At 39.4% G+C, this 72,089-nt stretch overlaps 1 long non-coding RNA gene across 1 annotated transcript; it reads left to right on the forward strand.

The window, feature by feature from the left end:
* The first annotated feature begins 12,210 nt into the window (after positions 1-12,210).
* On the forward strand, positions 12,211-21,581 carry LOC131381612 (uncharacterized). Its single transcript, XR_009210465.1, has 3 exons — positions 12,211-12,301; positions 19,900-20,015; positions 21,239-21,581. It is a non-coding gene; the product is annotated as an uncharacterized LOC131381612 (long non-coding RNA).
* Positions 21,582-72,089: the final 50,508 nt, after the last annotated feature.

The following is a 72,089-nucleotide window of genomic DNA, read 5'->3' on the forward strand; positions in this document are numbered from 1 at the left end:
AGAATCCAATACAATAATAGTTGGAGGCTTCAACACCCTACTTTCAGCATTGGGCACATAATCTAGACAGAAAATTTAAAAAAATGGACTTAACCTGCACTATAGACCAAATGGATCTAATAGATATTTACAAAATATTTCATCCAATGGCTGCAAAAATTACACATTCTTTGTCTTAGAATATGGAACATTCTGAAGAAGAGACCATATGTTAGGACAAAAAACAAACTTAAAAAATTCTATAAAATGAAATTATATCAAGTGTATTTTCTGCCAAAAATGGAGTAAAATTAGACATCAACAAGAGGAAATTTGGACATTGTATAAATGCATGGAAATTAAATAACATATTGTTGAATGATGCTTGGGTCAATTAAAAATATTAAGAAGAAAATTTTAAAGAATATTGAAACAAATGAAAATGGAAACACAACATGCCAAAACCTATGGAATACAGAAAATGTCTTACTAAGAGGGACATTTATAACAATAAATATCCACATCAAAAAAGGGATGATGCAGATTAAACAACATAGAAAAGCAAGAGCAAACCAAACCCAAAATTAGCAGACAAAAAGAAATAATAAAGATCAGATAAGAAACAAATAAAATTGAGACTAAAAATTATAAAAGACGAATAAAATTAAAAGTTTTTTTGAAAAAATAAAGGAAATCAACAAAGCTTCAGCTAGACTAACAAAAGAGAAGACCCAAATTAATAAAATAAATTAAAGAGAAGACATTACTACTGATACACAGAAATTCAAAGGATCATTAAATATTTCAATGAGAAACAACGTACCAATAAATTGGAAAATGTAGAAGAAATGGATAAATTCCTAGATACATCCATTCTACCAAAACTCAACCATGAAGAAATAGAAAACTTGACTAGAACAATAACAAGTACTGAGATAGGAGAAATACAAAGACTCCCATCAAAGAAAAGTCCAAGACCTGATAACTTCACTGCTGAATTCTACCAAACATTTCAAGAAAGACTAATACCAATCCTATGCAAGCTATTCCAAAAATTTAAAGAGAAGGGACTACTTCCAAATTTATTTTATAATTCCAGCATTTCCTTGATACTAAACCAGACAGAGACATTTTAAAAAAAAGCTACAGGCCAATACTTCTGATGAAAATAGGTGCAAAAATTCTCAACCAAATACCAGCAAACTGAATGCAATAACACATTAAAAATATCATCATAATCAAGTAGGATTTATTCAAGGGATGCAATGATGGTTCAACATATGCAACTCAATAAACGTGATACATCACATCAACAGAATGAAAAATAAAAGCCATATGATCATTTTAATAGACATTGAAAAAGCATTCCATAAAACTTAACATTCTTTCATAATAAAAACTTTCAATGAACTGGATATAGAAGGAACATACCTCAGCATAATAAAGACCATTTATGGCAAACCCAGAGCTAACATCGTACGGAACAGGGAAAAACTGAAAGCCTTTCCTCTAAGAGCTAAAACACAAAAAGGATGCCCACTTTCACCGACTTTATTCAACATAGTACTGTAAGTCCTAGCCAGAGCAATGGGACAAGAGAAAGAAACAAAGGTCATCCAAATTAAAAAGGAAGAAGCCAAATTATCCTTGTTGGCAGACAATATTATCTTATATTTAGAGAAACCTAAAGACTGTAAAAAAAAAAAAACAAAAAAAAACAAAAAACAAAAAACCTGTTTGAACTGATAAACAAATTCAGTAAAGTTATAGGATACAAAATCAACATATAAAAATCAGTAACATTTTTATATGCCAATAGCAAACAATCTGAAAAAGAAACCAAGAAAGCAAACCTATTTTCAATAGCTCAAACATTAAAATTCTTAGGAATAAACTTAACAAAAAATATAAATTATCTCTATAATGAAACCTATAAAAATGTATGAAAGAAATTGAAGAGGACACAACGAAATGGAAATATATCTCTGTCCAGGAATGGGAAGAATCAATATTGTTAAAATGTCCATATGACCAAAAGCAATCTACAGATTCAATGAAATCCCTATCAAAATGCCAATGACAATCCACCCAGAAATAGAAAAAAATCCTAAAATCTATATGGAACCACAAAGGACCCAGAATAACCCAAGCCATTTGGAGCAAAAAGAACAAAGTTGGAGACATCACATTACCTAACTTCAAATTGTACTACAAAGCTATAATAACCAAAATAGCATGGTACTGGCATGAAAACAGACATGTGGACCAATGGAAGAGAATAGAGGACCTAGAAATAAATCCATGCATTTACAGTCAACTCATTTTTGAAAAAAGTGTCATGAGCATGCATGGGGAAAAGGGCAGCCTCTTCAACAAATGGTGCTGGGAAGAATAAATATCCATGTGCATATGAATGACTCTAGACCCCTACCTTTCACCATACAGAAAGATCAAATCAAAATGAATTAAAGGTTTAAGTGTAAGACCTCAAGCTCTGAAACTACTAAAAGGGAACATTGGGGAAAGGTTTCAGGATGCTGGTTTGGGTAAAGATTTCTTGAGTAAGATTTAAAAAGAATAGACAATAAAAACAAAAAAATGGATAAATGGGATAACATCAAGTGAAAAAGTTTCTGCATAGCAAAGAAAATAATCAACAAGATGAAGAGGTAACTTACAGAATAGGAGAAAATACTTGTAAACTATTCAACTCACAAAGGATTAATAACCAGAATATATAAGGAACTCAAACAATGAATGGTAAAAAAAATAATAATAATAATCCAACTAAAGAATGCACAATTTATCTGAAAATACATTTCTCAAACCAAGACATACAGATGGCCAACAGTTATATGAAAGACTGCTCAACATCACTAATCATCAGAGAGGTGCAAATCCAAACCACAATGAGATATCAGTTCACCCCAGTTAAAATGTCTTTTATCAAAAAGACAAAATAGAATGGATCCTAGCAAGAATCTGAAGGGGAATTCTCGTATACTTTTGGTTGGAATGTAAGTTAGTACAGCCACTACAAAAAATAAAATGAAGATTCCTCAAAAAGCTAAAAATAGAGTTACCATATGTTTTAGCAATTTCACTGCTCAACATATGCCCCAAAGAAAGTCAGTCTATTGAAGAGACATCTGCACCCCCATGTTTATTGCAGCAATATTCACAATAGCCAAGATGTGGAATCAACCTAAGTGTCCATAAATGAATGAACAGATAAGGAAAATGTGGTACATATACAGAATGAATATTATTGAGCCATAAAAAAGAATGAAATCTTGTCATTTGCAACAGAATGGATAGAACTGGAGGACATTATGTTAAGCAAAATAAGCCAGGCACAGAAGCACATATGTCACATATTCTTACTTATATGTGGGAGTTAAAAAACATTGATCTCATGAAGGGAGAGGCTGTAATGATGGGTTACCAGAGGCTTCAAAAGGTAGTGAGGAGGAGGTAGAAAGGGGTTAATTAAAGTGTATGAGGATACAGTTAGATTTTAAAAGTAAGACTTAGTGTTCAACAGCACAATAGGATGGCTATGGTTGAAAATAATTTATTGTATATATCAAAATGACTAAAGGAGAAGATGTGGAATGTTTCCAACATAAAGATGTGATAAATGTTCGAGGTCATGAATATCTCAATTACCCTGATTTGATGATTACACATTGTCTTCTTGCATCAAAATATTACATGTACCCCATAAATCTCTACAATTATTATGTACCCATAAACAATAAAACTAAATGAATAAAAATAAAAGTTTCTGGAAAGAAAAAAAGACACAACAGTTTGATGGAAGGGCTCACTCTGGCTAAATTGGAGAATCATTGGTGTCAACCAAAAATGATAAATGTAATTGATTGTACCATGTCAAACTAATAAAATGTTACTTTATTATATATGGAGTGGCAAAAACAAATAAATTCACTGCAGGTGACTATGACATCAACTCCATAATGTGAGGAATATATTTTAAATGGAAGGGGTTAATTCCTTCCTCAAAAAACTTAGATGGAAGTATAGATAACCCCCATTTACGAGTTAAGGTATTCTTACATCATAACGTCAATTTATAAATATAGAAGCAATAATAGAATTAAAAATGTTTGCAATCCCCCAGTAAAATTCTTTATGCAGGCAGTATCACCAGTGGATGCTAAATCCATCAGATGTAAGTTTGTTGCCACTGTAACCAAGTGATTAAATTTAGCATCATAATGACAGGGCCATATGACATGAGGTCCTACTGACACACTGAAATCTCACATGTGTAATATCACACAGGAAGTGCTCTTGCTAAAATGACCATGAACGTAGACCTAACCTTGAGTTCAAAGAAAATATAAGAGCTACAGAAACAAGTTAGATTGCATGAGAAAATAATTTGACACATCCAGAATGTTGGCACTAAAAAGTAATCATAAGCCTTGATCTCTTAAAAAAGTTTATTATCATTAAGAAAAATTAAGAATTTGAAAAGGAAGGGCTATTCTGTATTTAAGATAACAAAAAAAAGTCACAGCAATGCAATGCAAAGACATGAAGTTGATAAAATCAGTTCTACAAATCATTTGGAAAAAATAGAAAACTGAACAAATGTTGTGGGTTAAACTAATATTAAAGAATTGTTCATTTTTTCTAGTGTGATAATAGAATGTTGGATCTATGTGGGTATGTGAGGTTTAACAAGACATTTACCCATCTCTCTATATATATTTCTCTACCATCTACCCACAGACATAAACAGATAGATAAAGAGATAAAAAATTTTCAAAAAGGTAAATATACAAAAATAGACAAAATGCTAACTTCGTAATTGAGGTAATTGTATTATTCTTTCGCCTTTTCTGTAGTTTTGAAATTTTTATAATAAAAGTAAAAGTTACAGATTAAATTATTTTTATTTCAGAATTGAATTTTAGGTTTAAAGATAATTTTAAAAGATTGGGCACTATCTAAATCTTTTTTTTGAACTTTAAGATTATTCAAATATGAAATATAATTATATTAAAAGTCATCATTTGCATTTCCCAAGTTAAAATAACAGAAACCATAATTTTTAATGATGTGGTTACATTACAAAATTATTTCATATGCCAATTAATACATTTCTGTAAATAACATGATGTCATTTTAGAATTCAATAATAGAATAATTCTCACTGCATTAAACCCTCTAGAAAAGGATGGGTCCACCATCCTCCAACATTTGTCCTTCCTATCTCTGGGTTTGGGGCCCTCTTCGGCTCAGCTATTGGTTCACTTAAGTAAATTTTCTCCCTTTGTTCAACCCATACACAATTCCTTCTAAAGAGGTTAGCTCCAAGTGTTTATTAAAATACATTGGATTTCTGGAATAAAAATACCTCTGTGTGTATGTGCATGTATGTGTGTGTGTGTGCATGTATGTGTGTGTATGTGTGTGTGTGTATGTGTGTATATATGTGTGTGTGTGTGTATGTGTGTATGTGTGTGTGTGTTTATGTGTGTATATATGTGTGTGTGTGTGTGTATGTGTGTATGTGTGTGTGTGTGTAGTACTTCTGACATTTGAATGAATTCATTTTCAAACTCATGGCAATGAATGACACCAGGAGCTGGCAAGTCAGCCTACCCACAGTACAGAGGCCCCTGTTTCTGTTTTCCCTTTCCTTGGGGTCTCTAGTTATGGTCATGTAGTCAGAAACATTTACATTTTGTAGGTGAAGGCAGCTGAGATTCAGTGGAATAATGGAAGTGACATTAATAACACTAAATGTCATAACTCTTGACAACCTGATGCAAATGAGCCTCTTACAAAGCAAGCAAGGAAAAAAAATTCCTGAATATATCTTTCCTTTAAAGTGCATTCAGTATTCAAAAAATCTTCAACCAAGATGGAAGCCAGGAATCCAATTTTGGTGACCTCAGCTACATTCCTCCAGGCACAAATTAGTCATCTTTTTTCGCTGTAATCATCTCAGTGTATGAGAGATAGAGCAGTTGTGATATTTAGAGCTATGCAAATGTTTCTTTTATTTATGTCTTTCCCTTTAGATTTTGCTCCCACTTTTCCTTAATCTTTTATTTTTTCTTCAATGCTAATGTGATTGACAGGCAGAGGGGACAGGCTAAACACTGCCAGGCCTCCACCCTCTTTTCTTTTTCCTCTGAAATATAACAAAGGTGCTTTCAGACCTAAGTGAAGCAAGTCCTAGCATTCCTTCCCTGTTGTCACAACAGATTTAGCAGACCCTTCTGATGTGGTTTCCAGCCTTCTCATCTCCCTTGCCTTGTCAGGGGGTTGCCATCATTTAGAAAGGTACACAGTATTTTGAAAGGATTAGAGGATAAAACACAACTCAATCCTTTATAAAAGAGAGGCAGAGAGGGAGGGAGGGAGAGAAATGTCAGATGTTATGGAGCAATTGGACAGGAGTGACGCATACAAAGAAAACCAGCAAATTCATAGAACTGTTTCTGTGAAGCACAAGTAGGCAAGGGCAGCATGTGAATATTTACTGCCACAGAGGAGTTTTCAAAGGGAAAGACCTGTAAGTGAGTTATGACAATGTTTAGAGGAGATGAAATAAAGCAGGATTAGGAAATCAGTGGACACTTGCATTGTGCCTGTCGTGCTTTTTCCTTAACACAGGAGGAAAATAAGTGAAATCCATAATTTTCACCATCGTTGCAATGAAAGAAAGTAAAAGTCAAAGAGTCCCTGTGAAAGCAAAGCTGAATGAGCTCAGGCATGAGCCATGCATGGACACAACTGCACTCCCCCATAGATGTCACAGGTAACAGGGGGATCCGTGCAGCTCTGCTCCTTTATTTTAGAGGTGAGGAATCTGAAGCCCTGAGAGGTTTGGTGACTTGCCTGTGGTCACACAGCTATTACTGTAGAATACCAAATGTAGATTAGGCCTGCATGCCACTGCCTCTAGGTCACGTGCCTCCTTTTCTGAATGTCTCTGCTGCTGGAGACTCTGGGCCCTTCAGAAAAGAGCAAGCCCTCTGTCTTGCTCACTCTCTTTTTCTTGCTTTCATTCTTGCCTTCACTGTAACACTATTAAAAAGGAATGCTTTCTTTTTTTTCAGAATAATAATATATAAAGTAAGCCATGCATAAAATTTCTACAAGTAGTACGATACAAAACATGCATAAACATATACACAGATTTTGTAAGCAATGAGTCACTGGGACCGTACACAATTTTTTCCTCTCCAAGCAGTGTTTACTTGGTTAAGACTATTTGCATTTTTAGCATTTACTAAAGGGTCAGGAAGAAAAGACAAAAAGAGAAAATCCAAAATTAAGTTTGAGGAAATATTAACAGCAAAGGAGTTATTATAGGTGCTAATAAGGGTTGTGTTTACTCCAAACCAAATGAAAGCCAACATGGGTCAAGTTACTTAAGGAATCCAAAGAATTTCAAATTGATCTAAACTAATGCATTTAGCATGAAAACCACATTGGCCAAGGTTCTAGCACATTTTTAGATTAATAGAAATTCTATTCAATTTGCCTATTTTAGACATATAAGCTAGATGTGTGCATATCTTATTTTAGTGCAGATGCCACATGAGAAGAGAAAGGCCAGGGCAAAATGGGATTACTGCAGTTGACAAAGCTACTTCTAGGTGCTGGTTTGGAGTTGGTGATGTCAGTATAATCCCATGTTTAGGTTCACACACACACACACAAACACACACACACACAAACACACACACAGATGCAGAAACAATTACAGATGTGTGTATATCTGGGGTAGCATGCACCAAGATGCATAGATGCACTAATGTCCCAGTAGTAATAAACACACCCAGCACCTAGATCTTGTTTTCTAAGTACCATTCTCCAATAAAAGAAATCAAGATACTTTGAAAAAAAATGCTAATTCAAGAGCAGAGTCGAGAGAAACACAAAATGAGCTTGCAGTAAGAAAGTGCTCAAAAAAAAAAAAAAAGGGTGACTCAGACTTTAGGTTCAGGGAAATCTAATACGTTTTCCACAGGCCAAGTTAGAAGAGGCAAAATAAACAGGGATCATATCGTGTAATGACAGCAAGAATAAATTAAATACCCAGAAGTCTCTACTGACGTATAAATGAGTAAAATTATAAATAAATGGAGAAAAAGAGAGAAATATATCTTACAGAGAAATTCCTGTCAATAAATATAGAAGAAATGAAGAAACTAAAAATGCACCAGGAAGTAATTGCTGCAGAGAACATTCACTGATGAAATCAGTGGAAGAATTTTAAGGAGAAAAGGATAGTTGCATGTGCTTACATGATCTCTTCCAATATACTTGTTAATCAAAGTGGTGGTTTTGGCACATGTCCACAAATTCTTCGATACATTTTCTATGTTGTGGAGCATAATTCCTCTTCCCTGAGTGGGAACTAAACTAAGTGACTGGCTTCTAACGCATGAAGAAAGGGAAGTGATAAATGGTAACTTGTCAGCTTGTATTTTAGATATTCTGTTTAAATTCCCTCTATGCAAGATTCTTTTTCTCTAACAACATTTAAAATTCTCCTGTATTTTACTTTGCCAGTTTGAAAGTGAGCCATTTATCTCTTAATTCTCTTATCATTCCTTCATGTTTTCACCACACACTCCTCAATAATTTATTAAGAACTTCATACGCAAGTTGCATAGACAATGATTATAACATGCTATCTGATCAGTCTGGGGTACACAAGGGTGAAGGAGGAAGAAACTCTAAAAACACATCATCACTGCAGTGCAATTAGGGATCTAGAGAGACAAGAACAGAAGATGTCCAAGCAAAGGGGAGAAAATGTCTTATTCTGTTTGGAGAAAAGTGAATAAAAGTTTCCAACCAAAGAGACATAGAAATACAATGGTCGTAAGAGATAAAAAGAAATATTCAAAACAGTTCAGAGGGGAGGGAGAATTGTATATGTGAAAAAAACTACGAACTTTTAGTAGATTATTGTCCGAACCCATGAACACTTTTTTTTTAATTTGGGGGAAAAGGGATTCTGAGGGGAGTAGAGTAACTAGGAAGAGATGAGAATGAATTGTGAGGGAGGTGGAGGGAAGAGTGGGATCGAAGGCTGTTTCTAGCCATGAGAGGCACCAGGCTGTTTTTAAGTGGGGTTGCACCTTGGACTATATTCAGATAAGGAGTAAGATCTTGAGATTGTGTTTTGTAATGATTCATCTGACAAAAAGACCTGAAGCATGGATGAAAAGGGTTACCTAGAGGAGCAGCAGCCAGTTGGAAGTCCATTGCAGTATCTAGGATAGATATGATAAGAGGAATAGGGATGAAGAGAAGAATATTTTGGGAGAAATCTAACTGATTAAAAATGATCAACAATTATTTACCAATTGACAGTAAAGGCAAAGGGAGAAATAAGATGCTAGATATATTTTCAGATTTCTCCCTTGGTAGTGTGATTAGAATTTTACTACCATTGTTAGTGTTACTAATAACAGTAGCAGTAAAATCTAATAGTACTCCTAGAACTACCAGTACTACTTATACAACTACTGCTGCTGCTGTCACTATTATTACTAGGGTTACCACTACCACTACTACCACCACCACCACTCCCACCACCATGAAGACTACCACCACCACCACCACTACCACCACCACCAGCAGCACATCTAGCACCAGCAAAGTGCTTCCATCCGGGTGGGTGGAGTCTACTTCCTGGTCGTGCATCCCATGCAGCTGCACGGGGCCCCATACTCAGAAGTTTCCCGCACTTGGTTTAATGCTCCGTTGTCCCTATCTTAAAATTCTCCTTTTTTTTTAACAAATAGCCACAGTTTGTTCAACTTTTTCTTGTGAGAACTGGAGTGACAACTTCCAAGTTCTTCACATGTCAGAGCAAAAATCAAGGGAGACACTTTCAGTTAGACCATGTTGACCTTGAATGTCCTGTGGGGTGTCTGGAATACATTTGAAAATGCCCACCTCATTCAGGAAAGAGCTATCTCATCGAGCTGTGCCAGGCACCATCATACAAGGGATTGTCTTTTTGATTAGTGCTTAGGGATGACCAAATTTGTGCCCAGTTCTTCAACCCCAGACAGGAGGTCCTGAAGACACTGGTATGAGGTGCTCAGGAGAAGGACCTATGCCTGGGGTTGAGAGGAATTGCATCGCATCCGGAGGGTAAGAGAATTGTTAGAAAAGAAGGGAAAGATAAGTGTTAAAGCTGTGGAAAGGTTCAGTGAATGGGCTTAGAAAACTGTTCTTTGATTTTGAACAAACCTTTTAAAGTCAAGATAATGGTTTTGTTTTGTTTTTTCTTTTCTTTTTTTTACCAAAATACTCAATATGATAAATATATTTATTTTGACAAGTGTTAGGACAATAGCAACAACAAATTCTCTCAAGTTATAGCAAAGTGGTGTTTAAGCCTAATTCAACATGGTGAAAATTCATTTTAGAATGCAAATCTGACAAGGCAGCGCAGCACACTGGAGGAGTGGCCTGTCATGGAAAATGGTAGCCTCCTCTGCTGCAGGTATTTCAGGAGTATTTCTAAACACAATGGCACAACACACTGCACAGGCATAATGAAAATGGTAGGAAGTGTGTGACGTACACAGAAATAGCTTCACTTCCAATAAGAAGATGCACTGATGCATTTTCAGAGAAGATGCTCAAGCACAAAACTGAATGAAATATGAGAAATAAATGGTAATTTTTCCTGAAAGTCTGAGTTCAAAAAAACCTAACTCCCTCTTTCTTCACTGATATACACAGGAGCCTGTATGGTCATGAGTGCTATTTTCTTAACTTTTCCCTGACTTTTCTCCATTTTAAGAAAAATCTAAAGGAGGAAAAAGGACCTGTGGTTTGATGAACCACCGCACTTTGGGGTCCTGTGAATGCTCTTTACACTTATGGGGTCTTCCTGGGTTTTGGTTTTAAAAGTCAAGCTATTTAAATCATGAAACTGGAGGTAACTGCACGAAGAAGCTGCTTAGGTGCCTGTCGAACAAGGAAGGCCTCTGAATACCTTTGAAAACTCTGAGATGTTGGAGTGCCTGTCATCACACTAAGGCTCAATGTGGACTCAGGAGTCCCTCTGCTTCAAAATAAATTTAGTGACAGTTCTATCAGTTATGAAATTATTAAATTCTTGAATAGAGCACATGGCACACATGTTGGAAAGTACTGATGTGTGTAAATCTCTTATTACATTCTTTTTGTACTTTTAAACATGCATGCCCAGTGCCACATACAACAGTATGTTAGATTTATACATCCTTCAACTAATGAAATGAGCCAGAACATTTACTTAAACCTAGACACGACTGTTGCAAGTTTACTGCCAAATCATAGTTTATATTTTTCTATTGGGTTTAAATAATTCAAACATGACCTCTTTGTGCTGGGACAAATGAGTACCATGTGTGATCGTGCAATGGAATCTGTGAGTCAGTGTGAAATTATTTCATGTTTTCTGCTTATTCCCATAATATTAATTCACAGTTCCAATGAGACAGGTTGGGGCCACCACAATTCCTGTAACAGTGCTTCAAAAGATGAGAAATTGTAAATCTTTTACAGATCCTGTTACCTCAAATGAGGCTGAAATGTTACTAAGAATTTTCAGTAGCTTCCCCACGAACCCCCAAAACAAGTCTGTCTGTTGTCACAGGAAATAGTGGCTCATTCATAAAAAGTTCATTCAGAGGCACTCAGTTTGTCTGACCTACAGGGCAGAGTTCAAACTTTTGTCAATTGATTGAAGGGGCATCTTCTATGCACTCACTCAGCACTTAGGGAATGTATTTTCCATCAGACACCTAAACAGGGAAAATTTTCTTCTTCCCTACAGAGCGCCTTTTCCAAATGATGCAGAGAGGGCTAAATAATTCAATTTCAAACAAAATGGGATTGCCAAAAATTTGTAACTCAAAATTTGAGAAAGTAGATTTATCTGCCTATCATGGTCCAGATTAATTTTTTCTAAAATAAATTCTAAAATACATCAGATTTAGAATAAAACAGATTTAAATTATGTTCTATTTTCCCTTTTCCTGGAGCAGAGAACACTAACTTAATGTGGCTCCAAGTAAATTATGTGATTACCTCTTCAAGCCACTGGAACAAGGCTGAGCGAGTGCATCACAGAATCACAGAACATCACATCGGAGGGAGCAAAGTGTTACCTAAGCAACTGGGTTTTACAAGATGGAGGATTTAGTGCCAACATAGCTAGCCCGGGGACATGGCGAGGGAGTTATTAAAATCAGCTCAGGGGTTCGCAGGAGGATTCTGAAGAGGGCACATTGTCCAAAAGGAGAGCTGAAGGCAGGTGGGTTTACGTTGTGCCTCGTGGCAGCAATTACTGAATGGCAGCCTAGAGCGAGCCAGGGGCGTCCATCACGCCACCGCCACTCACTTCCTGAAACAAGTTGTAATGCCTGTTTATCATAGACCTTAATTCCCTAATGTCGGGAACAAAGGCGAGCATCAAAATCTAGCAAATTTTTTTGACACTAGGAAGTGAAGCAAAGGACTAACCTCTCCTCAATCCCATCTTTGTTAAAATAAACTCTCATTTTAGCAGCTCATTCCAGATGTCAGTCAAGCCCTAAACATTAGCACCAAATAGTGCCCGTGACTAAAGCCACAAAAGAAACAGAGTAGAACATAAAAAGAGAAGCGATTCCAGGTGACTTTCCCATGAGAATAGAAACCGTGCTGCTGTGGAGTCAGATGCAGTGGACACATTTGGGGAAGTAGAATCAGCTTGCGTTGTCTGTTGATTGGTGTTGTGCTGTTTTGTTTGTTTGTTGCTTTTGATTAGTAGACACTTTGGTAGCAGCATGTGTATGTCAGTGAATGCTGGGGTCTTCCCTACCGGCTGATAGTTCCCTATTGAACAGAGCATGCAGGATCAGCTTTGTTTTTATTATTATTATTATTATTATTTTCACAAGTCAAACCACAACTGCGCTTTGCTTAGTATCATCTTTTCCATACTTGGAAAATTTACATCTAGCACGATTCTTTTTAAAATATCCAACATGTCCTTGTACTGGTTACTGTGGTAGGGGATGGGGAGACACGGGGTAAACCTCATTGTAAGTTCAGTTTAGATGCTTTCCATCCCTCACTCTCTATGGTCTGGGTTTTATACAACACTGGTTTAAGCTGTTTATCCTTGGCAAGCAGAGGGAAGCATGGTAGAATGACCTAGAAATAGGTCACTTGCACTATTACTGAAACTAGCATCAAGGTAGGCACAATTTTAGAACCAATAGCCTCGACAGTTTCCCTTCGGTGCATGACTCTACTAGTAGGAAGCATATGGGAGGGAGTTCTCAGGAAAAAGGCTACCTGGGTTTGGTTTCATATTCCAAGAAAGTACATTTGGAGGTCACAACAAATGCTAGTGTCTGAGTGGATCACTTAGCTTTGACCATCAAAGACTAAAGCCAAATAAAGACTTTCAAACAGCTTTACAAACATAATAGTAATACAGTTCTCAGAAAGCTGAACTCATTTGGTTTCTGTGGTCTCAAAACCACAAACGCCTATAAAAATGTTTCTATTTCTTACTAGTTCTCCACAACTAGCATAATTCTGTCTTCATATTAACTCATCTTCTCCCAAGAATGGCCATACCTTATGCCCTGTCACTCAGTGATCTTCCTGAATTCCTCTGTTCATTCTAAATAGAACGAACCATGCTATCACAGAAACCTAATCCTGCAGGGATTGGATTATTTATTCTACATGCTACCTAATAAGTTGCATTTAATACAGAAAGCATGGAGTAGGTGGTTTGTTGGAGTCCACAGCATGAAACATTACACCAAAGGTTTCACAGGATGCTGTCCCAACACTTTTATCTCCAACCTCAGGGATCCACACACCATAGCTGAAGGATCAGTGCTTACCATGTAGAGATTGGGGCTTATGGGGCTCTGAAGAAGCCTAGACAAGGGCCCTTCGTTAGAAACACTTTCCTGGCTAAGGTGTTAACGTCTGTCACTAGTTAACCCCGTTATCTAGAGCTGTGAATATTCAAACATGCTAAAGGATGTGCTTGGGCCCTAGTTCTGTTTAGCAGAGAATAATACAGTAGGGCATGAGAGGAACAAAGTGGTTCAGCTCTCTCTCTCCCTATATATATATATAACTATATATATATATATATAACCATATATATAACTATATATAACCATATCTATAACTATATATAACCATATCTATAATATATAAAATACTATAATATATAACATACTATAATATATAACCATATCTATATAACATATCTATAATATATATATAACATACTATAATATATATATAATATAATATATATAACCATATTTAATATATCATACAACAATATATATAACACTGTAATATATATAAACATATCTATAATATATATAACATACTATAATATATATAACATACTTAATATATATATATCTATAATATATAAACCATATACTATAATATATATAACATATTTATAATGTATATAACAACTATAATGTATATAACATACTATATAACTATATATAACCATATCTATAACCATATATATATAGTTATGTCGATAAAGAATAAGTCCACAAGTACAGTCACTTTGTGACTCTTCTCCAACGTTCGCTCTACAGAGTGAGGCAGGAGTGTTTACAAAGTAGTACAAAGTACATTTGAAAACTGACTCTGCTACCTGGGCAGTGCAGACGCCAGCACCCGACCCTCTGCTCTGTGGGAGGGGAGGGCAGCCCAGGCCACCAAGCAATCACATATGACAGTGGAGGGAGCCCACGTGCAACTCTCCTCTCTATCAGCCTCCTTGGACGCTGTGTTTATTCTCATCCCTGTAAGAAGCAATGCCTTGCCATGGGAAGTTGTGTGGAGTGATAATCTCAGACCCTTCTAGAAGGAGGGGGACATTGCTTTATCTCTAACCAAGCTTTAAGACCACAGGTCTGACTGGTAGGAAAGAGTTCTGTGCATTTCGTATTCCTGTTGGTCAATGGCCATTTCCAGCCAGGAGAGGGAGACCAGAGCCTGTGTGGACTTGAAGGAGCCACAGCAATTTGAAGAGGGCATTTGTGCTACCACAGAATCTGACGCCTCCTCCAATCCACCCACTCCTTTAAATCATGTCACGATGGTGCCACCCTCTCCCTAAAATGATCCCGCTTTTTTAAGGCCCCGAAGGAAGATGACTCTTGGCCCCACTCCCCCATGTCTATCAACTTGGCCTTGTTACCATCCTCTTTCTACCTGAGCATTTCAGGCAGTTTATGAAACTAGTAAATAAACAATAAATGTGTCCCTGAAACACCGATTGATGATTAAAAAAAGAAAAAAATCATGATTCCTGAGAGGAGCATCGACCACTTTGCAACCCCAGGCCTGCTCTTTGGAGAGAAGCGCGTGACTGAGATCGCTTTTGCTCCAGATCTGCAGTTGCATCACCACCAAGTTTGGCCGATCTCTGAGCTCGCTGGAGTTGTGGAGTCAGGCTCTGGGCTTCTGCACTCAAGGAGGGACAAAGCCCCTGATCCACTGGAGGTGGTGGAGGGGAAGAGTCACTGACAGGCTAGACATCTGAGGGCTCAGCAAGGAGGAAAATCAGCATAGGAAGTAAAAGAAATACCCCAATCTCTCTAAGTAACAATCTAACGGGGGTTTAAGCCTCACTTGGCTGACAAACTCAGAAGAAGGCATGAACAAAGAAAGACACGACAGAATCACTTCCTTGCTTCCCATGACACATTTGTTTGAAGGGAAGGAACTGAAATTAAAGAGAGATGGCCAGTTAAGGGGGAAGAACTGGGTTCTGCACGGTGGAAAGTGTTCTCCCCCTGCAACGTAAGAGGAACCTCAGGAATAAATCAGGGGAACACTCAAAGTCTCATCATTTGAGGGGAGTGTCCTGAATAGGGGCATGTATCCATCCTGAACACGGTGCCCTGCTACCCTCATGGAACACGGGTGGGCAGTGGGCAGTGAGCACAGCAGGTGCCCAACTTAGGTTGGGCCCCATGGAAAATGCAGGCACACGCACAGCAACACTCTTGCACACGCACACACACGTGGACAGGCACATGCACAGCGACACTCTTGCACACACACACACACGTGGACAGGCACACTCACAGTGACACTCTTGCACACACACACACGTGGACAGGCACACGCACAGTGACACTCTTGCACACGGATGCACACGTGGACAGGCACACGCACAGCAACACTCTTGCACATGCACACACACGTGGACAGGCACATGTTTGCAGCACAGGGCTCACTCTCAAGTCCACGCCCACAAGCACAGAGGCAGCTTCGTGAACTCTGAGGGACACAGGTCCAGTGCCCTGACCTCTGTGAGCTCCTCAGTTCTCATCCTGCCTCTGTCTGCTAAACAAAGGTTACAAAAGGGCTCTGAACACTGAGGTGTGCCCGAGGCCATTTGTCATGGGAGGCTGAGTGGCTGTCAATTAACTGAGTGCTTTAATTGTGGAGCATCTTTATGGAACCCGTCTCCCCGCACTGCTCTTCAGATGCCAAACAGAGAAGAACACACACGTGAGCAACCTGCAAACTCTAGATCACGGTCATGTGCTGTCCTAATCTATCCCCCCATTCTCCTACAGGGCCCTAATTTGACCTTCAGTGAATAAAAATCAAAGTTGAATCAAGTTCAACAACAGGAAACCTGCTGGTGATTAAAAAGTGATCACTGTTTCTGGTGACCGGAGGTGTCATAAGGACAGTCTTTAAGGAGGAACTTGGAGCTCCTGCCCTTTGAGCGGCTCTGCACTCATAAATCATCACACCTTCCCAAGCTGACACAACTTCTCACTTCCCATTAATTCCAAAACTACTTTCTGGTTTGGTAGTTAGCTTTCAAACTGTCAAGATAGAATGTAATTGAAAGTGAATTTGATTAAAGGAAAAACAGCTCTGCACACCGACGATTGGGGTCTGATTTGTTCCAGGGATGAGAGGAGTGTAGCCGTGTCAAAACACAGGGGAGCTTCTCCTGCACTCAACGGGCCGAGCCCAGACGGAACATCAGTCAACTGAGGCATGAGAAGGTCTCCAATGTGAGATGGGTTCTCCTGCGGTTGAAGGGCCAGCAGCAAACGAACAACAGTGACCACTGCAGATGGCTTCCTTGTCTCTCAGCCTCCACAGAAAGCAGGTCCCAGGACAGCTTCAGTTTTCCATGAGGAAACTGAGGCACCAAGAGTAAGCAACTTGCTATCACTAACCCTGCTAGTAACTGGTACGTGCAGTATAAGAACCCAGGACTGAGGCCATCAAGCACATCTTCACTCGCCTTAGAACCAGAGTAACATGGCACGGAAAAAAAAAAAAAAAAAGGAATGCACAAGACTTCTTGACATAAATTTTCTGCAGCAGGTGGAAACAATTTATCCTAGAACCAAAGACTAAAATAATCAGGAACATTAGAGATTGTCTAACTCAAAGTCCGTTATATAAACATGGGATAGGGCAAAGAGGTGCTGGGTTTCTCATCCAGATTCACAGGAGAGTGCCATGTGCACCGCGGGTCTGAGGACTCTCAGTCTGAGTGTCCACATCCAATAGGGCTCATTTCAAAGATCCCAGGGCCAGCTCCCGTAGTTTTCAAACAGTGTGCTGACTCCATACAAACTCCCATCACCCATTCCTTTCTGCTAAGGATTAGAATCATTATTGAGAATTTCAACAACACATGCTCCCAAATGTACTAGATATAAGGAGAGAGTTCGTTAGAATATTCTGTGGATAAAACCGGGGGCACGGGACTCAGCAGCGATGCACATTTGTCACACAGGTGCCCTGACCCAAATTTTCCAGTTAGAAGGCACAGAATATGCGTGTTGACACTTTCTATTAAAATACAAATTTCTACAATGAAATACCTTCCACAAGAAACAGCTTCCAGCAATCTTCCTCCCTATCATCTGTTTGAAAGACATGCTTACGCGTAGAGAAGGGAGTGCATAGTGAACAAGCTCTTTGCTTATTTGTAAATTTTGGAGAGCATAAGCGAAATAGTCACCATTTTAAAAAGAGACTGTACTTTAAATGAGAAAAGGTCTTAATTAGGCCAGAGAAGGACTTTCTAGTTGCTTTTCTCCTCAAGACAAAAACCATTAATTCAAATGTGCTGTGGGAGGTTTCAGAATAGAGCTGGAGCTTTGAAATTGCCATTAGAATGGCCCATGTTTATTCCTGCCATGCACGATTAAAACACAAAGCCAACAACAGCACAAAACACTGAGCTCCTGTGAACACCAAGCAGGAGCTCATGAGATAAAGGGTGATCTCCTCAAGATGAGGGCAGACGCTTCTATGAACACGTCAGCGTTACACGTACACTTGCTAGTCTTCATTCAGGGAATATGTTTTGTTTTACTATATTCTAAATACGTATATATTTTCCTGGCTCTGAGCTGCATGGTAGAGAAACACAGGCAAAGAATGATCACCTTTGCCTTCCTGACCTCAAAGACCAATGGCCATACTGCATTTCCTGATTGGGTCCAGAAACGAATCTCCCATATAAAGGAGCAATTATCAAATATTTCTTCCCTTTGGTGAACTATTTTAAGGAATATCAAGACACAAATTCATATTTGATACAAATAAACTTTAAGTTGTCTTCCTGAAAAACATATGACACCTCTCTTTGTACATATTAAAAACCTTCCTTAATTTTCTAACAATTTACCGTTAGGCACAGTCCATAGTTATAGGTTTATAAGTAGATATAATTTATAAAATCATTATAATATGCCAGGCATAAAGGCCATGCGTTTTTATATTTCTCCTGGCATCCTCGGGAAACATCTGTGAGGTACGTAAATCAAAGAAAATGACCGAGGCAAGTCTCAATCATTTTAGGAGGTTTATTTGCCAAAGTTAAGCTCCCACGGCTGGGAGATGGGTCTATGCCTTTCTCCAAAGATGATTTTGAGAGCTTCAATATTTAAAGGGGAAAGGGCAGATATTGGAGGAAGAGAAAGAAATGTTTAAAATGTGTGGGTAGATAAGAGAAAAACAGTTATACCCTTTTGAGTCTTTGGTCAGCCTTTCACTGAATATACAATTTTCATGTGAGGGAGGGGTAGAGGAATAGTCACGTATGTCTTGGTCCGGCCCAGTGAATCTGCATTTTTACATGAGACAAGTAAACAATAGGGCAGAGGAAGCCATCAGACATGCATTTGGCTCAGGTAAGCAGAGGGATGCCTTTGAGTCCCGTCCTTTGCCTTGCACCTGTGAAGAGGATCGATCCATTTACATTGCCTGGAGAAATGTCACAGAATTGTTTTAGGGTAAAGATTTTGGGGCCCACAAGGAATTTCCTGGTGGGCAAGTTGGGAGGGAGATATGTAGCTTTTTAACTTTGTAACTATCTTATTTAGGAACCAAATGGGAGACAGGTTTGTGTGACCCAGTTTCCAGCTTGACTTTTTCCTTGGGCTTAGTGAGTTTGGGGTCCCGGGATTTATTTTTCTTTCACAAGTGGGTACCACGGGACAACCACAAAATCCTCCCGAGGCTTGGATCAGGTCAGCACCAAGCAGGGTCCTGTGAAGTGTGCAGAGCCTGCTAGCCCTTCGCCTGCATACTGCATCCTGTCAGGAGGGGGACTTGGAAGGTTAAGCCACATGCTCGGATGGGAGCTGAGGAAGGGGCGCAGCTGCAACTGATGCCAAGCTGTTTGCTCCAAGCCTAAGACCCCAAGTATGAAGGTGGAAGAACAGTTAGAATCTACCACTGTAAACATCTTACAAAATGTGTACAAGAAAAGGTAGACAAACCAATCCTAAAAATATAAATTTAAAAAGACCTGAAGTAAAAGTTAAGGTGACTAATTCGCAGATACTCCTTCTCTTCTCCAAAACTCTCAAGACTTGGCCACCCTGCTGCTCCATGAGGGCGTTTGCCATCACAACACAAGAATCCTCTCCAAATTCCAGGGGGAAGAAAACATGAATCACACCTTACATTTCCATTGATGACAGTAGGTGAGTCATATAGCGGGCGTCCAGCCACGTTGCCGTGCAGCTCAGAAGGAGCCTGACACAAGAAGGGGCCGGCCATCTGTGGAGGTGGACGGGGCAGCCAAGTCACACTCCAGAGTGACGGACAGGTGTTAGGTGCAGTGAGGGCAGCTCAGCTACAGAGCTCCAGAGGGAGAGGAGGCCCCGTTTCAGCATGGAGGTCATGGGGGTTAACTCTATGTGTCAACCTGACTAGGCCACAGTTCCCAGACATTTGGTCAATCATTGTTGTAGATGCGGCTGTGAAGGTATTTTTTAGACGAGATAAATCTTTAACTCGGTAGACTTTCAGGAAAGCAGATGACCCACCTTAATATGGATGGGCCTCGCCCCAGCAGTGGCGGCCTTAATGGAAAGACTGCTTGCCCCCAGAAGAAGAAGGAATTCAGCCATAACTTTTGGACTTTAAATTGAAATTCTTCCATGGGTCTCCAGCCTGTGGGCCTACTTTGCAGCAGAATTTAGTCTTATCAGCCCCACTACAGTGTGAGCCAGTTCTTTAAAATTTCTCTCTGTCTTGTCTTTCTGTCTTTCTCCATATGTGTGTGTCTGTGAGGGGAGTGTGGGTGGGTGGGTATGCATGTATGAACACACGCACATACACATATTATGTATATACACACATATATATGTGTATATATACATGCACATACACACCCCCCACCCCCCCACACACATGCACGCAAACATACACACACACGCACACACACATACATATATGCAGTCATGTGCCACACAGTGATGGTTCAATGAGGGACCGCATATAGGACAGCAGTCCAATAAGATTATAATACCATATTTTTACTATGCCTTTTCTATGTTTAGATACACAAATACTCACCACTGTGTTATAATTGCCTATACTATTCAGTACAGTCATAGCAACACAGGTTTGTAGCCTAGGAGCAATACACCTAGCCCAGGCAGGCAGTGGGCTGTACCATCCATGTCTGTGTAACTGAGCTGAACACTCCATGATGTTCAGCTAACAACACATTTCTCAGAACACATCCCCATCATTAAGGGACACATGTCTCTCTCTCTCGTTCTCTCTCTCTCTCTCTCTCTCTCACACACACACACACCAGCTGACATAAAATCTTCACCTGGCAGGTGCCCTGGGACCCACGTGTGAGTAGGGAGGTTCCATCCATGACTCTTGAATCTAAAGCCCTTTATCATTCCAGGACAGCATGCAGGGGCTCATTCACTCAAGGTAACAGCACCAGACCATCAACCCAGCCACCGTGTGCCAACACGCACATAGACACATGCACACAGACACACCACTGTCCTGCAGATGAGTGGATCCAAGCTTCTCGGGATGGTGCAGGTCTGCTGACAGGGGAGTTGCAGCCCCATCAGGGCTGGGGGCAACAGATGTTAAGCCCCACTGTTTCCTTGGCCCTGTGACGGTGGAGAGGAAGACATGTTCCAAGGCAACTCTCTCAGCTTCAAGCTGAAGGATCCCTTGAACCAGCACTGTGAGTGAAAATATGCACCTATGGGAATTTCAAAGACCGCTAGAGGATGGAGATTTTGTACAGATAGGGTGAGCTGGGCTGTGCTGAGTTTAGAGTCTTGCCATTTATGGGACTGTATGGGCACTCACCAGCCAGTCATTCTGAGATACTCCAATGAAAATCCCATCCACTGGGCTCTTGTCTGGGCCTTTGTTCACCTGCATGCCGACCTCTGTCTCCACACTGGAGGGAGCCTCTCTCTCCCTGACACTGGCAGACCCCACCCTGTTAGCCTTTCTTGTGTTTCCCTCTTGGGGAAGACAAATGATAAAAACAGGCAGAGGAACGTGGAAAGACCAGACTGGCTAGTCTTCTGGCCTCCATCTTTCTCCCATGCTGGATGCTTCCTGCCTTCAAACATCAGACTCCATGTTCTTCAGCTTTTGGACTTTTGGACCTACACCAGTGATTTGCCAGGGGCTCTTGGGCCTTTGGCCACAGACTGAAGGCTGCACCGTTGGCTTCCCTACATTTGAGGTTTTGGGACTAAGACTGGCTTCCTTGCTCCTCAACTTGGAGATGGCCTCTTGTGGGACTTCACCTTGTGATCATGTGATTCACTACTCCTTAATAAACTCCTATATATCCTCTTAGTTCTGTCCCTCTAGGTAACCCTGACTAATACAATTACCAACAACAAGTATTTCTTGCCTTTTACAAAGATATGACCAACCTTCAGGTTTCCAGCCATTTTCTCTACAGGGTTTTTCAATCACTTTTTCAATCACCTTAAGAGGCCTTTTTAGATATGTTTTCTTGATGGCCTCAACCCATATAAATTTGAGAACACAGACCAACTGTATGTTTGTTTATGAACTGGAAATATATCTGTGTTTTATGCAAAAAATTAGTTCTTTCTTTTAATCTCCCCATCACCCCCAAAACAGTTTTTGTCCCCCTGGGTTCTGATGTGTTTCCTGTTGAGGATATATGCTCTATGGCTCTTCATGGGTGGCTGAGAGCTCCAGGAGGAAATCACGCTATGGACATAACTGGGGCGCTGGATGTTTATTCTTTCTCTCCAGTGAGCCCCAGTATGCCTTAATGATGCTTTTAGTTGCCTCTGGTCCAGAGATTTACTAATGCACTGGTGTTCCCACCCCAGCCGCAATCCACACAGCGGAAAGAGCAGAAGTTACCCAGAGAAAATGCCGTGTCCCCCTGCTGTGCTGCAAATCTTTCTTGTCTTTTTGTTTCCTTTCTCCAAATACTTGCTACTGCACCTCTTCCCCAGAATTAACACCTTCAGCTGTGTTCTGAATCTTATGTCCTTTCATCACCTCCAAGATTTCATACTTGCAGTTAATAACTTTCCCTTCAGTGTCTTCATTCTGTATTTTTACACATGAAAAATTACATGCAAAAATAATTGGAACAAGTGTGCCATATGTTACTAGATCCTGGGATACCCAATTTTTGAATACGAGTTTGTCTTATCTTCAGCTTTCACCATGCCTGCACCATACATTTTTCATACCCAAAAGGTGAGTATTTTCTAAACTTGTCTTGCTCTCTATCAAAATCTTAATTTCTCTGTTATCCCAGAAAGCTCTCCAAGACCACTCCTGACCTGTTCAACTCCTCCTTGGTTTTTTGAGACTAAATCTATTAGGTCAGTGTAAATTAAAAGGAATGGCAAAAACTGCAATTACTTTTGCACCAACCTAATGGGCTTGTAAGAAGTCTTCCCTCAACCTCACCAATTTCCATTTCTCAACTTTGTCCTCAATATTTACTCCTAAGTCTGAGCCCTAGAGCCCTAAGTAGAGGGTCCTATCATCAGAACACTTGTACTGTCTTACCAATGTAACGTCACTTGCCTGTGATCCTGAATACAGCTTTGGGGGCAGGAATTATGATATTCATTTCAGAGTTTCCAGTGCCTACACCAGACCCAAGAAGAATATGTTTTCACAAGTCTATTGAATGGTAGAACAAATGACTGATTGATGAAAACACAAATTACTTGATGGAAGAAAAGAGATAAGAATTTTAAAATATAACCAGCTCATGCAACAGCTTGACTAAATAACTGTAAAATATTAACCATTCAGAATAAATTACATACTTTCAAAGATAAACTAGAAGCTTCCACTGCCAGACGTGCCACTTAAGCCTCTACGATGCATTTATCCATTTTATAGAAGCATCTACACTACACATCTCCTCAGTACAGAGACCACAGTGCTTGATGATGTGCCCACAAACTCAAAAAGTGGCCTTCAGAAGCGTTTAAACAAATGCCTCTTGATGTTAAAAGTTTGTTCTCCAAATAAAATAGAGACAAACAGCAGCACCAAGAATTCCAGGGCAGTTTATTTGACAGAAATGTTGTTTCTGAGTACAACTGATACGATAAAACTAACAAGGAAGATAGCAATTTTATCAGGCTTTTACTCAATATTGCTACTTTCCTGTGACTTTGTACTAGCAGCCTGTCATCAGTTTACATAATTAAGAACGGGAAAGGATTTTGGGGCTCAGTGACACCTACTAAAGAATAATCCACCCTTGAACAAAATATTTGGCAAACATTTTATTGTTAAGTTCAAGCAAAAACATTCTAATCTAAAAGTTTAAATAATTTAGGGTAGATTTTCTTTGATACTTTCTCTTTTAATTTGTGTGAAAATGTTCTTTACTCAAACTTTGATTTGTTTTGTTTTTTTTTAGTCATTGGAGCATGCCCAAGGACCATCATTAAATACTAAAAGGTGAGAGGAAGCCATCTGGTCACCTCTGAGGGACTTCCAGATCTTGATGGCACTCCATCTGCATCCGTAACAATTTACTCATTACATCAAGGGCATGGAGAAATTCAAAAGTGGACCTGTATAGGAGAAACTCGGGTCTGAGTGGCGTGATGCCAGGCATACCATGCTCAGACCGCCTTCTCTCAGCTGAGCACACCTGGACTGAGTTAAACATGTTAAACATATTGCTACAGCAAGTAATACATTCACCTAGTAATGCATTCTTTTTTTCGTTTTGAAAAGAGATTCTGTACAAGATGACATCACTTGCTTTGCGAAACAGACGTGAAGAACGTGTTTGCTCCTTTCATGCATGGAGCATCCTATATCAACATCACACAGGGTTGTACAAGGATTTTTCTTGGATGTTGAAATGGAAAAGCATTCATAGCTTCCCTGAATTTTATGAGCACTGTAAACTCAATTTCCAAATAGCTATTCTCTATGTTAAAGCAATTACACATCAAGTGTGGCTACCGGACTTCTGCTGTGATGTCCACTTTCTTCCATATGTCACGCCTCTGCTGCCTGCTCCCGCACTTCAGCTCAGAGTCTCCTTGCATTGCTGTGTTGAAAGGCACCTGAAGTTCATGTCTTTACCCAAGGTTGGTAGCATGCCTCAGCCCAGTGCATAATGGTAATAACAAGAACAGCTGTTCCAATCTTGTGTATGCAAGTCTGCCTAAATCTATAATTTTCTAACCATCCTTCTATCCGCTTTACTCCAAAATCTGCTGTGAATTCAGTAATCTTTACTCTGTAAATTAGTGCTAGAGATGGAAAGAGTCTAGCAACTTGCCTAATATTTCATAACTAGTAAATGGTTTGAATCCAAACCCGTATCTATGCAATTGCAAATACTGAGCTCGTTTTGTTACATCATTGAAAAGATAATGAAGCCTGGGCGGATCATTACAATTTTTAAATTTACTTAACCTGTTCAAAGGCATACCATTAAGATAATTAACAAGAGACTTCCCGGAAGTCAATACCTTGAACAATTCATTTTCCAATTTAATGTGTAAATATGTCCTGTTAATAATTAAAGGGCAAAATGAGCAATTATTTCTATCAGTCTCTCTTAAGTGACTAAGAATTTTTGCATGTGTTCCAATTACTCTGATTCTTGTGTGTTTTCAATCATAAATATCATTCACATTTATAAGTTGCTTATACTGAAATTCTCCAAGAGTAAAAAGACATATGTCAGATCAAGGTATTGATTTTTAAAAACACTGATTTTTTTTAATCATGATAAGTAAGTCTTATCCAATGTTACCTCAAACTTGAAAAGAACCACTGGGCCCTTTGTTCTGAAGAGTCATCATGGAAAGTTGAATTTGACAGAGTTCCAAGAGAAACCAACATCCCGGAGTTGAGGGCAGCTTATATAGTCACCCAGAGTGCACCCTCAGGTGAGATCCCCTGACTCCTCACAGGTGCCCCTTCTCTATCTCATCCTCAGCATCCCTACCTACCTCCTTCTACCAGATGAGGCCTTAGAGTGAACAAACACTTGGGTGTGTGACTTTGAAAACTGCAGTCAGTGTCAGGCATGTTTATATATGTAAATCAGTTTATGCAGAAATTTCATTTTTAAAATAATGTCAGTGTTGTAGAACACAAATAACAGGCATACTCCCTTTGCAAATCATTTACTTCAATGATTCTAAGGAAAAAACTATTATATCATGGTAGCTGTGGACCAAACAGGCTGGAGAAAATGTAGTGCAATGTGGACCTTATGTATTTTCTTCTTTCTCATTGGCAGTGCATTTTTCAAAGCCTGTATATCTACATAATATACATTGGTACATATGTATCACTAAGTCAATCAGCATAGCTTGACTGGTAAACAGACTTTGTGTTTTATAGTACTAAAGAAAAATAATAGTATAGATTAAAAGTGAAATAATAGCAATGTTTACACATAATGGAATATATAAAAGCATATTTATCAAAGTATATTTGTGAAATCAATCAATTCTCATTTTTTATAAGCAATAATTAAACTAGGGGAACTGAGGTGATTATAACTCTATAGAGAATTCATGATAGTCAAGGAATCTAAATTTTGAAATCACAGCTTCCCTAAGACCCAGATGATGGTGGCATGCTCTAGAACTTGACTTCCCTGTCTATGCCTCTCCACACAGGCCAGGACTACTGCTGAGCTACAGGGATGCACCCATGCAGGCTCCATGCACTTCTCTAGAGCACCCTTCCCGGGCTTCCCTTCATTTCATTCCCAACCATGTCATCCAACTTATTTAACTTACTGGCATACAGTTGTTCATAGGATTCCATTATAATCCTTTTGATTTCAATGAAGTCAATAATAATGTCTCAACTGGGCATGGTAGCTCACGCCTGTAATCCCAGCACTTTAGGAGGCTGAGGTGGGTGGATCCCATGAGGTCAGGAGTTCAAGATCAGCTTGGCCAACATGGTGAAACCCTGTCTCTACTAAAAATACAAAAATTAGATAGACATGGTGGTATGCCCCTGTAATCCTAGCAACTCGGGGGGCTGAGTTGGGAGAATTGCATGAACCTGGGAGGTGGAAGCTATCTTATATAATAATAATAATATCTCCTCTTTTGTTCCTGATTTTTGTAATTTGACTTTTCTTTCATTTTTTTGCTTGGTCAGACTAGATAAATGTTTATCCATGTTATTGGTCTATTCAAATAACTAACTTGGTTTCATTGACTTCGGCTATTTTCTATTCTCTGTTTCATTTGTTTCTGCTATCTTTAAGCTTTCTTATTTTTGCTTGCTTTGGGTTTACTTTGGTCCCTTTGTTTAGTTCAGTAAGGTAGAAGTTTAACTTATTTATCTGACTTTTTTTAAATAGTATAGGCACTCACAGCTACAAATTTTCCTCTAACAGTCCTTTAGTTATCTGCCATGAATTTTGGTATGTTGCGTTTTTGTTTTTATTCTTTTCAAAGTATTTTTATAATTTTCCTTTTGTGGGGACAGGTCCTAAGAAATATGAATTTCTTTAGATTTCATTAAAGAGGAAACATATTTGTCATCCGATGCTGTGAAAAAGTTTGCTTATCAATTTGTCATCTCAAGTTTTAAAAAACAAAATTCAAATTTATGATAAATTTAAGGAATTATTATCAAGATCTTTACAGTAATCAAACATTGTGTTTTTCTTTCTCAGTTTCTTGTGGAGTTCTTGGTATATAGTGAATGCATATTTATTATATTCACATTAAATGTGCATGTAATTATGGCTGCATTAACATGAAAAATGTTCCTTTACATGCAGGAGAGTTCTAACACTTCTAGAGGCTCTGAAGGGAACTTCTTGGGATAGAATTGGAAAGTTTGCTTTCTTACAAGAAAGGTTAGTACACACATTCTTTTCTGGTGGAATGGCAGCACCTATGGCCCCTTAGATGAATTACAGCTTTTTACACCAGGAATATGTCTGGTGGCCCTATTTCATATCCATTCTTAAAATACGGTAATCACCTTCCTTATATACATAAATTTATTGTCTATGTTGTAATAAGACACAACATAGAATGACAAGCGGCCACGGTGACTCACACCTGTAATCCCAGCACTTTGGGAGGCCAAGGCAGGTGGATCATCTGAGGTCAGGAGTTTGAGACCAGCCTGACCAACATGGCAAAACCCCATCACTACTAAAAACACAAAAAAAGTCAGCCGGGCGTGGTGGAGCATACCTGTAATCCCAGCTACTCAGGATGCTGAGACAGGAGAATCGCTTGAATCCGGGAGGCGGAGGTTACAGTGAGTTGAGATCCTGCCACTGCACTCCAGCCTGGGTGAAAGAGCGAGACTTCATCTCAAAAAAAAAAAAAAAACCAAAAAACAAAAAAAAATACCACCATATAGCATGACTAAAATCTCAGCTTTAATCTCCAGGAAGACCACACCAGCTCTTTGACAAAGTGTACAGTTTTCATGGCAACAAAGTCTACAGAGGCTGTCAACACTGAAGGACGACTTTCTGAGAAGGTCACAGCCTCAAATGGCTTAGCAAAGAGATGAGGGAAATTGATAGCATTAAATTTGTAAATCAGAAGAAATGTCTCAAATCAATAACCTAACCTTCCACTTTACAAAACTGGAAAAAGAAGAGCAAACTAAATGCCAAACAGCAGACGGAAGGAAATAATAAAGATTATAGTGGAAACAAATAAAATAGAGTAAGAAATGCAACCGAGAAAAATCAGTGAAACTTGAATTTGATTCTTTTGGAAAAGATGAACTTGTGTCATGGACCTACCAGTTTTCTGTTAGGTCCAAAACCAAGACCTGCCATGGTTTTGACGATGTCCTTAGTGATTAACAAGAAAATATAGGAACTAAAAATAAGTTAACATCTTAAATAACAGCAGACACATCTATTAATAGGATTTTAATTGAAAGAGGTTAATATTCTTGACATTTGTATTAGTCCTTGCTTGCATTGCTATAAATAACTACCTGAGACTTCGTAATTGATAAAGAAAAGAGGTTTAATTGGCTCACTGTTCTGCAGGCTGTACAGGAAGCATGGGTGGGGAGGCCTCAGGAAACTTACAATCATGGCAGAAGGCAAAGGGAAAGCAGGCACATTCTACTGGCTGGAGCAGGAGGAAGAGAATGAAGCAGGACGTGCTGTACACTTTTAAAACAACCAGATCTTGTGGGAACTCATGCACTATCCTGAGAACAGCAAAGAAAAAATATGCCCATCATCCAATCACCTCCCACCAGACCCCTCTTCCAACACTGGGGATTACAATTTGATATGTTATTTGGGCAGGGAGACAAATCCAAATTTTATCAACATTAAAAAATCAATGTCCTTAGGCATGAAGTTTTTCACACTCTTTTGCAAATAATGAGTCCCATCAGGCAGAACCGTAGCATGTGCAGTCCTTATGCACTGTCTTTCCACTGGCAGAATCTCTCCCGAACAGAGCATGGTCTTGTCATAGACAGTCATCTTTGCTCTATTTGTAGGTGCTGGATAAGTAATGTCATCCTGGTCTTTTCCTTTGTCTTTCCTGGTATGGAATTTCTACTCCACAAGTGAGCTGGGCAGGGGAAATCACAACCCAGTAATCTCAATCTGCCATGCAGAGTGTAGAGTTTGTGCTAGCAGAAAGGTGCTCCAGACCTTTTGGAAGTGGGTGTCTGGAATAAAACTTCTGCAACACAGATCTGGAAGAGATGTGAAATCATAATGGCCTGCCCCTTCTAGGGTAAAGTCCCATCCTGAAGAATAGTTCCCACACCTTCCTGAATAACAGCTCTGATATAGTTTGGCTCTGTGTCCCCACCCAAATCTCATGTCAAATTGTAATTCCCAGTATTGGAGGAGGGGCCTGGTAGGAGGTGATTGAATCATGGGGTGGACTTCCCCCTTACAATTCTTGTGATTCAGGTCTTTCAAGATCTGCTTGTTTAAAAGTGTAGCACTTCCCTGCCCTCTCTGGCCAGCCAGGTGAAGAAGTACTTGCTTCCCCTTTGCCTTCCACCATGATTGTAAGTTTTTGAGGCCTCCCTAGAAGCAGAAGCCTGTACGGCCCACAGAACCATGAGCCAATTAAACCTTCTTTCTTTATAAATTACCCAGTCTCGGGCAGTTCTTTATAGCAGTGTGAGAAAAAACTAATACAGAAAATTGGTACCAGGGAAGTGTGGCATTGCTATAAAGATATCTGAAAATGTGGAGGCAACTTTGGGATTGGGTAACATGCAGAGGTTGGAACAGTTTGGAGAGCTCAGAAGAAGATAGGACAATGAGGGAAAGTTTGAAACTTCCTAGAGACTTGTTAAATGGTTGTGATCAAAATGCTGATAGTGATATGGACAATGAAGTGCACACTGAGGTGGCCTCAGAGGACGATAAGAAACTTATTGGGAATTGGAGTAAAGGTCACACATGCTATGCTTTAGCAAAGAGACTGGTGACATTTTGCTCCTGCTCCAGCGGTCTGTTGAACTTTGAACTTGAGAGAGATGATTTATGGTATCTCACAGGAGAAACTTCTGAGCAGCAAAGCATTCAAGTTATGGCCAGGCTGCTTCTAAAAGCCCATAACAATTTGCATAAACAAAGAAATGACCTGAAACTGGAACTTATATTTAAAAGGTAAGCAGAGCATATAAGTATAAAAGAATTGCAACCTGGTCATGTGGTAGAAAAGGAAAACCTATTTTCTGTGAGAAATTCAAGCCAGCTGCAGAAATTTGCATCACTAAGGAGGAGCTGAATGTTAATAGCCAAGACAATGGGGAAAATACCTCCAAGACATTTCAGAGACCTTCACGGCAGCCCCTCCCATGACAAGCCTGGAGGCCTAGGATGAAAAATGGTTTTATGGGTCAGGCCCAGGGCCCTGCTGCTCTGTGCAACCTCAGGACATGGCACCCTGCATCCCAGCCACTCCAGCTTCAGCCATAGCTACAAGGGCCCCAGATATGTCTCAGGCCTCTGCTCTAGAGGGTGAAAGCTGGAAGCTGCCAAGGCTTTCATGTGGTGTTGAGCCTGCAGGTGCACGAGGGCAAGAGTTGAGGCTTGGGGGCCTCTGTCTAGATTTCAGTGGATTTATGGAAATGCTTGGATGTCCAGACAGATGTCTGCTGCAGTGGGGAGCCGTCATGGAGAACCTCTACTAATGCAGTGAGGAGGGGAAATGTGGGGTTGCAGCTCCCACACAAAGTCCCCACTGGGGCACTGCCTAGTGGAGCTGTGAGAAGAGAGCCACAGTTCTCCAGACCCCACAACGGTAGATCCACTGACAGCTTGCACCGTGTGCCTGGAAAAGCCTCAGGTAGTCAATACCAGCCTGTGAAAGCAGCCACAGGGACTGTACCCTGCAGAGTCGCAGGGGTGGAGCTGCCCAAGGCGTTGGACTTATGAGTTAATGCTAGAATTAGTTGACTTTGGGGTACTGTTGAGAAGGGATGATTATATTTTACAATGTGAGAAGGACATGAGATTTGAGATAGGCCAGGGTGGAATGATATGTTTGGCTCTGTTTTCCCACCCATATCTCATGTTGAATTGTAATTCCCAGTGTTGGAGGAGGGGTCTGGTGGGAGGTGATTGAGTTATTAGGGGGGACTTCCCCCTTGCTGTTCTTGTGATAGAGTTCTCCAGAGAGATGCTTGTTTAAAAGTATGTAGCACTTCTCCCACCTCCTGCTGGCCATGTTAAGATGTGCTTTCTTCCCCTTCACCTTCCACACTGATTGTAAGTTTCCTGACCCCCACCCCAGAAACAGAAACCTGTTTAGCCCACAGAACCATTAGCCAATTAAACCTCTTTTCTTTATAAATTACTGGTCTCAGGTAGTTCTTTATAGCAGTGCAAGGACAGACTAATACAAATTCCCATAGGAGGTTCCATGAGAAAGAGCTTGGGGTGGGGAGGAAGTATGCAGAAACTGTTGTTGCTCAAGTGCTGTAGACTCTTGCTGTTCTTCCTGACATTTAGTAAATGTTCTTGAATAAGTGTTTCTCCATTTGCAGTAGGCACTTAGGTCAATTTCTAAAGATCTGAAATTATTTGTTTATACATTTTCCTCCAGCTAAAGGGTTGTCTGTTCCAGAGAAGGAGTTGATCCTGTTCCTCATGCCACCATTCTGGAAGTCAGTCTCACTACTACATTTTAAAACAATAATTAATTAAGGGGCCCTTTGAGTGGAGAGGTCCAAGGTCACTTTGATGCTCATCTCCTGAGTCATGCAAACTGTCATGAATGATTTCTTTTAGAATCAGGAGTTAAATAGAATAAATCAAAGAATATTTTTAAGTTCAATTTACCTCCCTGGAATTTTGAGTCCCACAGTAACACTGGCATACTTTTCAAAATTAAGGCTATTAAATTACCTAAATACATCTATCTCTGGTCATTGCTCCTTTTTCAAATTTGATATTCAGTGGGAAATTAGTGCTTCTCTTTCCCAAGGTACCTACCCTACCATGTTAGGCCCTGGGAAGGAAGTAGACCAGTTGTATAAGGAATCCAGGCACCAACACTTGTTCCAAGATTCTTATTCAGGAAATTCTTTCCTGAATCACGATAAATGCAAAGAAGCAGAATTGAACGAGAAAAATCTATAAATATATCAGGAAAGCTGTGTGGTAAACTTAGTAGCAAGGAGAAAACCAAAGTCTCTGAAATAAATGTATCTTATGGAAATAAGCTGTCTACACTAAGACCTCTGGATTGACACAAGGAGCAATGGCCATGGTGGAAGCCTCACTGAGGTGACTGGGGATGCAGCCATGCCTGCATGTGTTGCGGGAGCATGATGGAAACACGCAGAACTGTGCAGATAGGCCCTGGAAACCACTTCCAGAGCAGCTCAAGTGTGGGTGTGGCTGGGCCAATAGCATTCTCCAGTAGCTTGGCCTGCGGACATGACAGCTTCACACTCCTTCCCTTTGATCTGGCTCAGCTACAGGATTTCAGGACAATTCAGATTGAGGGACAGGGTCAGGTCATTCAAAGTGAGATGCTGCTCTTCCTAGCAGGGCATGGGCAGGCTCTGCCTGGCTGAAATAAGATACAAGGAAGTGACCATATAGATAGTGCTATTATCTGCTGCATTTCGTGCCAGTTACCAAAACAGAGATATTACATATCCATTAATTTAATCCATCTATATATGTACATAAATATTGACTTTAAAATATATCGTTATTTGCTGCTTGTCCTGGATAATTGCCTGATGTATTTCAGCACATAATCGCAAACAACAAAAAATTGCTCAGGTTGGAAATATTTAGGTAACTTTGTAAACTTAATTTTGGCAAGAACACAAGTCCTAATATGGAACTCACACAAATCACAGACAGGCAAATAGAACTTAAAATCTTTCTTAATAATTGAAAGCAATTTAGTGAATAATTATGAGTCAAGTTGTACTAACTGTTGACCTTTATAGAGCCATAAATTAGCCATCATTTTTTAAATTAATATTTTAGAATCTTGAGATCATATATTAATAGACTCACATGCAGTTGTAACAGATAATACAGAGAGATCCCATATAGCTTTTATCAAGTTACCCAAAGGCAACATCTGACAAAACTGTAGTACAGCATCACAAGGAGAACACTGACACTGACACAATCAACAGGCAGAATATTTCCATCTCCACAAGGATCCCTCAGGCTGCCTGTGGATAGCCATGCTCACTCCTGCTTGTCCCAGCCTCCTTCTCACACCTAGCAACCACTAACGTGTTCTATACCTTTGTAATTTCGTTGTTTTAAGAATGTTATAGAAATGGAATCACGTAGTACGTAAACTTTTGGGACTGGCTTTATTTACTTATTCATTGATTTGTTTTGTTTGTTGTTTTGGAGATACCACCTTGCTCCTGCAAGAATGGCCATAATTTAAAAATAAAAAAATAGCATATGTTGGCATGGATGTGGTAAAAAGGGAGCACTTTTATGCTGCTGGTGGGAATGTAAACTAGTACAACCACTGTGGAAAACAGTATGGAGATTCCTTCAAGAATTAAAAGTAGAACTAAAATTTTGACCCAGCAATTCCACCACTGAGTATCTATCTAGAGGAAAAGAAGTCATTATATGAAGAAGACACTTGCACACACATGTTTATAGCAGCACAATTCTCAATAGCAAAAATATGAAACCAGCCTAAACACCCATCAACCAATGAGTATATAAAGAAAAATATTAGATAGATAGATAGATAGATAGATAGATAGATAGATAGATAGATAGATAGATAGAATACTACTCAGCCATAAAAGGAACAAAATAATGGCATTCACAGTAACCTGGATGGAGGTGGAGACAATAATTCTAAGTGAAGTAACTCAGGAATGGAAAACCAAACATTATATGTTCTCAGGTATAAGCAGGAGCTAAGCTATGAGGATGCAAAGGCATAAGAAGGATATAATAGATTTTGAGGACTCAAGGGGAAGGTTGTAGGAGGAGCAAGGGATAAAAGACTACACATTGGGTACAGTGTACACTGCTTAGGTGATGTGTGAACCAAAATCTCAGAAATCACTACTAAAGAACTTTTCCAAGAAACCAAACACCACCTGTTCCCCCCAAATTATTGAAATATAAATAAAACTAAATTTGAAAAAAAATTATTACAATTTATAAAAGTTTTACATCTATTTTATTGTTTTTAATAGTTGTGTACTAATATTATTTGTAATGTTTCAATTCTTAGAGCCTTATAATTAGAGACAACATGAAAAATAAAAATTTGCATTTAAATATACAGTTTTTTTAAATGTATATTAAACATATACACACCTTGGTAAGATGACCTCTAAGATACTCAATTATAAATATATTTTTTTATAAAAATTATGAGAAACTGTGGTTTTGCCACTAGCCCATCATAGCCCAAGGAATGGGAAGCATGGCATCCTTCTTAGTTCCTTTCCTGACAGCATGGAATGCCTTCTCAAGTGTCACCTTCCTGATCCTAGGTGCTTTGAATAGTCATCAGATTCTTGTGGCATCTTAAAGCATGAGCCATAAGAGTATGAGAGAGCTGCATATCACTTGCAAAATCTGACTAGGAAAGTACGTTCATGCACAGTTTCTAAGGGACCAATAGACATTCTCATGTATCACTCACTATTTCATTCTCCCCTGGAAGCCCTGTGTTTCCTTGCCTTATTATCTTTGGCAGCGGTTGCTTCATCATCTTCCTATCCAATGTTTGCCTTGGAATATACCATTATCCCATTGGGTCCCTATCCTTTGCTACATGGTGAAGTTATACACTAATCCTCAAGACAGTTCATAACCTTGAGAGACCACCCACTGTGGAAAGAAATAATGGGTGTTGACATGGCAGAATTTACCAGGATTTCTTGCTTATTTGTCCTGGAAATGAGAAGAAATTTTTCTTTAAAACACCTATGTGACTGGGAAATTAGATATTTGGATAGAGATAACTGATAAAACCAGCTCTGATGAATGAGAAAAAACAGGGAATCTCTGAAAAAGAAATTAGGGTATGTTTTGGAATGCAAGGAAGGTTGAACCATTGGAATACATGATAGGTGATAAAGACACAATTTTAAGGGTACTAGGAGACTTGTTGCTAGAATACTACTTTTAATGTAATTTGGTTCCAACAACTCCCAGCCTCTTATCATTTTCAGTTCAAAAATCAAAATTCCTGGGGGAAGAATCTTCTGGTTACTTTGGTTTGGAATAGGTTTCTAACCCTTAATGAAGTATGACTGTATCATAGGGCCACGTACAGACACAGTACTGAAAATGAATCTTCCAAACAGCAAGCCAATTTTAAACAAGTGAAAATTTCTGTGAGCAAGAAAGCTGACCAAGTAGAACCCACTTTTTCTTCCTACCATAGATGTGATTAAGGAATGAAAAACCATTATTTGGTTTTGTGTAGGCAGTCATATCCAGCTCTCTTCAGAAAACAGAGAAGTCCATGGAAACTGATATGAGTTGCATTGTGTTCCTTAATATTTATATGTGAATTTCTAACCCCCAGCACCTGTGAATGTGACCTTATTTACATATGGTGTCTAATAATGGCCTAGCTCTGTGTCCCCACCCAAATCTCATCTTGAATTGAAATTCAAATTATAATGCCCACATTTTGGCATAGGGACCTCATGGGAAGTGATTAGATCATGGGGACTGTCCCCCCATGCTATTCTCATGATAGTGAGTGAGTTCTCACAAGATGGTTTTATAATGGGGCTTTCCCCCCTTTACTTTGCACTTCTCTCTCCTGCTGCCATGTGAAGAAGTGTTTGCTTTTCCTTCTGCCATGATTATAAGCCTCCTGAGGCCTCCCCAGCAATGCAGAACTGTGAGTCAATTAAACCTCTTTCTTTTATAAATTACCAAGTCTCAGGCAGTTCTTTATAGCCATGTGATAACAGAATAATACAGGGTTTTTACAGAGGGCAATAGGGTAAGATGAAGTTATTAGGGTGGATGCTAATCTGATAATCTTAGATGTCCTTATAAGAAGGAGAAATTTAGACAGAGACAGGCACTTGTAGAGGAAAAATTATAAACAGACATGAGGAGATGGCCATCAATAAGCCTAGGAGAGAGGCTGGAGTCACGCCTTACCTCATAGCCCTTAGAAGGAACCAACCCTGTCAGTGCCTCCATCTCTGACTTACAGCCTCCAGAACTCTACAGCAATACACTGTTGTTTCTAAGTCACCCAATTTGTGGTACTTTGTGACAGTCTTAGGAAACTACTACAGACACTCATGGGCAAGAGTGAGTTCTCAATTCAGAACCAACTGCTTCTGAACACATGTGAGTCTTTCTTCTTTGGGAAGGAAAGATGTTCCTGAGTTCACATCAAGGATGGAACTAAGCATTGCTCTTCAATATTGAGCTAAAGGGCATTTTGCTAAATGGAGGGCCATAGTTATTAGTTACAGATTTATCCAGCAATCACATCCTTCAAGTGCACTAGTTATGCCATATTACAGTAAAATTAATGGGTTGGTAAGTATTAACTTTAAAACTGTGATAAATAAGTCTAATCCCAACCACAGCATTTCTGATTTAAATGAGGATATAGGCTATTACTCTTCAATCGGAGCTTAAATAATTTAGTCAATGACCATTTCACATTTGCTTTCTTGAATATGCCACATATTTTATGATGTCTTCCTAGGGACTTGCCTCCCTTCCTCTATAATGAAGTACATTGGCTTGATTTCTAGCAATATCTTTAAGTAGGGTATTTAGAAAAATATTCACAGAAAACAGAGGTCAATCCTGGGCCTTTCCCCTTCCAGTTAAATTAGAAAGAAGAACAGTTCTGAAATTCATCTATTATGTCAGGGCATTTTCTTTTAAGATATTCAGTACATTCTTCAAAATTACAGTTACCAACACAAACATGATATATTATGTCCAGAGTATATTTGACATTTTAGAATAACACATTGGTTCCTTTCCTCATTTTCTGCTTCAAAGTTAAACAATACATACATTTTTATTTGAGACAGGGTGTCTCTCTGTTGCCCAGGCTGGGGTGCAGTGGTGCAACAGATATGGCTCGCTGCAGTGTCGACCTCCCAGGCTCAAGAGATCCTCCTTCCTCAACCCCACAAATAGCTTAGACTACCAGCACATGTAACCGCTCCCGGATAATTTTTGTATTTTTTGGAGCAAAAGGGCTTCACCATGTTGCTCAGGCTGGTCTCAAACTCCTGGGTTCAAGAAACTCACCCACCTCAGCCTTCCAAACTGTTGGTATTACAGACATGAGTCACCATGCCCTGCCTAGCAATACATTTAAAAACAAAAGCCCAGGACACTCTTTTCTCAAAACTAGTGATATAGGCTAAAATTTCTGGGATCTACACATAATTGAGTGATTTAGGGAGGTTTTATGCAGGCTTGGATTAAGTAACCTGACATATAATGTCACCAATAAGTTATTATTTAAATTCTTACTGTGTACATGTCCCTTAGAATTTATCCCTATTTTGTAATGATTAAGCACACAAGTCTCATGATCAGCTGCATTCGAGTACCCAGGCTGACTCTACCAGGACACCCTTATCCTGATAGAGACCACACTAAAGTGTTAGCTAAACCATGTCACATCTACCTTCTTCCATCTGCTTTAGAAAAGGGTGTTAGGGAGAGGCATTTAGAAATGATATAACATTTATTGATTCAATTACGTCTTTAACAAACTTATATTTAATGAATAAAGACGAAGTGTTCATAGTTACAAAAGGAACTGGGTTTGAACAGTCTGTAAAAATAGAGAGTAAGGGACAGTTTACAGGTCAGCCTAGAATTTTTGTTTCTAACACTCAGTGGCTTGCCTCCTCTCCACTGAAGTTGGACTTGTGTGGTAATAAGAGTTGCTCAGTGACATCTATAGGTTTAGTAATTTATACTCAGAAGAAGACAAAGAACAGCCACCAAGTCTGGTGATCAGTGTGGGCGCATTCAAGGGCCAAGATTAACAAAGAAGAGAGTAAAGCAGGTCCCAAAACCAATGCCAAGAGAAACGCCAGAACTCTCAGAAATTGATGTGACAGCACCTATGCTTGCCAAGCCTGTTAGATCATAATAAAAAATGCAGATCATTATCTTTAATCCAGGATGTCTCACCCAGAAGTGATGAAAAGTGCATACACTAAATAAAAGTTTTTCTCTTAACTAATGTTGAGACAACAAAGATGGATGATTTATAACATATTTTAAAGTGTACATAGTAGTTTATATAATTTTGTGATGTTTTATGACATCTTCATAAATGATAGATGTTACAGTACATGGTTAATGCTGTAGTCATTTCAGGAAGGCAGGATGAAGCCCTCAACCCAAAATATCATTCAAATTTTGAGAAAATGATTACACACACAGACACGCACATACACACACACACACACACACACACACACAAAGAGGATATAAAAAAATGTTATTACCCAAATAATGAAGCTTTCTGGGGGAATCAGGACAGATTGCCAGGCAGTTCCAAATATGGCTTGAGAGAGCCAAGTGGGCCCACTGGCACAGCTTTACCTGTGGTTAGGGTTGGGGTAGTTTGACGGCTCCTGCTTCTGGTTTGAGATTGCTGGTTTGAACTTCCCACTTTTGCTAAAGGAAGGAGCATGGAAGCTTTTTATTGGCTTTGACAGATATGAGGAAAAATGTGGAGAAAGAAGGATGGAACTTAAGCTGTGAACAGCCAAACATTCAAATCAGAGTCAGAGTCTTTATTTCGATCAATGTATGATGTTAAACTACATCACATTTATAGTTTCTCTTGAGATAACTAACGATGTTCTTCAGTTATTAAACCACAGTTGGAGGTCCTTGCTCCTGACAAGCCCTACAATTTGATCCAGATGATTCCAACAGAAACAAAAATGTGTAAAGTAAGTGCATGCAACATCATCAAATCCAGTGTGAAGGACTGTTATCCAGCAGACACAGTGGATGAGAGATGCATTTCAGTATTCACACAGAACTTTTACAACTGAGAAAAACACTGAATAAATAAAATTCAGTTAAAATAGATAAAATTGCTCTACCCGGACCTTTGTTTTTATCAAAATAGTACTATAAACATAATCGGAGAAAGATAACGACATTCTGATGGGTAGAGGTACACTACGAGACACCTCACATTTTCTCAAGTAATGGTATTGTAAGAGGAAGTCAACAAAAAATAATCAATAAAATTCAAGCAAATAAGAGAAATCACGCAAATGCAGCCCAGTAGACTTAGATGGTAAGCAAAATAAAGGCAGTCTCACAGCTCATTGAAATACCAAATATATGTCACTTTTAGTAGTGGTAGTAACACAGCCAAGTTTTGAACTGGAAAGCAGTGAACAACTAAAGAAATTAAGCAAACTCCTGAGCTCTTCCTGCTATCATTTATTAATATGATAACATTCAGGGGGTAACATATAAATTTAAAGATGCAGTATATGCACAGTGGAGAATCTATTTGAAGAAAAATAATATTCCAACTGCTAAATAATTCATTAGATATGGTTCAAATACATTAAAATATTTCTTGGTGAAAGTGGTACTTTAATTTTGTAAACCCAGTAGTATAGTATAGACTTAAAACCCGTAGCCCATAAAATACCACTGTGAATATTCCTGAAGGGTGTAGTGAGAAGAGGTTTGGAAGAGCCATAGTTAAAATAAATAGTTATTAAACTTTTAGTTTCAGTATGCCAGTTGTATAGCAACTAAAAATTTAAAGTCACCTTTGAGTATTTTTATGTCGTTATTTAGACACAAATGGCCTTTAGTAAATTTCAAACTAAGTAGAACAGTTGTGTGATTTCCAAACACAGAGCATCCACTCCCAGCCCACCACGTGTTCCATGATAGTTGAGGCACTGCTCTTTCAAACCTTGGTTCGAAATATTGATCAATTAGACCACGTTCTAGGGTCTAATTCAAAATTACTATGTAATTCCAAGGAATGCATGTGGGAATAAGAAATGATATGTGACAGGATTAAAGATTCCATTTTTAGTTACAGCTTTTAGTTATGACTTTCTCAGATTTTTGTCAGTCAATCCAAAATAATTTAAGTATGGCAACTCCTAAACAAATACAAGTTTACTCTATGGAAGTATTCTCCAGTGCATTTTTATTTTACTTGTAATTTCCAATGATATGCATTTATTATAAGCTGATTGATTTATTAGACCTTTGTGCAAAACACAGAAATCAATACAAGAAAAATGGATGCAAAATGTAAGTGGCCACAAAAGATTGCATGTCTTTAAAGCTATTTTAGAGGGAAGGTTTGACATAAATTTACCTCAACAGAAACTTCTGTTTTATTCCACGCTTCTGAAAACTTTGTCCTTAACATACAGAAGACAGTAAAACAATAGCATCCAGTAAAACAAAGAAAGCTCTTTAAAGGGCGAAAACTACTTAACCTGGTCCATTTGAATATTCAAACATATTTATTTTTTAAATTAATTATTTTGTTTTGAGATAAATGTAGATTCAAATGCAGTAGTAAGAAATAATATAGATAGTATGATTCTTTACCAGGTTTCCCCCAATGATAGAATCTTGAAACATTATCATACAATATCAAGAACCAGAATATTGACATTGATATAGTTAAAATATTAGGGCATTTCCATCACCACAAAGATATTTCATTTTGTATTTTTATAGTCACAACAAACTTTCTCCCAATCCACTCTCCCTTCTGAAACATCAGCAACAACTAATTTGTTCTTCAGTTTTATAATTTTCTTATTTCAAGAATGTGATAAAAATGGAATTGTATGCATGTAACTCTTAGGGACAGTCTTTTTTACTTAGCATAATTCTCTGGAGAGTTATCAGGTTGCTGTGCGTGTTCCTATAAATAAGGTACCATTTCCTTTTTGGTTTCAAGATTTTTGTCTTGTTTTTGAGATTTCTTTTTGTCTGTGGTTTCAATTAGGGTGTGTCTTGGTGTGGATTTCTTTAAGTTGATCCTACTTGGGATTTCCTCAGCCTCTTAAATCTATATATTTATGGCTTTTCTCAAATTTGGGAAATTTTCAGCCATTATATTCTTGTGGGCTTTTTATCCTCTTCATCTTGCACCTCTTCTTCCAGGGCTCTGATGACACAAATGTTGTATCTTTTGTTGTAGTTCCACTATTCCCTTAGATAATATTCCCTCTTCTCTCTCTCTATCTCTCACTCTCTCCTCTATGCTATTTAGAGTGGGTATGGTAGATCAGTAATGCAGTTGCTGGAAGAGGTTTTCCCTTTGGGTAAGGATCCTGAACCTTGTCTTTGGAAAGCACCTACATCCTCTAAAATTTAAAGTAAATTCTGCATGTGTATGTTTAGGGGTGTGTGTTTTTGTGTATGTGTGGGTGTGTGTGTGGTGAATGAGTGTGTATTGCATTTTAAGGGGGAAAATGGCCATAGCTCATTTGTTTCTCAAAAAGGTTCCCACTGTTTTCTTCTCTTCACACAAAGCCCCTCTTTTCAGAACTCCACAATGTCTTTTGGTCTTCATTCCTTAATCCCACTCCTAATGTCTCCTTCCATATCCATACGCCTTTCCCATAAAGATGTTGTTTGTTTAAAATGCACAGAGCATTTAAATAAGGGATTTCTCCACTCCAGGCTAGATCACCTGTATGAGTGTTGCCAATCATGAACGAGATCCATATTTACAACTGAAATCATACCAAACACACTTTTGGACCATGACACAACAAAAATAGAAGCCAAGACAATGAAAATCACTTAAAACCATGCAATTACATGGAAATTAAACATGCTCCTGAATGACTCCTAGGTAAATAATACAATTAAGGTAGAAATCAAGAAGCTCTTTGAAAATAAGGAGAACAACACACCAGAGTCTCTGGGACACTGCTACAGCAGTGTTAAGAGGAAATTCATAGCACTAAATGCCCACATCAAAAGGTTAGAAAGATCTCAAATTAACAACCTAACTTGAAAACCAAAAGAATTTCAGAAGCAAGAACAAATCAACCCCAAAGCTAGCAGAGGATGAGAAATAAGAAAAGTCAGTGAAGAACTGAAGGAAATAGAGACACACAAAAAAATGCAAAAGATCAATGAATTCAAAAGTTGGTTTTTTGAAAAAATTAATAAAACAGGCCACTATCTAGATGAATAAAGAAGAAAAGAGAGAAGATCAAAATAAACACAATTATAAATGATGAAGGGAATGTTACCACTAGCCCCACAGAATAAAAATAATCATCAGAAATTACAAACACCTCTATTCACTCAAACTAGAAGAGATGGCTAAATTCCTGGACATATACACCCCCCCAAGACTGAGCCAGGAAGAAACTGATTCCCTGAACAGACCAATAACAAGCTCCAAAATTGAATCAGTAATAAATAGTCTACCAACAAAGAAAGCTCAGGACCTGACGTATTCACAGCTGAATTCTGCCAGATATACATAGAAGAGCTGGTACCATTACTACACTATTCCAGAAAATTGAGGAGGAAAGACTCCTCCTCAAATCATTCTGAGGCCAGCATCACCTTGATACCAAAACCTGGAAGACACACAACAAAAAAAGAAAACCTCAGGCCAATATCCTTGATGAACATTGATGCAAAAAGTCTCAGCAAAATACTTGCAAACCAAATTCAGCAGCACCTCAAAAAGCTAATCAACCATGATTCAGTAGTCTTTATCTCTGGGATGCAGGGTTGGTTCAATATATGCAAATCAATAAATGTGATTCATCACATAAACAGAATAAAAACCACATGATTTTCTCAATAGACACAGAAAAGGCTTTTGATAAAATTCAACAAACCTTCATGTTAGAAACTCTCAATAAATTAGATACTGAAAAAACATACCTCAAAATAATAAGTGCCATTTCTGACAAACCCACAGCCAACATATACTGAATGGGCAAAGCTGGAAGCATTTCTCTTGAAAACCAGCACAAGACAAGGATGCCCTCTCTAATGACTCCTATTCAACATAATACTGGAAGTCCTAGCCAGAGCAATCTGGCAAGAGAGAGACATAAAGTGCATCCAAGTAGGAAGTGAGGAAGTCAAACTACCTCTTTTTGCAGATGGCATGTTTCTATATCTAGAAAACCCCATAGTCTCAACCCAAAAGCTCCTTCTGTTGATAAACAACTTCGGCAAAGTTGCAGGATACAAAATCAATGTACAAAAATCACTAGCATTTGTATACACCAACAACAGCCAAGTCAAGAGCCAAATCAGAAATGCAATCCTATCACAATTGCCACACACAAAAATAATATATCTAGGTATACAGCTAACCAGACAGGTGAAAGATCTCTACAATGAGAATTACAAAACACTCCTCAAAGCAATTAGGTAAGACACAAACAAATATAAAAACATCCCATGCTCATGTATAGAAAGAATCCATATCATTAAAATAGCCAGACTGTCCAAATCAATTTATAGATTAAATGCCATTCTTATCAAACTTCCAGTGACATTCTTCACAGAACTAGATAAAAGTATTTTAAAATTTATATGGAACCAAAAAAGAGTTTGAATAGCCAAGGCAATCCTAAGCAAAAGGAACAAAGCTGGAGGCATCACATTACCTGACTTCAAACTCTACTGCAAGGCTACAGTAACAAAAACAACATGGTATTGGTATAAAAACAGGCACATAGACCAATGGAACAGAATAAAGATCCCAGAAAAAAAGGCTGCACATCTACAACCATCTGATCTTTGACAAAGATTACAAAAACAAGCAATGAGAAAAATATTCCCTATTCAATAAATCGTGCTGGGATAACTGGCCAGCCATATACAAAAGATTGAAGTTGAACCCCTTCCTTATACCATATGCAAAAATCCACTCAAGATGGATTAAATACTTAAATGTAAAACCAAGAACTATTAAAACCTTGGAAGACAACCGAGTCAGTACCATCTTGGACATAGAAACAAGCAAAGATTTCAGGACAAAGACACCAAACACAATTACAACAAAAGCAAAAATTGACAAGTGGGATCTAATTAAACTAATGAGCTTCTGCACAGCAAAATAAACTATCATCAGAGAGAACAAACAACCTACAGAATGGAAGAAAATATTTGCAAACTATGCATGTGACACCGGTCGAATATGCAGCCTATAAAAGGAACTTAAGCAAATTTACAAGAGAAAAACAAACAGCCCCATTAAAAAGTGGGCAAAAGCCATGAACAGACACTTCCCAAAAGAAGACATATATGCAGCCAACAAGCATATGCGAAAAGCTCAATATCACTGATCATTAGAGAAATGCAAATCAAAACCACATTGAGATACCATCTCATACCAGTCAGAATGGTTATTATTAAAAAGTCAAAAAACAACAGATGCCGGCAAGGTTGCAGACACAAGAGAACACTTATACACTCTCGGTGGGAGTATAAGTTAGTTCAACCATTGTGGAAAGCAGTATGGTGATTTCTCAAAGAGCTGAAAGCAGAACTACCATTCAACCCAGGAATCCCATTACTAGGTATACACCCAGAGGAATATAATGCATTCCACCATAAAGATACATACACATGCTTATTCACTGCAGCACTAATCACAATAGCAAACACATGGAATCAACCTAAATATTCATCAATGGCAGATTGTATAAAGAAAATGTGGTACATATACACCATGGAATATTGTGCAGTCATGAAAAAGAACAAGATCATGTCTTTCACAGTAACGTGGGTGGAGCTGGAGGCCATTACCCTTAGCAAACCAACACAGAAACAGAAAACCAAATACCATATATTCTCACTTATAAGTGGGAGCCACGTGATAAGAACTTATGAACACAAAGAAGAAAACAACAGACGCTGTGATCTACTTTAGGAGGGAAGGTGGGAGGAGGGAGAGAAGAAGAAAATATAACTATTGGGTACTTGGTTTAATATCTCAGAGATAAAATCATATGGACAAGAAACCCCCATGACACTTGTTTACCTATGTAACAAACCTTCACATGTACCCCAAAACCTAAAATAAAGGTTAAAAAAAATCATATTTAGGAGCATATAATCCCTGAATTGGAAGGATGATGTGTTGTGACTTTGGGGGTAGCACTGAGGTGGGGGTGAGTGTGGGTCATAGACCCCAAATGGAAATTCTCTACTCGTGAGACCAGGCTTGTGGCTTTTGGTTCTCCCTCCCTGCGGTGGCTCCAGCCTTACTAACTCCCTGCAATTCCCTGAGCGCATCGCTGTCTTCCCAGGCCCTGCACAGGCTGCCCCCATCTCCGACTCCTATTTCTGCATTGCAATGCGTTGGAATGTGAATAAGAAAGCCTTTGAATATGAAAGCTACTCTGTTCCTTGATAAGCGAGATTAAATTTTACAAATACTTGTCTGATTATTATTCAAAAAGAGAGGCTATAAACAACTTAGAATTTTATCTTGGTTTAATGTAAGGCATATTTTCACACAGTCCGTCTAATATCCAAGAGAAAAACCACTCTAGAACAGTCTTACATGTAACGTAATATAATACATTTACCGTGTAGAAGTATATCTTAGTGGGTTCAAATGTATAGCATTCATATAAGATAGTGGAATTAATAGGGAATGATTCATTCACTTATTATCCTGTGCTGCTATTTAGAAAATATTGGCTAACTTGGAATTTGAAGATTGTTATTATTATTATTATTATTATTTTATTGGTTTTTTTTGAGACGGAGTCTTGCTCTGTCACCCAGGCTGGAGTACAGTGGCACGATTGCAGCTCACTGCAAGCTCCGCCTCCCAGGTTTACGCCATTCTCCTGCCTCAGCCTCCTGAGTAGCTGGGACTACAGGTGCCCGCCACCACGCCTGGCTAATTTTTGGTATTTTTAGTAGAGACAGGGTTTCACCGTGTTAGCCAGGATGATCTCGATCTCCTGACCTCGTGATCCGCTCACCTTGGCCTCCCGAAGTGCTAGGATTACAGGCATGAGCCACCACGCCCAGCCGAATGTGAAGATTATTAAAGCTAATAAGGATTAAAAAAGACCTCTATGAAAGTAGATATTATTTTGAAGTTTGAAAATAGAATGAAGACATTATAAAATAAAAGGAAAAGGGTAACCAATAAAATAAAGTATGTTTGAGTACAGCAGAAGAAAAATAGCTGTTCTAAGCAAACCATTTATAATTGCAATTAAACAACTCAGTAATAATGACAAATTTTAGAATAAAGCTGTTTTTCAGGGGAAAGGAAAAGGGAGGGTATTTTTCAAATTATTATGTGACAGTGCTTTGAAGATCTGCCATAAGTCAGTTGAGTAGGAAGGAGTTCATTATACATTTAATTTTATAATCTATGTTTATATCTATATTTATCTCTTTTTCAAGAGAGGGAAAGAGCAAGAATGGACTTAATATATTCATTGTTTCCTGTGTCTAGTTCAACTTTCTGTGATTTTTCAAGTTCTTAAGTTTTCATTGTGCCCATATTGTTATTAGACTTAGAAAAGCTTATTTAAAAGTTTGTATCAGTAGTTCATTTTTATGACTTTCAGAAATGTTGCCCATTGCAGTGATGCAGAAGTGAGTCTTCAATATATAAAAGTATCAACAAAGTGTGGAACAGAGAAAAGAGAAAAAGTAACTGCCCTTGGCATTCAAACTTCAACCTGTCATAAAGCAGTACATTCTGAAATCCTAAAATGGGCTGAAAAGCTTGCCATCCTGAAAGCAGGCATGTTATAAATCAGCTAAAACAGGGGGCCCTTGGGTAGGTGATCACAGGGCCTCCTTGGATTCCAAGGTAGCAGTTAGGAACTATAGCCTGAGTTCAAACAAATGTTGTACAAGCTTCTGGAGTTGAAATTCACACTGAATAAGCACATCCAAAAGCCTGTCTTAGAGTTTGGCATGGTTTTTATTTTATTTTGGATGCTGAAACAGATACAAATCCAATGGAATGATTAGAAATTAAAAACAAAACTGAAAATTTGATCTCAATCTAAAAAGCACGACAGATCAGAGTGATCTGTCCATAACATTTACGTGTGAGTCAAAGCTCAGATTGATCTATCTTCGGTAATACAAAATATTATAATATAGTTTTGTAACACAATCATTTTATGGCATCATATTATAGTATTATAGCACATTATAGTAGACTATGATAGAAATATAGCCTGAGAAGATGAAGAAATTGGAATTTAATGACAAAATAGGGTATTTTTTAAGTAAAATTGAGTTGAATGTGTAGGTGGCACCCAGCAAAGGCAAAGACCCTCTGCTCTGGGGAGAGCTACGTATTTGCTTCTCTGCTTCCCCATTTCTTGAATGAACAACCAAGCCAAGTCCCCTACTTCCTTCACAAGCAGCAATCTGGGCCACGGCATAATGAACTGAAAAGTTGTTGAAACAATAACATAAGTTAAAAATGATATGAATGGCAGTTTCATTATTTTCTCCGCTTTATAAAAGTAGATTGCTGTATAACATTAGCAGCCACAAGGAAAGAAAAACGTTTAGATTCCCTAAAAGTCTATTGAGTTTCGTTTATGTGTGTCCATGGTGAAGAACACAGTGGAGTCTATGGGGGAATGATATTAAAGATGGTTGAGAGAAGTGGAGCATAGGGGCACAGAAAAATCCAGCAGGTCAAGGAGAAAAATAGAAGACATCATCAGGCTTCTTTGGGATTAACACTAGTAGGAAAAAAAAAGATACAAGTTATGAGAGAAATAAATTGATAATTTACTTTGATACATGGCAGTGATTGAGCACTTTGTGGGACCCTCAAAGCCTGGGGCCCCCAGAGGCTGGAGTCAGAGTAAAGCTCAGGAAAATGGGCCGAAAAGCTTGGCATCCTGAAAGTAGGCATGTTATAAATCAGCTAAAACAGGGGGCCCTTGGTCAGGAAGAGGTTTCAGAGAAGGATGGATGAAGGTTTTGATGAACAATGGGAAACTGAGGATGGTTAGTTCAGAAAGAGGAATAGTTTGTGTATCAGAAAAACCATGAGATGAATTAGCCAGTCTTCCCACTGTGACCAATAGCTTGTTGGTAAATTTGGGAGGACAAGTCAGGTGCCAGTTTGGATGTACAGGAAGCACTGGCACTGTTAAGGGGGCGCAGGTGGGTGACTGCAGCCAGCCCCATGAGACTGGGACCATCCTGCAGGCTTGGCTATTGCTCCTGGAATATTGAGGGCTACCTCCAGGGAGATGGACAAGGCAAAGACTCACAGGAAAAATCGGAGTGGACTGGCAGGGAGGGTGCATATCTGGAGTCAGATTCTGAGCGACCAGTAGGACAGTGCCGAGGCGTCCAGACAGAGGTGACAGAGCCTGGACCTTGGAAAGAGGAGGGAAGGCGAGGGCGACCACTGCGAGGATGCAGGCAGGGCAAGGAGCATGGGCTGACGCTGAACACCAAGCACGTGAGGACTTTTCTGCTTTGGAAGCTTGGCATTCAATGGGTAAAGTAATTCATCTCAATGGTAGTTATGATCTGTTTTGGAAGCTTGGCATTCATTGGGCAAAGTAATTCATCTCAGTGGCAGTGATGATCTGCTTTGGAAGCTTGGCATTCAATGGACAAAGTAATTCATCTCAATGGTAGTAACAATTTTACCAGAAATGTAATGAGCTCTTGTGAGTCACACTATGTGAAGCACTTCACAAATCTTTTCGCATCTTCTCCACCCATGATGAGGGGGATACTATTTCTATTTTCATTTATAGCTGAGGAAACAGAGGCATGAGGAGGTGACTTAACTTACTGAGTCACAGCAGTACCTGGAGGAAGAGCTGCGTTTCAGCTCAGATGCTCCCGTCTAGCCCCGGTCTTAGCCAGTGCATTCAACAGTAATGCAAAGTAGAGAAGTGGCAAAACCAGAAAAGGAAATAGTGCAGTGTTTGGGGGCTTCCGTGGCATGGCAAGTAAATGAGCCTTTGATGTGACTTCTCTGGGTCAAGTGCACATGGAGCAAGGTGAAGGTCTAAAGCAAAGGCAGCCCTAGGCTCAGTACAAGGAGGCCCGAAAAGCAGGAAAGCAGAAGCCAAAACCTACGTGACAGCCTGAAGCTACCTGGATTTGGGCTGCCCCTGGGTTTGGCTCCAGGGGATCTGCGAGCATATTGGGGAGTCTACCTTAACCAGGAGAAGAAGACCAAATGAACGATGTAAAAATCACAAAACAATTGTCTAGGAAAGTCCTGTCGACATAAAACTATATACAGATGGATCCCTAAGTAAAAAGGTTTTATTTAGAACAATATATAAGAAGTAGGATTGCAATCCAGGACATCCATACAGATCAGGGCGGTCTCTGGTAGGTGCAGAGGACAAAGGAAAAGGCTAGGGTTTATTGGAGAAAGAGGAGGCCACCCAAATTGTTTGGAAAGAAAATTCACTGGCTCTGGCAGTGATTTCTAAGGGCTGGCAAGTGCTGACTGGCCAGAGTGAGCAGTCACTGGGTGGGCCCGTTATCCTAGTGTTAGGGTTAGGGCTTTGTAGTTTTGCACTGCGCTTGTGAGACAGTATGTCATGCAAGTTTTCTTGTCTAAGCAGCTGGCTGTCCTCCTGTGACTCATGTAGTGAGCTGCAATTTGGGAAAATCCCTTGTGATAGCTCCTGTTATCAGGCAAATGGTGCGTGAGACTCCCCACTTCACGGCTTTCCTCAGCTCCATGTGCCAAGATTTGATACAAGTGACTCCATTTTGAATCTGACAACTTGCAAAGCCTAATGCTAATAAATAATACAAAAGCAGAGATGAAAGGGATAATTTTCAAGGCAAATACAATTGACCAAAATTTTATAAACTATGAATGGAAAACACAGATAAACAATATACCAAAAACTATTGCATTAGTTTTCTGTTGCCACGGCAACAAATCAACCCAAACTTGTGGTCTTAAAGCAACACAGATTTAACATCTTGCAGTTCTGGAGGCCTGGTGTCTGAAATCAGTTTCACAGGGATAAAGGGAAGGTGTTGGCAGGGCTGATACCTTCTGGGGACTCTAGAGGAGAATCATTTTCCTGTCTTTTTTTTAGCTCCTGGAGGCCTGTGTTTCGTGGCTGATTGCCTGTCCCTTTCAACAGCACAACATGTTTATCATCATATCACCTGCTCCTCTGTAGGTAAATCACCCTTTTCCTCCTTCTTATAATGACACTTGTGATTACACTTAGGGCACACCTCAATAATCCAGAATAATCTTGCCATCTCAATACCTTAACTAAACCATATTTGCAAAGCCCCCTTTGCCATATCAAGTAACATTCACAGGTTCTTTGTATTAGGATGTGGATAAAATGGAGTGTTATTCTTCAGCTTATCATAACCATTAAAGAAAACGAACCAATAATATGATTTTCACCACCCCCTCTTCACCCATTCACATCATGAAAATGTATCTGTCCCAGATAATTTTATGGTCAAACATTTCAATCCAACTAAGGAAACCAATCATCCTTATTTCATTTTTAATAAACTCAAAATCTAGAAAAAAATAAAAGCTACTCAACTTGTATTTTAAGGCTACTATAGCTTGATCTAAAAGGAAGTATAACAATATAAGAAAAGACTATCAAAACTAATGCCTGCTGAAGAAATTCTAGTTTAAGAATATAGATGCAAAAATTAATTAAAATGCAAGCTAAGTCAGATATATCTTAGAAATGCAAATACAGTTAAGCATCAGAAAATCTACTTACGTAATATCCTAAATTAGCAATTTAAGGAAAAATTACTTATGATCATCTTAAAGATGCATACAACACACTTAAAGTACATTTAGTGGAATTCAATGTCCATTTATAATACAAACCATTAGCAAATTAGAAGTTAAAGGTAGATTTCATAACAAAAAGTATCTCATCATCTAAAAGACAAACATAAGGCAAAGGAAATTAACTAAGCAATTCATGCATAATAAACACAAATACCTAATGGACAATTAAAGAAGTTCAACCTTTCTAGTAATCAAAGAACCACAAATGAAAACCACAGTTTTATATGTCTACAAAACAAATTGTATAAAAACGCTTGCAGTGCATTTATTAAATAATAGCCAAACAATTTTTTTGTTGTAGTCTCACTATAAATGTCAACCAGAATTTATTTTCATTTTTTGAAAATGGTAACATTTATACAAAGAAAGCAATAAGAATCACCATAAAGTTTGTGGAAAGAAATGAGAAGAAACTAGCCCATCAGGTATTAAAATATATTATTAAGCCTTAAAATACTGTGGTACTGGCACATGAAAAGTTAGATACACTTTACAAAAACAAATCAACTAAAATCACAGAGGTAGACCAACATATATAGGGTCTTACTGTTTCACAAAAGCGAAATAATATGTACAACAAACCCCCATGATGCGTATTTACCTATAAACAAACTTTCACGTGTACCCCCCCAGTCCAAAATAAAATTGAAAAAAATGGGTAAAGGGAGAAAAATGGACTGGTGTTTAAACATTTTATATTAGGGCAATTTAGCAGTCACAGTTTAAAAAAATACAATAAGGTTAGCTTCCCTACTTGACATATTACCTCATAACAAATTCCAAATGCATTGAATTTTAATTCACCTTAGAAAGTAAATCAGTTGTTCATTCCCAAATGCCCTTCTCAGCAGATGTGCATAAAAACTAGGTAATTTCAACATCTTGATTCCAACTAGAAATAGAAGAAAAATGTCTCAACTTAATATGGGATATCTAGAGATACAACTGATGTGCTTGATGGCAGAATATCATTCTTTTAAAAATCAGTGATAAGTCAGTGATGTCCATTTTTTCTGTCTGAATTCAACATTACATGTGTTTCTTGCACATACATACAATGAGACAAGAAACAAATGAATAACAAAAACTATGCAAATTGAAAAGAAAAACAAAAATTTCCTTGTAGAAACAATATTATGTCTACATACAAAACCTTAAGAATCTATAGATAACTTGTTATAGCTACTGGGAGATTTAGCCCAAACTGTTGGATATAAGATAACTTACAAAAATAAAGAACATTCTTATGAATCACCATACACAATTAGAAAGTGTATAGCTGATTAATAAGAATAATGATCTCACAGGAAGAGGTGGGCTGCCTCTGTTGCTGCATCTCCCCACAAGGCTGCAATCCCCTCCCCCTCTGACTTAAGTGACCTCCAAGGAACTTAGAGGGCCAGCACCCTTTCTCCTTTGTATCTCCTTCATTTTACCTTCTGGGAGCCTGACATTCAAATCTAAGACATTCAAAAGAAACTGTATATACAAAGAAAGGTATAAAGTGACTGTGCATACCCAGAAAGAGGGACAAGTTTAGAGAAGACCTATGAAAACTTCACATATAACCGTGAGCCTGGTCCTTCCCACAGAGATATCTTGCAATGATAAATATTTAAAGCGACAAAATAGAAAACCCTGGAGTGGGGAGGGGGGTGGGGAATGGAATCTGATTTTCAGAGTTACCACATTATTTGGTTCAAATGTCCAGTTTCCTAAACAAATAAATGAAAAAACAAAAATCATAGAGCATACAAAGAAGCAAGAAAGCATGGCCCAACCAAAGAAAATAAATAAATCAACAGAAACTGTGCCTCCCTAAAAAAGACCTGTTGGCAGATCTGCTAGGCAAAGACATCAAACAACTGTCTTTAAAAAGATGCTCAAAGAACTAAAGGAAGATATAGAGAAAGAAAAGAAAATGATGTACTAAGAAAATGGCAATATCAATGTAGAAATAGAAAATTTAAAGAGAAATTTAAAAGAAATATTGGTGTGAAAAGTACAATGCCAGAAATAAAAAACTCACAGATTTAGATCTGAGAATGCAGAAAAAAGAATCGGTGAACTTGAAGACAGAAGAATAAGAATTATCAAGTCTGAAGAACAGAAAGAAAAAATATTGAAGAAAAAGGAACCAAGTTTAAGGGACCTGTCAGGTACCATCAAGCAGATCAACATACCTATTGTGGGAATTCCAGAAAAGGGAAAGAGAAAGAAGACAGAATATTTGAAGAAATAATGGCTGAAAAGTCTTCAAATTTGGTGAAAGACATGAACATAAGCATCTAAATGCTCAAAAAATTCCAAGTAAGATGAACTTAAAGAGACCCACACCCAGACATATTATAATCAAAGTTTCAAAAGACAAAGAGAGAAAGGCAAAGGGACAAAGGCAAAGAGAAAGACAGACAGACAAAGAAAAAGAAAATCTTGAAAGCAGCAAGAAAGAAGTGACTTATCACACACAAAAAATCCTCCATAAGATTATTAGCTACTCTCCTATCAGAAGCTTTGGAGGCCAAAGAATCTAATATGCGAGAAAGAAAATTAAAACATTTCCAGATTTAAAAATGTTGAGAAAATTCATTACCACTAGACTTTGGCTAAAAGAAATGATCAAGGGAGTCTTGAAGGGTGAACTGAAGGAACACCAGACAATAACTCAAAACTCTACAGAGAAATAAAAATCTAAATACATGCACAATTCTAAAAGCTAGTATCATTGTAACAATGGATTATAACTGCACTTTTTGTTTTGTATATGATTTAAAAGAATTATTAATTTATGTTTTGGGACACACAATATACAAATTATGATGTACAAAGATGCAACTTCCTGATATCAACAACCAGAAAAGAAGAAGAGGAAACTGTTAAAGAAGCAGAGTTTTGTATGTTATTGATGTTATTATCGTAAAAATTCAAATTAGAGTGTTACAATTTGGGGATGTTAAATGTAATCTTTATTGGAACCACAAAGAAAATAGCTACAGAATGTATAAAAAGAGAAATGAGAAAGAAATGTAAACATTTCACTAAGAAAAATCAACTAAACATGAAAAAATGTAATAGTGCAGGAAATGAGGGACAAAAATGCAATAAGGCATATGGAAAACAAATAGCAAAATGATGGAAAAAGCCACCCCTTATCAGTAACTACTATAAAAGTAAGTGGATTAAACTCTCAAATCAAAAGATATACATTGGCAGAGTGTATTATAAACAATAACAACAGAAAAACATGGTTCAACTCTATGCCGTCTACAAGACTCACTTTGTATCCAAAGACATAAATTGATTAATAGTGAACACATGGAAAAAGAGATTTTAGGTAAATAGTAACCAGAAGAGAGCAGGTATGGTTATACTAACAACAGACAAAATTAAATTTAAATCAAGAAAGTTTACATGAGACAAAGGAAGATATTATATCTTAATAAAAGGTTGAATACAGCAAGAAAGGCGGTACTTAGAATACACAAAATCATAGAGACATGAAGTAGAGGGATCATTGCCAAGGATTCAGGAAAGCAAAAATTGGAAAATAATTGTTTAATAGGCACAGTGTTTCAGCTTTAGAAGATAAAAATTTGCGGAGATGGATGATGATGATGGCCGTACAACATTGTGAAGGTATTTGATACTGTACCATTGAACCTACACTTAAAAATAGTTAAGGTGGTAAATTTTATGTTATGTGTATTAAAAATTGGAAAAAATATTTTTAAAATGTACTGTCTCACAGTTCAAGGGGCCAGAAGTCCAAGATCAAAGTAATGACATGAGGCGGACGGAAAAGCAGGACAGGGACCTCCTCTTCATTTTCCCTTGTACACACCTGGCCACACTGTGTGCACTGAGCCTTTCAGCCTTGCAGCCACAAACACCCCCCTTCACAAAATAGACCAATCACATCTGAGACAAATGGAGTACTTTCACCTCAGGCACCCAGACTGTCAACTAAAGGGACTTTCCAAAAGGCCCTCCCCAATTGCACATACGCAGTGAAATCTCAGCTTGTCCTAATCTAACCTTTGCTTCAATTTAATAGCAAAAATTACATCCCTCGTTAGAGATTTAAGATAATAATAAGATGATGTTCTTGTGTCCCTTTCTGCTCAAGATGAAAGCCCCAATGCACTGCCTTACTCAAGCCCATACCAGGCGCTTGGTCTATTTCTATTTACCGAGGATAGAGAGCCCACTGCTGGTGACAGACGGGGTTGGTACCTTCTGAGGGCTTGAAGGAGAGTCTCTTCATGTCTCTCTCCAGATTCCTGATGAGAGGTGACAGCCCTCGCTCGCTCTCGGCGCCTCCTCTGCCTGAGCTCCAACTTCGGTGGCACTTGAGGAGCCCTTCAGCCCACCGCTGCACTGTGGAAGCCCCTTTCTGGGCTGGCCAAGGCCGGAGCCGGCTCCCTCAGCTTGCAGGGAGGTGTGGAGGGAGAGGCGCGAGCCGGAACCGGGGCTGCGCGCGGCGCTTGCGGGCCGGCTGGAGTTCCGGGTGGGCGTGGGCTTGGCGGGCCCTGCACTCGGAGCAGCCAGCCGGCCCTGCCGGCCCCGGGCAATGAGGGACTTAGCACCCGGGCCAGCGGCTGCGGAGGGTGTACTGGGTCCCCCAGCAGTGCCAGCCCACCCGCGCTGCGCTCGATTTCTCACCGGACCTTAGCTGCCTTCCTGCGGGGCGGGGCTCGGGACCTGCAGCCGCCATGCCTGAGCCTCCCACCCCCTCCACGGGCTCCTGTGCGGCGGGGGCCTCCCCGACTAGCGACACCCCCTGCTCCACAGCGCCCAGTCCCATCGACCACCCAAGGGCGGAGGAGTGCGAGCACACGGCGCGGGACTCACAGGCAGCTCCACCTGCAGCCCCGGTGCAGGATCCACTGGGTGAAGCCAGCTGGGCTCCTGAATCTGGTGCAGATGTGGAGAACCTTTATGTCTAGCTCAGGGATTGCAAACACACCAATCAGCACCCTGTGTCTAGCTCAGGGTCTGTGAATGCACCAATCCACACTCTGTATCTAGCTGCTCCGGTGGGGCCTTGGAGAACCTTTGTGTGGATACTCTGTATCTAACTGATCTGATGGGGACGTGGAGAACCTTTATGTCTAGCTCAGGGATTGTAAACGCACCAGTCAGCACCCTGTCAAAACAGACCACTCGGCTCTACCAATCAGCAGGACGTGGGTGGGGCCAGATAAGAGAATAAAAGCAGGCTGCCCGAGCCAACAGTGGCAACCCACTCCCGTCCCCTTCCACACTGTGGAAGCTTTGTTCTTTCGCTCTTTGCAATAAATCTTGCTACTGCTCACTCTTTGGGTCCACGCTGCTTTTATGAGCTGTGACACTCACCGCGAAGGTCTGCAGCTTCACTCCTGAGCCAGCGAGACCAGGAACCCACCAGAAGGAAGAAACTCCGAACACATCCGAGCATCAGAAGGAACGAACAACTCCAGACGCGTGGCCTTAAGAGCTGTAACACTCACCGCGAAAGCCAGCGAGACCACGAGCCCACCAGAAGGAACAAACAACTCCAGACGCGCCGCCTTAAGAGCTGTAACACTCACCGCGAAGGTCTGCATCTTCACTCCTGAGCCAGCGAGACCACGAACCCACCAGAAGGAAGAAACTCCGAACACATCCGAACATCAGAAGGAACGAACTCCAGACGCGCGGCCTTAAGAGCTGTAACACTCACTGCGAGGGTCCGCGGCTTCATTCTTGAAGTCAGTGAGACCAAGAACCCACAAATTCCAGACATACTGACAGCAGCCAGCAATCCTAGCATCCCCTGGCTTGTGGATGCATCACTCTAATCTCCCTCTCCATTGTCAGATGACCTTCTTCTCTTTGTCTCTGTTGCTGTCCTTCCAAGCACACTAGCCATTGGAGTTGAGGACTATATAAATCCAAGGTATTTTAGCCTTAAAATCTTTAACTAATTATATCTGCAAAGATTCTCTTTGTAGATAAGGTCACATTCTGAGGTTCTCAGTGGACACAAATTTTATGGGACATTATTAAGCCTACTACACTTTCTACTTACTCATTGAATTCTCTATGAGGTAAATAATATTGTTATTCCTTTTTTGTAAATGAGAAAACCAAGGGTACAGAGAGTTTAAAACACTTGCTTAATATCACACATGTAGAAAGAAATCGGTGTCTGGCACCAAGTCCAGGTGGTCCAGGTGTCCACTTTTTCATATTCACAAAAACTGGGGCAGCTGCCCTGAGTTCTTTCCCAAGATTGTCTCACATCTTAAATGGGGAAGGCACAAATGATTGACTTTGAAACACACAGGCAAAGGCACTGCTTCTCCTACTCCTGCTGCTGGCCCATACACACAAGTATCACATAAACATGCGACTTTCACACACACGTGAACACAGCATAGTGCATCCTGCAGCTTTGCAAATTCAATGCTGGGCTTTTAAGTGATCAGTGCAATTATGCAGGTGAGCACCAGGTATGGGGCCGCAGTAGGGTCCAGGTGGCCTGGGCATCAGGGTTTTAGTGACCATGGCCTAGTCTTGAATGAAATTAAAATAACCTGCTGCGTAAAAACCAATAGGCAACAATATTCACTTACTTTTCGGGAGAAACGTGCAAATAAGACTAGCAATCATCTCCTTGGAAATGGTTTGTTTTTTAAACTTTTGTTTTAATTTGGTCCACTCCCTTCCGGCCTGATGAGAGAGTTTCCAGAGAGGATGTGGGGAGTTGGAATGGAGATAGGGAGGGCCACCTGCTGGCTGGGCTCAGCCTCTGCTCAGTTGGGGTGCTCCCCTAAGCTCTTCACTTCCTTCATCTATAAGATACGGGTCTCAGCCAAGATTACAGGAAATACTACCCTCTGATTCTGAGCATCTAGGATGTGGTGCGGTGTGTGAATTCACGCCCTGTAAAGCAGGTGCCCCTTCCTCGGAGACTCAGCCAGACACCTAGCCTGCACCCTGCGTGGGCTCTCTGTAGGGCTACCCTCAGGGGGTGTGGCAATCAGGGCGTAATCACCCCCCTGGGACTGGCTTCACAGCTGCAAGTCAAATCTTATAAGACCCAAGAGGCATGATTATCTGCTGTCATGGTTTAATTCTTAATTAAAACAAGAACCAGCACTAAAATAGGATTGGGGAGAGGATTATGCTCCTCTCTGCTGAGACAAGGGGTGTGTGGGCTCCCTGAGAGCTTTGGGTCAGAGCCCTGAGGACCCCTCCTTGAAGCGTGAGCAGCAGGCACTCCAGCAGAAATCTTGAGGCTGCGTAATTTGCTGCGGATGCCCCAAAATGCAGAGGTCTTGGGACTCTCTGATGTCAACAGCAAGCCAGGGCATTTTCAGACTCACACTCTCTTAACCTTTTAAGCACACTTGTGAGCTGTGTTCTCATTAGCAGGTTTGTGTTGCAAGTACAGCAAGGGGTTGAGACTCATTATGCCTATTACAGAAAATTAGAATAGCTCAGTGTTATATTTAATACAAAGAGGCCAAACCTGCAATTAGAGAAAGTAATTTCAAACTATGGTGAAATATTAATATTAAAAGTGTTGGAAGGACAAGAATCTAATTAACACAAGTTAAAGAAAAGTCTTAAAGATTCTAATTTTATGATCTTTTTAAATAAAAATTAATCCGATTAGAGTTCTCTCTTAAAGGTGACATTTATAAAAAAAAGTTCCAAGCAATTTTAACTACGATGGATTTCGACAAGACAGCTTCCTGTCTGCTCTGGCTCCCTATTTTTAAATTTTATGAGGTTCTTCTGGCAGAGTTTTGTACCAGTTAAGATGAAAATTCAGATGCATGGCACCCTTTAAAAGGAGGGGGAAGAAAAGAAAAGGAGGAGGAAGAGGAAGAAGAAAGGAAAATAATCAATTTGGTATCAAATTTATTCCAAAGCAGAGAAGTGCATATTTTTTTTTTTTTTCTGATTGTGGAAAAAAGACATGCAGAGAGGTCAAAGGTCACACAAAGAGGAGACAGTATTGTGTAGAAACTGTCACGCATCACCACCTATTTTGACATGCACGGGGCCGTTTGTTGTCTGTCGAACATGCAAATTAAGTGCCTGCTGTCATAGCCAGCCGATATCTGAAAGTGGAAAATGAGACCACCTGTAACCAGTGAATGGAGTGATGGACAAGCATTCAGGGCTCGTCATCTCCGAGGCCATTCACACCACCTTCGAATTGCATATGACATGTAAAAATCTTTTCTTAATATTCACAACCGGGAAGTTTGGGGAATTATGGAGGCTTCAACTGCTGCATCTAATGGGTTCTCCAAGCAGACAGCTGTGACTGTGAGCTGGCTTGATAATTAGGTGTCCAGGAAGATTTTATGCTATGAATCAGTTAAAAGGGAGAAAAGAAAAAGAAAATAATGGCAAGCAAAACTCGCTGGGATGGAAATTGCGTTAACCCTTGTGTGTCTTCCTGCTCGTAAGCTTTCTTGGAGCCAGGATTAATTTTCTGGATATGGTGTCATCACACCTTCTGTGTGCGAGTTTAATTCGTAAACACGCCCCAGTGTGCCGGATGGAATGGCTAGCTAATTTGGACTACCATCCAGGAAGAGGTCGCTCATCAGTCAACGTGATACCACTTTCCATAGTCATGCAATGATTCCCAACATGCACTGAAATTTTCCTGTCCAAATGAAATTTTTGAAAACTGTATTCTATTAAAAAAAAAAAAAACTATGAATAGGGAATGATGGCTGCCTTCATGCAAATCCAAGTGTTTAATACACAGCTTCAGTCTTTTGTAGTATTTCTTCACCAGATGTTCATATTTATTTGTTGGGGGTTGGGGGCACCAAAATAGGCCGTCTAGACAAAAAGAACCAGAAACTAAATTCTGATTGAGAACACCGTATACCATGCCTTTAGACTGGAACTAAAATATAGGAAGTATTGAATTATCCTTGAATGAGACTCAATAATATAAACTGGAAGGTATTGTTTACTGAAAATTGCCACCTCCTTTCTTTAAACACAAACTTCCCGGTTCCAAGCTGAGCCTAACTGGGGAAATCCAGACAGACATTTCCCCAGGAAACGGGCTGCCTTCCCCTCTTGGATCTCCTCCATGACAGAGACTCTGAAGAACTGCGCCAACTCAGGCTAGGGGCGGCATCTCTGAGTCTGTGTGTGGGACTCGCCCAGCACTGAGCCCGGCCTCCAAGTTCCTTTCTCTTGTGTCTCTCTATCAGTCTACCAAGAGAGCACTTTGTTCCAACCGGGTAGGCACACAGCAAAAACGTGAGCTCCTCTCCTTTTTTTTTTTTTTTTTTTTTTTGAGACGGAGTCTTGCTCTGTCGCCCAGGCTGGAGTGCAGTGGCGCAATCTCGGCTCACTGCAAGCTCTGCCTCCCGGGTTCACGCCATTCTCCTGCCTCAGCCTCTCCGAGTAGCTGGGACTACAGGCGCCCGCCACTACGCCCGGCTAATTTTTTTGTATTTTTAGTAGAGACGGAGTTTCACCGTGGTCTCGATCTCCTGACCTCGTGATCCGCCCGCCTCGGCCTCCCAGAGTGCTGGGATTACAAGCGTGAGCCACCGCGCCCGGCTGAGCTCCTCTCGATCTTAATGGCATTAGTGTAGAAAAGTGACATGTTAATAATTGGCAAAACTTTTTTTTATCTGATGAGTGTTGATTGAGAGCCCACTCTGCCACTATGTGCCGGGTTGCAGACACCAGTGATACTTCAAGGGACACGAGAGTAAAACTTTCTGCTCTCTCGACACTTAGATTCTAGTGAAGGGGAACTTTACGTTGCAGAGATAATAAAAGCATAAATCTGTAGGTTGCTACAAAAGCAATGGAAAAATATCACAGTGTAGCAGGATGAAGAACATTTGTAGGAAGGTAGGGAAAGCAGCAAATGCATGCTATAAAGTCCATCATTCCAGAGTTATTTGCAATAGAGCGTTTTTGAAAATTAAAACAACATTATAAGCGGTGAGAAATGTCAGAAAAGCCTGTTTCCAATGGCATGCTAGAGCCAGCTTGTACCAGTGAGGTGGTTGTTAAACACAGCCATGGTTGATATTTTAATTATGTGCATTTAAAATTAAATATATTCTATTACAGAAAAAAACTGATAAATCTGAGTGTATATCACTGCGGAATTACTTGAGTGCATTTTGTTATCACTTAGGGTCTTGGGGCTGTTCAGCCTCTTGCATCTGAATGATGCAATACTGTACAGTGGTGCTGCTTCCTAGCCTGCCCCACTCCACGTTCAGTGAGTCATGTTTGTAGATTGAAATTGACCGTGGTGGGAATGTTTACACCATGGATATTGGCAAATGAGACCTATCGGGGCCTTTGTCTCACCCCTCTGAGGACTGGCTGGTGGTTAATCATTTACCAGCACATCACTGTCCTTACCCCAGGTTGATGTCCCGACACCTTGATGAGTTCTGCTCTGCGGGACATTCGCCACATCAAATAAAAAGCACACAGAGCTTCCAGGAAGGCAGGCAGAGTGGCAGCCCATTCATTTTTGATCCAGATGCTGGCCTTCGCCATGTTTTCCGGGTTTGTTTGTTTGTTTGTTTGTTTTTTGTTTTTTTTCTTTTTTGAGACGGAGTCTCGCTCTGTCGCCCAGGCTGGAGTGCAGTGGCGCGATCTCGGCTCACTGCAATCTCCGCGTCCCGGGTTCACACCATTCTCCTGCCTCAGCGTCCCGAGTACCTGGGACTTCAGGCGCTCGCCACCACGCCCGGCTAATTTTTTGTGTTTTTTAGTAGAGACGGGGTTTCGCCATGTTAGCCAGGATGGTCTCGATCTCCTAACCTCGCGATCCGCCCGCCTCCGCCTCTGAAAGTGCTGGGATTACAGGCGTGAGCCACCGCGCCCGGCCAGCCGTGTTTTCTTTGTGGCACCATATCCGGCTTTGTAGGAAGCCTTCCCCCTCGCCTGGCCTCCAGGTGACCTTGAGGCTGTTCATGCAATCATCCTCCCCAGCAAAAGTGTTAGTTCCAACATTACCTGGAAAATCCTAGAAAAGCAGAATAAATCTAACCTGGAATGACTTCTAACTCGGGGAATTTCAAAGTGCGGCAAGTTGAGCCTGCATGATTCTGATACAGCAGCTAAACTCTATTTCTGACCGATTCACCTGCCTAACGCTTAGGTTCTCGGACTGGCTGCAGGAAGTGAGTTTAATCCTGGAGGCTGTGTCTTCTTTATCATGGTGACCTTCATGCCTAATAACGCGTTCTTTAAAAAAAGCCCCTGGGCTCTTCGCAGCAAGATCAAGCAGCGTGGGAACCCCTGGGCCACGCAGAAGCTGCACCTCCACTCTGGATGGGACGTCCCTGGATGTAGCGGCACAGCCCGGGCAGCTGCTGTGGGCTCTAGAAGCCTGGGAATGGGGCAGAGAAAGGATTCAGTTAGAAGATCCTGCAGTATTTTAAATGTGATGTTTCTACCTTAGGTTGCATGATTCAGCTACAGTCCTCCAAATCTGTTTCACAGTAATATTGCCTGGGAAAACATATAACAATGACTCGCATTTAGTTTGGAAAAAATAGTGACTATTTTTATAGAAATAAATCAAGGCACTTTTGTAAATAAAAACATAGATTGATGCATTCATTCTAGGTTCCACGTCATGATTGAAAAAGACGCTAAACGGGAAAATTCCTGGTTTCAGCAAGTATTCCCAAGCTATACCCCACCTGAGCTGTTGGGTTTGGCACCTTATCTTTGATCCATTTCAATTATAAGGAAAAAGAAAACTTCATTTTTCAGTCAATTCAGAGGGGAACATCTTTAATTGTACCACTTACTTGTGACAACTTGTGTTCAAATCATCACAAAGTCAGCAGCTTCACCCGTGACACGATCATGTATGTGTGTGTTGTGTGTGTGGATGTGCAAGAGGGAGGGTACAGGGAGAAGGGGATCGTAAGTTTTATGTGGTTTAAGCGATGGCAGCAGCACGGGTCTGTGTCAGGAGCTGGATGCTGGAGCTGAGAGACGAAGTCAGCCTACACGAGGGATACAGACATGTTCTCTGGAGGTGGTGCCATGGCTGTGTCCTGAGTGATGGGCTGAGTTTATTTAACACTTCTTTTCCTGGCTAACGGGGGATTTTGATTTCCAGCAATAAAGCTAGGAGGAGGGGCTGGAATTTGGGAAATGGGTGTATAAGAGGTAGAGAGGGAGAAGCAAGGTGGGGTGGCTCAGGACATGCCTCCTGGAGCCATTGGGGAGGGGACTCTGCATAAACCATGATTGGCCAAGTTCTTCTTTCCAAAGTTGGCTTCCATGTCCCCACAGGTAAAGGTCAGAGTCTTGTGACATTGACAGCAGCTTGCTGGGGTAGGGGAAGGTCCACCTTTAAGCTTCAGCCTGGTCTCAGAATTCACAGTGGATTTGAGAGACCGATCTAGTCTTGAGGCATTCAGAGGTTTTACTTTTTCTTACCATTTCTAAAATCATTTCCCTGTGCCATGTGTTACACTAAGCAGTTATCAAGTGTTTAAAGTTCAAAGCAAACCTGGGAGAAAGGCACTATTGTGCTTATTGTTCGGAGGTGCATATCAAGCTGGACTGTTGTCTCATGGCTTACATTGAATTTATATTTGATTCTTCATGCACAGTTTTGAATAATATATGATACTACTGATAGTAGTGTATTTTTTTAAAAAAATTTATTTGTTTTAAGTTCCAGGATACATGTGCAGGATGTGCAGGGTTTTTTGTATAGGTAAGTGTGTGCCATGGTGGTTTGCTGCACCTGTCAACCCATCACCTAGGTATTAAGCCCAGCGTGCATTAGCTATCTTTCCTGATGCTCTCCCTCTCCCCGCCCACCCCTACAGGCACCAGTGTGTGTTTTTCCCCTTCCTATGTCCAAGTGTTCTCATTGTTCAGCTCCCACTTATATGTGAGAACATGAGGTGTTTGGTTTCCTGTTCCTGTATTAGTTTGCTGAGGATAATGGCTTCCAGCTCCATCCAGGTCCCTGCAAAGGACATGATCCTGTTCCTTTTTATGGCTGCATAGTATTCCATAGTGTATATACCACATTTTCTTTGTAGTGGTATATTTTTTTCTAGTAAACATATGTGGCTTAATTATAGAACTTTTAATATGTCTTCATTAAAACAAAAATTTTAGATAACCATCCAGATGAAGTGTTTCTTACTAACTACTGGAAGTTAGCTTCTAATTTGTAAATGGGAAGCTACTCAGATAACATCTTTGACTGGTATTTTTGTTGTATTATAATAATTAGGCAGGACTTGAACACTACTGTAGGAGCAGAAGTCAACTTGTCTATGTTAAGTTCACACATTTGATCAGCGTTTGTTTGCTGAACACCTAGTGATACTCATATTCGTTGTTAGTGCGCTATGGCAAACACTGGGTGAGAAGTCAAGTTGAGCTGCCCTCAAAGTTCTTAGGCTCTGGTAGGACAGACAAGTAAAGAAAGTTAGTTTTCTCTGCAAACATAGAGTCCTTCTTCCCATTCCAGCTCCTGGTGGAGGTGTTCTGTAAACTGCCAGCAATTTCATGCAGTGCTTAACCAAAACACAGCGTTTGCTAATATTGCCTTCCAGTGTGAGGAAATTCTAGATTTTAAAAACGTATGTTCATGGCATCATTTAGCTGAATATAACGATATTACTTTTCATTCGTGTGAACTGAGAAAGGACTTAGCATTTCTTCAAGTCTATTAAATTTGCCTTATACAAGAGCAGTCTTTTTACTTAATCTTTTTAAATCTCTTGATACATGATCAACCTCTACTTCCGTCCCTACTTCCTGGTGGGAGCCATCCCAACACTACCAGCCGGTCAGCTGTGGTCATATCCATTCCTGGATTCCGTTAGACAGAGTTCCACTCTGTCCACTGTGGAGAAATGCCAAACAATGATCATAAAAGATAATCACCATGTTTAAAACATGTCATTTTATATGTAAAGTTGAACATTCTGGATTATAAACTTCTAGGAACATTTGACTATGTTTTAAATGTACAAGTGGACATGGTTATGATGTCACATTTTAGAAAGGCTTTAAGTTATGAACAAACGGCAAAAAGGAGCTCTGACACACTGGTCTGGCTTTTTCTATTTTCCCCGTTGAGGTTGGTTTCAGGTTATTTGTAGCAAATAGCAGGTAAACTGGAAAAACTTCTAAATGTTTAATCACACTTTCCTTCATCCTTTACAGAGAAACTCATCACCTCCTACCATGATAGTTTCCTTCAGATAGGGACTCCCATATTACACTAAAGTAAGTAATGTCAGATTATGATTTAAAAATGAAAATAAGAATTTTACACACAACCTAAAAGTATGACTACTTTGTTTCATACTAACCCTACATTGAAATTCTGATTAATCCTAAAGAAAGCCTCCACGATTTTTTTTCCCCTTAGGATTACATTTAGATGGCCTAAAATATTAGCAGGCATTATTGCAATCTGCCCTCAGAGTTATCATTATCTTCATTTTGCATTAAAAGAAGACATGACTGTGCTTTTCTTAGAAGGCATGAGAGTTGTGGGAGAGGTTTGCAAAATAAACATCACCCATTATATTGCGGAGGGGAAGGCATACACACGGTGCAGCAAAACGGAAACTTACGTCATGCGACTTCATGGATGGCATCTGGGCAGACATAGTTTTTAACCAAACTTTGCTTTAAGGAGAAAGAAAGCACAGAATATTCTTTTCACAGGAACACACTGGTAGGTGCAAAATCATGCACAGGTTGTCTCCATAATGTAAAGACTCAATATTGAGCAAAGTTAAACAAAATATCCGCATAAGAGATGTAAAAGCTATTGGATTATTGCATCGACTTAATATAGAATGGCACTTTTCTTGTGTTATAAAAAACAAAACAGCACCAAAGCCTAAATAAAGGCATCTTACGGATCAAGCATGCATAATAACTCGCAGTCTAACGGGTGTGGAGAAAGACTTACGGTGTGAGCAAGTTTGAAGGAAATGCGTTTTAATCCTTCACTATCACGCTGCTTTAAAAGTTCTGGAAGGGCTTTTAGCATATCAAATTTACAATTATTATTCATAGTTTGTGATTTGGCTACAAAAGTATTAAAAACACTTTATTCTTTCAACAAAGTTGAATGTTTCTTTCCCATACATTCTTTCTTCTTATTTTGGCAGTGACAATTATTTTTTCCTTAATATCAAGTGCAAATACACACTTAAGGACTTAATATTTAAACCCATGGCTTTATAGTACGTGCAACTGATGATCATCAAATATATGTAAAAAACATAAGAATTCAAGATTTTAGTTCCCTCTGGCTTTCAGAATTCTGGGCTTCTTACGGCGTTTCAGTCTTTTTTGACATTGAGGATCTAATTTCTTTCAAACTCTTTCCATTAAAACATTAAATATTATTTGCAAAATTTGCATTTTTTTGGAACCACATTTTTCCTTCTGTGTTCTTCCAGGGAAAGGCAGACAAATTGGGATTGTTTCTCCCCTGTGCCTGCAGGGGACTCTCACTTTGCACTAGCCAGGGCTTCAGAGGATACACATCTTCTACCACAAATACCTAGGGCTCCATCTCCTACATATAAATATGCAAATACAGACATAGCCATATGTGCTTTCTATAGGGGTGTTAAGTTAGACCTTCAAAACAGAAGGTGTTCTGGAAATGGTCTCCCAGTTAGGATCCAAATACAAGATAGTTCACAGCCCTGCAACAAGAGGTTATACCACTCAGTCCACTTATCACTTAATACATGGTGGTGTTTTATGAAAAGCCAAATCACGAAGTTTAGAAATATTTAGGTTAAATATATTGTATAATTTTTGTATTGTATAATTTTTGACATTGTAATTTTTAATTGTCTTAATACTTCATTTTTAAAACACCAACTCTCCCTCTGTGGTTTACAAGAAAATTTTTAAAAGCTTTTCTTTCCTAGAAATGCCTTGTTTAAAAACTGACGACAACATGCTTTACACAGAGAGCGACTCAGAAGTTAAGACCGAAACAGACAACTTATGTTATAACAGAAATGGCCCTTTTGTAAATAATATGCTTTCAGAATTGACATATTATTTTCACTTAAAACTATAAAAACGTTATTTTGCGTTCACTTTTGTATAATGAAATAATAAGCACATGGCAACGTGATTCTATGCAAAGACTGTAACTATATTAATTAAGGCAGCTACCTGTATTTGCCATCATCCAGCTCACTGTTAAGAATGGCTTTTTAAAAATCATTTCTGCAAATATTCCCAGTGAGCCGTAAAATATGCCTAAAACACAAATACTACTAATGTCAAGTGTGTTCTGTGTATCTATCCGTCTTTTTAAAAATATATTTTAGCAAGGTTATTTTGATAGATAACTTTAGGAAACTTTTCTAACCTGTTTTAAAATAGTCTGTCGAAAAAAATTAGGAACAAAGCCCAGTATGAATATAAATTATTTGTCAACATATGGTAGCGGAGGGCGTTGCCGAGCTCAAAGTCCGCACAAAGAGCGGGCATTGTCCCTGGTGATGAAGTTCTCAGAGCGAAGTTCTATGGTGGCGGCAAGAACTTGCTCGCATGTTCTGGGCTACAGCACTTGGTAAAGCAAGGGACAGCTGCAGCAATTCTACATAATTAGTCAGGGTCAGACACTGCAAATGGAGGACATTCACCATTTGTCAGGAGAACAATGGAAGGAGACCTAAGCATTCTCAACTGGGAATGGCTGTGAGCGGATCGCATTGAATATGGGGTGAAGCAAGCCTGCCCTCTTTTGTGCTCACTGGAAGGGGGGCAGCCACTCAGGACAATTCAAATGTTAGCACTAGCAAGGCTAACCAATGTCACAAAACACAATCTTGTTTTAACTACCAGAAGCATATGTTCATTGACACAGCGTAATGTTGGTGACACTTGAAGAAAACAGTGAAAGAAGAAACGAGAGAATAAATGTATTTTTTACGTGTGCTTGAGATTTCATGTTTCCTTCATCCATTCAATGGTATAATCTTTTAAGTTACCAACTGATGCAATGTAATCCTTTAAAGAAAGGGATGATTACTTTTAAATGAACAGTAGAGCTTTGGAATGAGGAAAAAATGTCGATTTAGGATGAAATGCTTTTGTCTTAATGGTTGCTTATAGAAGTGTTTTATTTCTAAAAGGAAAAATTAAACACATTCAAATGGTTAAATAAAATAAATTTAGAGGAAGACTTTCGGTACTGATAGATATCTTAGTCCCACTAAAACATTCCAATCTGCCCAACAAGCAAGACTATAGTGTAATTTTTAAAGCTGAAAAAAGTCTGGGCTAGTTTTGAGTAAAAGGGAACAAGGAAATTTGTGTTTAAGTTGAGATCCTCAAAGGTTTGGGAAGTTAATTTATTTTTAAATGCCTGCATCATATCCAGTGAAGAGGAAAGCTTTCAGTTTGCCTCTGTCCTTGTTTTGTGTCGCCCTTTCCAACTTGTATAATGCTGAGCAGAGAGAGGGCCCGTGCTGGCCTGAGGCAGGGCAACCCAGGGTCTGCTGAATGCTCACTGGGCATCCTCTGCCTCCTGCCCGAGAGCAGGCCCATGGGGATGAGCCAGGACCGCCTGGCAAGAGGGGCCACTGGGCTGTGGGCTGCAGAGATTGCTCATCAGCCCGCTCTCCTCTATCAAAATTTCCAGGTGACATTCGTTCTTTGGACTCAGGGCCCTCATTAGTGTCTCATTATAATGTCTTCCCACAAATCAGATTTATTTCAGTCCATGCACTTTGCAACAGAATTTCTTCCTGCAGTGGGAGGCAAAAAAAAAAAAAAAAAGGCAGTCAAAGAATGACTAAAACTAAGAAGAAGTTAGTGTCTGTCTCTCTCATTCTCTCTCTCTCTCTCTCACACATACACACACACACACACGCACACACACACACACACACACACTATCTGTTAGAAATTACAGCATGTATTATGTTTATAGAGGACTCCAGAGGACAGAGGTCATTTACCACCCTTCAATTATACATTATAGGAATTCATTATCTCATTATGTAACAAAACAATATATTTTAGCCTTGTAGCACACTTTCATTTTCAAATGAATAAGTCAGAATAAGAAGAAACTACAAGATCCTTTCCCATTGCTGCAATCAAGGCAAGCGAATTACACATTATATATAAATTCCCAGGATTTTATAAGAAGGAACTGTAGGTGCGTGTACCCATGTAGGTATCTAGTGCACACATGCTGATGCATACACACACACAAAGAGTTTGGATCATTTTCTTCCATCCTTTCAGCTAAAAGAATAATCCTCAGTTTTCTCTCACAGAAGCCCTTCTTACCTCTACATAAGATGAAAAAGGAAGAACGAAGCAGCACAAAACATGTCATCTCTAATATTAGAACCATTTGTCCTACATCGTCCACATATTCCAGATTTTCTCCTGTGTCTTCCAGAGGAAATGGTAGCATCTGCTGTGTAATTTAGGTAAATCCCCACATACGAGCATACAAACTTCACTCTCAGTAAAGTTAATAAAGATCATGACCTATTAACTTTTTTATTTTTCCATAGTGCAGCTTATCTGAGGGCACAAGAAACTGGCAACTTCATGTAACCATGGCAAATTATGTTCTTTTAATTCTCACTGAAATATATTCAGCATTTAAAAATGAAATATACTGTTAGGTCAACTCTTCCCTTGTAGTATTTGCTTCATGACTCTTTATTTAAATTTAGAAGAAATGCTGCTGTTTCTACATAGCAGTAATACATTTGTTGCAGTTTCTTTAGGACGACTTTTGAGAAAAGTCCTCACAAGTGAACCCGCTGTGCGGCACCACCCTGGTATCCATCCCTTCATCCACTAACTACTGTACTAAGTAGGTTCCTGGCAGTTAATCATGTCAGGGAAAATGATACACAAAGCACACCAGGCTATCCATTGTTTCAATTTAATCTGAAAGGGGAATAATAACTGCTAATGTGAGATTATGATTCAGCATGTTTATTACAATGCCATTATGTCTGATTATTTTTATTTCAGTCACTAACACATGCAATTAACACAGTCTCTAAGGACTTAAAGGCAGTTCTATATTTCTGATCTGAAATGCGACTAGAATTGATTAAACTAATATGAAGAAATTATATTTATCATTAAGCATCCTCTAGTTAAGCCTCAGCCTTTGATAAATAAAGAACGGTTTTTACAGCTGGATAGAAGTACATTGAGACTAAACTAATTTAACCCTAAAGACAGCCATATACATGTAATATATAGATAACTCACTACTTCACAAAAGACAAAATAATTTTCACTGGTTAGTTTTCTCTGAATGGAGAGTAGAAGCAAGCATATTTCGAAGGAAAACTAAAATGAAATTAGTACTAAAGACAGTCAACTTTGTGTTTAACTTTCTTAAGTTTAGAAAAAGAAAGAGTACTTAATGTATTATTTATAATCCCTAATTATAACATATTACCTATGATCTCTATCCCTCCAGATGGTTAATTTTAGACTTGTCTGCAACTGATCATAAAGTCACCCTAAAGTGAATTAACTAAGTAATTCTGGACAAGGGATACACTGTGCTTTTCTCTTTCTAAATTTGGAAGTGCCTTAAAATTGCCCCTCCCTCCATTAACATATATAAAGTTCCACATATTAACTGCAGAAGGAACGGGGGCTGAAAAGGAAAACTGGCTCCTGTAAGCTAAAGCTTGTTCTAATCTTTCAAATTAATGCATTTAATTTTCAAATATTAGGTAAAAAATTCTAAAAGTCTAGAAATCTGTAAATTTGTTACGTGGTTTAAAAATGTCCTCTTTGTGCCATAAAGTAGTTGTTTTCAGCTTTCAAGTATCTTAAAGCTGTAATTATTATCATTAATCTTTTTTTAAAGACCAGACTTAAGTTACTTCCTGGTAGTGAATTTTAATGACTACCACAGTATCCCTAATGGGATCCTAGTGACCTAAAATAATTAATGCGCCTCAGAAAGGGCCAGCATTGTAAATCCGGAGCATGCTGGGAAAATCTTGCAGACCCAGCCCCACAATGCAGGACTGTACCAGCCACAGGCGGATGTGGGATTTTCCACTCTTGGGTTTAAATTTAGCCCTCAGAGCTGAATATTTGCCTCTGTGGAGACAATCGCAGAGCCAACCGTGGGTCGATGATGCTTTATTGCTGCTGTTTTTGTTTCCTCTCCACTCTTGCATTTTCTCTATGCAAATCACTAACTAACTATTCATCCTGCCCGTGGTTTCTTGGGTTCACGCTCCACAAGCTGAGAAGATTGCAGCACTGATGAGGTTTTATGATGAGAAAGGGGGTTGTCTACTTAGCTGAGAGCACGGCTTCCAAAGCACCTGCCTGAGAGAATAATAAACATGCACACGCGGACATCCACGTGCACTGCAGAGTTGGAATGTGCTTTTCTGAAGTCTAACAAATGTATGCAATTCTTCATTGTTTCTTAAGATACTAACAAAGAAAGGATTAATCATGAGTATAAAAATTCCACCAAAATTCCATAACCAAATAATTTATTGTCTGCAAGAATGTGAGAACAAAAGAGAGAAATGCTAACTTCTACAATTCTTCAGGATATACCGATGCTGTAGGAAGATTTGGCATTTTACATTAGACAACTCTTAAACTATCACTTGAATCGTCTCAGCATATGACATCATTGAATACAGTTCTAGAATTCAAACATCCACAGAATGAGGGAGGCATGCACTTAAACAATGGTATTATTAGTGCTGTGACCAAATTGCTTCTTCTCAGTTAACTCTGATTTTTTCCCTCTTCTTTTAATTTTGTAATGACAGTCACTATATTTCTTAGCTCCATTCCAAAATATTAATTGGGGAGCTGCTCATTTATAATAGTGCCAAACTTCTGACAGACAGAAATTATAAAAGAGGCCCCAGAAAAGCATCAGAAAAAAAGGGAGACTTTTAAACAGAAATGGTAATTTGAAATACTGAA

This window comes from Hylobates moloch, unplaced genomic scaffold (assembly GCF_009828535.3).
Source record: "Hylobates moloch isolate HMO894 unplaced genomic scaffold, HMol_V3 SCAFFOLD_17, whole genome shotgun sequence".
Lineage (NCBI taxonomy): Eukaryota > Metazoa > Chordata > Mammalia > Primates > Hylobatidae > Hylobates > Hylobates moloch.